The sequence below is a fragment of the Euprymna scolopes genome, chromosome 27 (assembly GCF_053919585.1).
Source record: "Euprymna scolopes isolate OS-2025 chromosome 27, ASM5391958v1, whole genome shotgun sequence".
Taxonomy (NCBI): Eukaryota; Metazoa; Mollusca; class Cephalopoda; order Sepiida; family Sepiolidae; genus Euprymna; species Euprymna scolopes.
Window position 1 is genome coordinate 90,854,089 of NC_136508.1, and position 72,089 is coordinate 90,926,177.

Here is a 72,089-nt window from a genome sequence, read left to right on the forward strand (position 1 = left end):
AGATATACTACGATATCATAGTCTACTTATTCTAATTTTATTTCCGCAACTTAATCTAGGGTATGTTTTTCACAAGGTCTAATGTCCACCATTTTCATTTTCACACTCTTGTGCTCTCTGCAGGGCATTGTCCAGCAGATCACTTAATGTTTCAAGGCTTATGGTCCTAATTTCCTCCTCTATATTATTTTTAAGGGCATTTATTGTGGCTGGTTTGTTTGCGTATACCCGTTCTTTGAAGTAACCTCAAAGGAAGAAATCTGCACATGTGAGATCTGGCGAGCGGGGTGGCCAATTTATCTCACAGCCACTAGAAATTATTCGGTTGCTGAATATGTCCTGGAGTAGATTTAATGTTTTTCGTGCCGTATGCACCGTTGCACCGTCCTGCTGGAATTGATCGAGAGACCCCAATTTTACTTGATCTCCTTCTTACTGATGTGGATGGATCCTCGGCCACACTTTCTGCTAATCTCTGACAATTCTTATCACTTCTTGCCGTACAGGGTCTACCAGATTACGAGAGGTCACATACAGACCCTTGCTCATGAAATCGAGCCACCATAGCTTTTATTGCATTGGGAGAAGGGGAATTTCTTGTGTTGATTTCGTCGAAATTCTCTGAGTTTCTGATATTGACTCATTCAACCGAAAATACGACTCTACAATTAATATTGGCTCGTCGGGAGTGTAACGACTCATGACGACCTTGGAAGGGTTAATCTAGATGATTTGAAAAAATAAAAAAATATATATAAAAAATTAAGAAAATTATTATTATTTTTTTAATCATCAGCTTCTATTGGGAGACCCTGTATAATAATATAAAACTTTTACTATTAAAATACATTACATGATAATTAGAAAATAAATTGATTCTTTTTAAGCGTTCCTGGAGAGTTCTATAATCGAACAGAAAAGTGTTGGGGTTTTTTGCAAGGGCCCCAGAAAGTACCAAGTTGTACTGTTCCATTTTAGAAATTCTAGAATGTTTCATTTTCAATGACTGTAAATAGGCGCTAATAGTGTCATAACTTCAGTTATGAAATCAGCTCTCAGAATGAACGCTATTTTAGGGCAATCTTTCAACTATTTATGATTCTGGCTTATTTTTCCTGGGATAAATCTAGCCATAAAGAATTTCTGAAACACGCCAATTGCAAACGCCCTCACAAAGAACTGGGCTCTTGGTAAATATTGATTTTCTGATCTTATGTTTTGACTAAAGTAATATTATTATTTCTCAAACATGATTGTTACTTACACTGAGTAAAAGCTAGATTAACCTAAAGCCGGATTTATCTCCCTTGTTTTTACTGTTTACCTGTTCAATAAATTCTTTTATTTTTCTCCTTAACTTCTTTTAATTTTTTTTCCAATATATATTGTCTAGACACGTTCTTGCACGTGACAATACTAACCCAACTTTCCTTGTTTTATTTTATTGCAGGCTATTATTCTCATCTTACTTAGATGTTGTTTCACGACGTTTCGGTCAACTATTTCTCTGGCCTTCGTCAGGTGATAAGATGAGGATAATAGTTCGCAATAAAATAAATTAATAAATAATACTCATCTCAATAATGAATTCCAATTAAATAATATATATTTTTTAATTGAATAATATATATATTTCAATTAAGTAATATATATATATTTCAATTAAATAATATATATATTTCAATTAAATAATATATATATTTCAATTAAATAATATATATATTTCAATTAAATAATATATATATTTCAATTAAATAATATATATATTTCAATTAAATAATATATATATATTTCAATTAAATAATATATATATTTCAATTAAATAATATATATATTTCAATTAAATAATATATATATATTTCAATTAAATAATATATATATATTTCAATTAAATAATATATATATTTCAATTAAATAATATATATATATTTCAATTAAATAATATATATATTTCAATTAAATAATATATATATTTCAATTAAATAATATATATATTTCAATTAAATAATATATATTTCAATTAAATAATATATATATTTCAATTAAGTAATATATATATATTTCAATTAAATAATATATATATTTCAATTAAATAATATATATATTTCAATTAAATAATATATATATTTCAATTAAATAATATATATATATTTCAATTAAATAATATATATATTTCAATTAAATAATATATATATTTCAATTAAATAATATATATATATTTCAATTAAATAATATATATATTTCAATTAAATAATATATATATTTCAATTAAATAATATATATATATTTCAATTAAATAATATATATATTTCAATTAAATAATATATATATTTATATTAAATAATATATATATATTTCAATTAAATAATATATATATTTCAATTAAATAATATATATATATTTCAATTAAATAATATATATATTTCAATTAAATAATATATATATATTTCAATTAAATAATATATATATTTCAATTAAATAATATATATATTTCAATTAAATAATATATATATATTTCAATTAAATAATATATATATTTCAATTAAATAATATATATATTTCAATTAAATAATATATATATTTCAATTAAATAATATATATATTTAAATTAAATAATATATATATTTCAATTAAATAATATATATATATTTTAATTAAATAATATATATATTTCAATTAAATAATATATATATATTTCAATTAAATAATATATATATTTCAATTAAATAATATATATATTTCAATTAAATAATATATATATATTTCAATTAAATAATATATATATTGCAATTAAATAATATATATATATTTCAATTAAATAATATATATATTTCAATTAAATAATATATATATTTCAATTAAATAATATATATATTTCAATTAAATAATATATATATTTCAATTAAATAATATATATATTTCAATTAAATAATATATATATTTCAATTAAATAATATATATATTTCAATTAAATAATATATATATTTCAATTAAATAATATATATATTTCAATTAAATAATATATATATATTTCAATTAAATAATATATATATTTCAATTAAATAATATATATATTTCAATTAAATAATATATATATTTCAATTAAATAATATATATATATATTTCAATTAAATAATATATATATTTCAATTAAATAATATATATATATTTCAATTAAATAATATATATATGTCAATTAAATAATATATATATATTTCAATTAAATAATATATATATTTCAATTAAATAATATATATATTTCAATTAAATAATATATATATATTTCAATTAAATAATATATATATTTCAATTAAATAATATATATATTTCAATTAAATAATATATATATTTCAATTAAATAATATATATATTTCAATTAAATAATATATATATTTCAATTAAATAATATATATATTTCAATTAAATAATATATATATTTCAATTAAATAATATATATATTTCAATTAAATAATATATATATATTTCAATTAAATAATATATATATTTCAATTAAATAATATATATATATTTCAATTAAATAATATATATATTTCAATTAAATAATATATATATTTCAATTAAATAATATATATATTTCAATTAAATAATATATATATTTCAATTAAATAATATATATATTTCAATTAAATAATATATATATTTCAATTAAATAATATATATATTTCAATTAAATAATATATATATACCAACTTTCTTTGTTTGTACAAATGACTGGAAGCCACTTTTATATTGTTATCTCTTGTATAAAATGATTTGTTAAAAAATTTCGTTTTTCTCAGTTTTTGCATTTACGAAAATCTGTTTATGTTTTAGGTAGCACCTGCTACCTGGTGACCTTTCTATTATCTCAATATTTCATTTATTTCCGCCCATAACACAACTTTTGTGTGGGAGACACTACTATCAAGATTTTTTATTTCCATTTTCCGACTCTTTACACAGTTGGTGTTTTACTAGGGATGACCTTGAAACGGTTTCAAGGTCATCAAACATAACAAGTGATAATGTAAATATTGAGATTTGCTGTTTATCATGAAAAATGCCGAAATAAAATTTGTATTATTTTATTTTCAGGTACAATAAAATATGCAAGTAAGTATTTTCATTTCTTTTTGTAATGTGTTTTCGTTATTTTAATCCGATAATCCAATTTTAAAGTTTTTTGTGTGTCTCTTTGGGTTTTTCTTATTTTAATTTGATAATCTAATTTCAAGTTCTATTATGTCTCTTTGGGTTTTCATTATTTTAATCCAATAATCCAATTTAAAGTTTTTTTTTTGTTTTGTGTGTGTGTGTGTGTGTATGTGTGTGTTGTGTGTGGGTTGGTGTGTGTGTAGGTTTTTTTAATTTTAATCCAATAACCCAATTTCAAGTTTTTGTGTTTTTGTGTTTTCCTTATTTTAGTTCAATAATTCAATTTCAAATTGTTTTTTTGTTGTGTGTGTGTGTGTGTGTGTGTGTGTGTGTGTGTTTATAGGTTTTCCTTATTTTAATCCAATAATCCAATTTCAAGTTCGATTTTGGGTTTTACTTATTTTAATGCAATGACCCAATTTCAGTCTTTCTTGTGTCCTTTTAAGCTGTCCTTATTTTAATCCAATAATCCCATAATTGACTACACTGGCTGTGATCTTTACACTCATTGTGCTATCAAAAGATTGTTGTCAGCTCTGCAATGATGGAATTCTCCCTCTAATAGCAGTAATACCAAAAATGTGGATGGTTCTACACAAAGCCTTCACCACTATAAACAAATCATCTGTGTGGATTTCCGAGTAACTTAGTTGTTGTGGCGAAATCTCATATGTCGAAATCGACGGGAGAGTTCATATATATATATATATATATATATATATATATATATATATATATATATATATATATATATATATATATATATATAAATAATGATTTTTGTAATGGCATGAGAAAGGAACTTGTATTTCGATGTACAGCAGTTCTTCAAAGAAAGTCAGTAAAATGTTACATAAAAAGGGGGACATTCGAAAGAAACAGGGAAAAATAAAATTGTCTGCAAAGAGATGCTGGACTCAAAGAGTAAATTAAAGATTGCTTCTTACAATGTAATTTTATTATTGGTATTCAGACATATTTATAGCAATATATGATCATTGTTATGAGGGTGCGAGAAAAGACCGCTTTGTAATTTCGATGTATAGCAGCTCTTCACTGAAGAAAGTCAGTAAAACAGTAACACATACAAAATGTTTATTGGAAACAGAATTTAGTCGTCTTACTGATATATATATATATATATATATATATATATATATATATATTTTAATAAACTCAAATATATATATATATATATATATATATATATATATATATATATATATTAATAAACTCAAATTTTAGGAATGTGAACATCTTGGGCCACAATCAGATTCCACTATAACTTTTCAAAAAAAAAAAAAATTAATGGAGAGTGATTCAGGCTGCGGTTGGAAGACGGATTTAATGCTCTTACTGATGACGAAAAACAAAAGACTCAAATTCCAAGGGATTCCCTATTTTGGATTTTCATTTTTTTTCCAAAAGTTTTTTACCACTTCAAGGGTCACTCGAGGATAACGATTAATCAATATTAGGTAGTAGTTTAGTAATCGTTAATGGTGTAAGTTGAATAGAATTTCATTATTTAAGAAGACGGTTTAATAAGAATTTGTTTACATTGGACTTTAAGGCTACGATATTGTAGTCGGCCAGGAAGCAGCCCAGCGGAACAGTGTTCTACAGATGGGAAGTTCTAGGAAAGAAGCTTTATTCATGGAATCTGCATTTAGATTTATGCACAGACAGACAGCGAGGGAAATTGTTGATAGTGGTTGTAGTTAGTTGAGTGTTTTTTGTGAAAGTCTGACAAGAGGATACTATAGATTGGAGATCAGATAAGCACTTGCCATGAAAATAATGATAAAGCAGAGACAAACTCGCAATGCCTCTTCTGTGGAAAGCTAATAAATAAACAGTTCTTAGGATGTTTCAAGTGGTTTTACATTTCCCAATGTGGATTAGCCGACTTTCGAAATAAGAGTTTGGCCTAACCAGGCAGAACCCACAAATGAAACTGATACAGTATTTCAGCCAAGAGCCCCAAGGAATCTGATCTACCCAGAGAGGTACATCGGCCTAACTTCTTGGCAGCTCTGAATAAAATAAACTGTCTAAAACGTTCAGCTCTAACTCCCATTTTTAGTTCTCCTCCTCCTCCCCCTCCGGAAAGCTGGTTATGACCGCTTATCTTCCCATCTCCTGATGTGGCAATATATTTGTTTTATAATGAGGGCATGATTATAAAATATTGGAAGATTCTACTTATAGACAGGGGTTTTAGGAACTGAACAATCAAATGGTGCCGCGCCCTGCTAGCAAACAATCAGAAACCGGAATCACTCCACAAATATACAGAATGTCTTAAGAATTCTCACACAGTTGTTTGTCTTCATATGAGAACGAACTCCACTCAAGACTTCTTCGGATTAGCTAATTCTTCATCTTCGTGTTAGCTTTTACAATCCAAAGCTTCTCTGGATTGATACTGCCACTTGGTTTGGAGCAAGTTTTCTCTTCTATTCTGAAACTAAAGTATCTTACAACTCAAAACTTGGAATCTTTTTAACCCTGACTTATTCTGGTCTTATGTTATTTGTGACAATTCAACCACCCAGAGGTTGATCAGGAAACAACATCCAGATGGTGCCTATTCATTTTAGAGTTGAGTAAGTCAGAATGGAGGAGTTGGATAAGTTAGCACGGAATATATCAGCTCCAATGGGAAGTCGAGAATAGAGTTTATATAAAATGGACTTGGTATTTAGCAGTCTTGCAAAGAGAGACAATTGGAAGAAATAGATCAGAAGAGTGACAGACCTATTTGTCTCTATTAAAAAGGTATGTTTTTCCTTTGTCTGGACCAAGCGGACAAATATGGTTATTCATTGTTGTCTTGTGTTAACGATGACAATTCGACCACCCAGAGGTTGATCAAAAAACAACATTCAGATGGTACCTATTCATAAAGGTTTATCTTGAGCCTGTTCATGAAAATTACTTTCCCAAGCAAGTCGGTCCGAGCATGACTTCCTCGTTCAATAAAGTACTCATATTTTTAAACAAATAAAATATATCTTCAATTCTAGTCAGAGATGCAAATAACCTTTGGGAAATATATTTTTCCACAAAGGCCGATTCCAGCATACTCTCCCCATTCAAGGTAATACTTTTATTTATAAACAAAGAAAATATCTCTTGGGTGGTCTGACTTCGACTAGAGATATATTCAGTTCTTTGTGCAACTCACTCTCTTCCGATTCATATACACCAGCAAAACATGTAGCAAGCTACAGAGTGATTTTGTAGAATAGTCACTATTTCCTTAGCAATTTCTGACGAGAGTTCTTTGACAATGTAAACATATATACTTCATTATTTTACATGTAGCAAATATAATTTTCCACAAAACGTGCACAACCTTAAGTCTGTTTGGCACCACTGTTTACTTTGGCTGGCCGTACGTTGCTTCGACTTTGTGCTGAGTTCTTTCCTCACAATGGCTTGGTCTATGACTTCACCGTCTGGGAGTCAGGGTAAATCTGAAATTAACTGCCCCTTTAATTCGACAGGCAATAAACAAATAAAGACAAGCCAGTGGTCATTTTCTTATAAATTAAAAAATAATTATTCATGAAAGTTACAAGACTCTGATCATTCATAAGTTGTGACTAAATACAAATGCTTTGGGGGTTGGCAGCTTCCATTAGTAAAGTTATGGCAAATAACCCTAAGTCCAGGGAGTTGTCTCTACACAGTGTAGATTCATGGGCTTAGAATAGGGTGAGACTTAAGTCAGGGGTTTCTCTGTGACTGGTATGAAAATCCTAGGCGGCTAGCAGAATGTGTCTTAAGTCAGGGGTTCCTCTCTGACTGGTGTGAAAGCCTCAGGCAGTTGTCAAAGTTCTCGAGGCTATTTTTGCCCTTCATTATATTGAGAATCAAGTGAGCTTAACTCCACCTCCAATTCCCAGAATTCCATTTCAGAATTCTATAAAACCAATCATAGGCAGTTTTTGTAAATTCTCAAGCTCTAGAAATTTTTTCTTCTTTTCTATCTTAATCTGCATCTCTGACTGCCACTTCTGACAGAGGGTTCATTGCTTTCACTTCATTTGGACTCTACCTTTCACCATCACTCATGTGGGAGGGCCCATCCATCATTTGCATAACCAAGGGGGTTTTTCCAAGTGCCATTCCGTATGAGTAAAAAATAAATAATTTGGTTCTCTTTTGGGGGTTGATCAAGTTCCCCCGGACAATAATTAATAGACACTTAACTTTGAATCCACCATCTTGCTTTTCCTTATCCAAAGAAACTCATAACCTCTGACCTATATTTCGGGTGACCCAATAATAATTTTTGACTACCCAGAATTTGATTAACTGCCTTTTCTTTACAGAGGTGGCCTATTCAGATAAACGTATCAAATCACAAAAAGGCGACATTTCTGACATTTTATTTTTTTTAGATATCTTTGTATTGGAACATCACGTTTTCAGCTAGTGTTCTTTTTTTAATGGCCATTTATCTCAACAGAAATTACCATGAAAGAAAACAGATTTCTTCTTTATCAATATCCACAAATAAATGTGTGTATTAAACTGATACCATTTCCTTACATTATCATCAATATCATCCCCACCATTGCCACCACCATCATCAACATCATCATCGTCATCATCAACGGTTAATATACTGCCTTCTTATATCTTCAAATTATTTACTATCTTATGCAACTTGAATTTATGATTGACTAAAACCAGTTTGTGGACTTTTTTTGTTTTCCAGGACAACTGTTGAATTTAGACAACTTGAGCATTCAGCATCATTTGTATCTGTCACCATGTCTTGAAATGTTTCCTTTAAATATGTTCCAGCTCCCCTAAGGACGGTCAGCGAATCTGACACATAACACACCCACGACTACTAGACGAGTCATGGGCTGTTAAGTAAATAAGCATTATGGGATCTGAGGACAATAGTCCGTTAAATAATCTGTTAAATAACATGTCACCTCATAACCATTGTTTCAGCAGAACAGATGTCAAATAAGTTATATGAAGCCACTACTCTGCTTGAACAATATATTTTCCCATAAGAAAATAATGCTTTATAAACACACGAAATTCAGATTTTTCCACTACAACAGTAGCTCCACTTAAATAATTAATTTGTAAACTAATAATCAAATTAGGCTCAAATTTTGATACATCATAAATGAAGGTTAGTACTTTATAAAATCATATAGATTTTTTTATCTGTGATAACATCTATACGGCAAGCCCGGGATTTATTGAGTAATGTGTTAGGTGTTGGAGTCAGAATTTTTTAAATCATTGGAGTCAGAGTTGGATGTTGTATCTTGCAACTCCATAATCCTGGTTTAAACCCACGAAACCACTACTGTGCTTGAACAGTATACTTTCCACTCAGAAAGCAATGTTTTATAAACAATGTTTTAACCCTACTAAATCAACCCAAAGCAAGAGCAAGTCTTTTAAATACAAGCAAAAAAGGTTTCTTGTGAAATTATTCTTTTTTCTTATCAAACTAAAAACTGAAATAGAAAATGTTCTTTAAATGATTTCACTGCAGAAAATGAAAAGATAATTTATATTATTCAGGTTAGACGGAGCACTAGTCTTATCTTAGTGTTATATGGAGCACTGCCGGGGCAACGCCAAGTAACCTGAACGATTATTATGATCGTTGTTGATGTTTGGAAAATAGAATGTAAGAAAATATGTATCGAGACGAAGTAGGTTCTCTCTCCTCTGATCTTGATCACGTTGTACAATGGGGAAAGGAGTGGCTGGTTACTTTTAATGCATCTAAAACCAAGCTTCTATCTTTACATCATCAACGTTCTGATCCCCATCTGGGATCAACTAAAATGAATGGCTCTTGTCTTGGGGAGGCCTCAAGTTTTGACAGGCTTCTGGGCTTGACCTTTACTCCTGATCTTAAATGGAATACGTACATCAAATCTGTTGCCAAGGCCGCTGGAAAAATGGTCGGATCCTTCTATCGATCCAGTAGATATCTCACTGCTGATGTAATTCTCTATCTATATAAGAGCCAGATACGTCCAACGATGGAATAATGTTGCCACATATGGGCAGGAGCTGCTAGAAAAGACTTGTCCTGCCTTGATAGGGTTCAAAATAGACTCCATGGCCTGGTGGGAGATGTCCTTTTCTCTTCGCTGCAACCTCTATCTCACAGAAGACATCAATAATTCCCCCCACTCTTTATCTGTGCCTAAACCTAAACATAGATTCCATTATCAAAGCTTCTTTCTTAGAACTGCACGCCTGTGGAATATAGTTGTCTTCAAGTCCAACGTGAACAAGTTTCTGATGAGCCGTTCCACTTAAGTTAACAAATTTACCGAACTTCCATTACTATCGATTACTATATTGTCCTTTTGACTACTCTACACTCTTTAACCCTTATCCTTGAGTGGGCTATCGGCCTTGATAAGTGGCGACGCCTATGTAAAAAAAACAGTAGGTATTTTACAAAGAAAATTATTTACAGTAGAAATGTAACACAGGAATATTAAAACAAACAGGAATGTTAACTAAATGACTACAAAGAAAGTTTTGTTAACTTATATGGAACGGCTCTTCAAAAACTTGTTTACGTTAGACTTGATGACAATCATATTGTAGTCAGCTGGAAAGCAGAAAAACGGAAGACAATTCCATAGGCGTGCAGTTCTAAGAAAGAAGCTTTGCTCATGGAATATACGTTTATGTTTAGGCACAGATAAAGTGTGGGGAAATTAGTGGTAGTGTTTTCTGCTAGACGGGTGTTTCTTGTGAAAGTTTGGCGAGGGGGACCATAGATTGGAGCTCAGCCGAGCACTTGCCATGAAAATAACGATAAAGCAGAGACAAAGTCGCAACATCTTTTCTGTGAGAAAGAGGTTCATAGATAAAGAGTTTTCTATTCACTGATCTACGTTTCTTTTAAATTTCAGTATATATGTGACCAGTCGTTCTTATTTTATATAATGTCGAACGCCCTGGCACTCTTATGTCCCGCTTTCTGTGCTTCTTTCTCTTTGTGCACGAGAGGAAAATCAATTATTCTCGTAATTTTTTAGATAAACAAAATATGTGACAAAGATGGATTAGTTGATGACGTAATGAGATGGTTTAGAAATGTAGTCAGAAATTTAGAGTAGGGTTAGTCAGAATGGAGGAGTTGGACAAGTTAGCACGGAATATATCAGCTTCAATGGAAAGTCCAGAATAAAATTTATATAAAATGAACTTGGTATTTAGCGTTCCTGCAAAGAGTGACAATTGTTTCAGGACTGCAAGAAACAGATCAGAAAAGTGAAAGACCTATTAGTCTCCATGAAAAAGGTATGTTTTTCCTTTGTCTGGATCAAGTGGACAAAGATGGTTATTCATTGTTGTAAAAGATTGTCCCATGTACATATGTTTGTTACAATGTGAACAAAGTTATGGAAACGCCCACACATCTATACTAACACGCATATCACACGTACGTTTATATACAACCATTCCCGCTATATAACATTAGTTATTATATTCATGACATTTCGGCCGATGTAACCTCTGATCTCTTTCAGGTGCATCTTTTCTAATTTTGGAACTTTTTGAACTTGTGGACCTTCTTGTCAAATTATGAAACATAAAAACATATTAAAAACAGAAAATCTTTGTTTGAATCGTAATTATTTTTATTGTTTAATTTCAGTCTACTGGAAATTTGCGTTGTGGTATTTCGGTATTTTACTCGTTGATACTGGCATCCTGCTCTTTCTGTGGACAATAAATTGGAAATTTGTTTCAATAGGTATGTTATGGTACTACCGATTTTCCAACCATCACCCTCCAAACGAGATGAACCCAAACCTTTGTTACCTGTCTTCTAAACGAATAAGTGTAAACATCTTAAATTTATCACCATCAATTAGGATCATTATTTAGATCAACAACATTGTATTTTTAAATATTGTATAGGGTGGACAAACAGTTACTGAACGGGTTGGATCTTTAATATATCCTTTATTTTTTATGATATCTTTCTGTAATTTTTACACAATCTGATTGACATTGGGAATTGATTTTTAAAAATGCAAATTTCACACAATCTTTCTTTATGAAAAATAATGTTTTTTGACTGTTGCCTATTACTAGTTGCCTACTACAAGTCTCTCTCTCTCTCTCTTTCTCTCTCTCTCTCTCTCTCTCTCTCTTAGACTTCTACTCTAATAGATTCTTCCCCTAGACTGCTAGTCTTTGGAATTCCCTCCCTATTTCTTGCTTTCCTGATTCCACTAACATGCAGAAGTTTAAATGTAATGTGAACAAATAACTTACTATTCAACTCCCTACAAGCTTCTGTTAGACATTATCTCAAATAATAGCTCCTTGCATCGAAGTGGGAATATGCCTCGTTTAGGGTGAAGAAGAGTAAAAAATGTTTGATGTTATATATTTGCAATTTTGTTGTCCTATTATATGCTGAAATGTGAGAAAACTCACATTTAAAATCCATTATCTCATTCTCGTATCATTTCTCTCCATGCAACGCATGTCCTCGACCCTCGCTTACTTTTTGTTGTCACTTTTCCAGTATTTTTACCATTCTTTGTGCTGTTCAGTTGCAAAAACATTGCAGTGCTTTACTTCGGCTTGTATTTGAGAGAAAATCGTAAGTAAATGATTTTTTTTGTTCTTATTTCTTTTTTAACTTTACTGATCGAGACGTTATATGAGACGTTATCTTATATGAGACGTTATCTTATAGTGCGGACATCGGTGAAGCATAATTTTTTGTAAATAGAGAAGGACAGACACTGCTATAAAATAGAAAAGTATATACTCTGCTTTAAAATAAACTTGGGTATACATTGCTATGGCAAAAGTGTCTTATTATTAGGACTATGATAACAGCATGTTCTTTTCATTGCTCTATATAAAAGCATATAAGATCTCAAAACTGATGAGGATTGGCTGAAGAAAGCTTGATATGGATATCTAAAACGGTCCTAATTATCGGGCTTGAAACCGACGGTACCAATGACTTATCTCATCTAACAACTTTCTGTACACAAAATACAAAATATAAAAGCATACAAGATATCAACGAATACACACTCGAGAATCAAAACAATGAAAAGAATATGCTGTTGTCCTAGCCCTAGTTATTACTATGAGGGTTATACCACAAGTAATGTCTCCTATTTTTTTTTATTTCGTCTGAATAGATCAGAGTAGATTACAAATCACATTGTTATGATCACTGAACTTATGCATTCATGATCTGAAAGTTTAATCTCTTTGAAGCAGATATTGATGATCTGAGACTCTAAAAAAGCAACTTGATGTGCGTCAGAAGCAGAGATGCGTCATTGAATTCCTGGTAAAAATGTATTGAAAATGGTGGTGACTATGTAGAAAAATAAATTCTAAATCACAAAAGGTTGCTCGCTTTAATGGTACTACTCTTGTCTTCCTAGCTCTTCAACTTTTTAATAAAAAAATAGGAGGCTTTACTTTTGGAGCGATCCTTATATAAATTAAGAATTGAATAGACTTCTAGGAGCAAAGTGTTGTACCTGTTGTTGTGGACGTTGTTAAATGCTGTCAACCACATCGAGAAAGACAAACATAGCGGATGAACAACAATAAAAGAAAGAACGCCTACCAAAATATGTAACTTACAAACCACGTTAATTTATTACATGCGACTGGTAAAAGACCTGTTTATAAGAAGAGAATAGGGGGAGAGAAATCTCCACATACCAGATGACCTACCAGGTGAAAAGAAGCTGAGAAAGAAAAAGAGAGGAAGGAAGTTGATATCGCCACCTACCGGTTTAAACATGCAACTCTGGAAATAAGGAGCGATAACCATATGTGTCTCCAACTTGATGGTGTTGTGCATTGTGCCCATGTGTGTGCGAGGTAGGCTTGAATAGCAGTTTCACAACACGTCTCTATACTGTTTTGTTCTTTGTCTGTTTTATTCTCGTTCAGTGAAGAAGCGATTTTTTTAAAAGCAACTTTACACAATTTTTGTCTCAATCCAGAGGGACCTTTTTTGGGAGGCTGGGTTTACTTCCACATTAAAATCCGACCTTGTGGGGAGGCAAGTAAATTCATATAGATGTTTCTATTGTGTAAAGAAGCGCTTTATTATTAAAATCGGCGAACTGCTTACAATGCTTTACATTAAACATTAAATAAGAACGGTTGTAAATAAAAAAAAAACATTGAAGTCGGTATTGTATCTCTGCTTATATATAAAAGACATCTGTGTGTTTGTTTCCTATGGACACCAAAACGCGTTCGTTTCCTACGGCGTTCGTTTCTTATGAACACCAAAATGGCTAAGCCAGTTTTCTTTTTAATTTCAAGTATTTTTATGGGTTTTTTTATCGGAATGCCTCCAATAAGTTAACGCTCTTATACAGCCCAACATCACATGTACATTTGAGGCTTTATCACCCGACAAGCAGAAGGACCCAACATATAAAATCAACAGTAGGAATTTCCACAGGTAGTAATAATAAATGCTAAAGACGTCTTCTTTGTTGTAAATTAAGATTTGTCATAATGGTTAGAGCGCCAACTAATGGACGGGGAGACCCGGGTTCAATCCTCGGTTGTATCATGCCAAAGAGTAAAAAATCGTACTTGATGACCTCTTGCATTACATGTACACAACTAGCCAACTAGTTGATGGTCTGCAGCAAAAATAGAAAACCAGTTTTCATCGAACGGGAATGGAATCATGTCATCTTTTCCATGGTAACAATTTTATCATTTCACCCTAACCCTAACCCTAACCCATTAGTAGATATTTTAGATCCTTACATCAAATAGCTCCATATCTTGTCTGGAGCTATGTACATGAAAATGGATTTGCTTATTTTGTTATGAATTAAATGTAATAAACTGTTTTCTTATTAATACAAACATTTCGACTTTCTATTCCATTTCAGGGGGATTGATTAACATGCATTCACCGAAAACTTATAGCAGAACCAGCATTAACACGTCAACTGAACGTGCTGTACAGACGTCTCTGCCACAAGCCCCCAATTCAACTACAACAACTCCAACGAAAACCGAAACACAATAACAACCATAATAAATGACAATCGCAACAAATCAAATGACAATCGCAACAATACCTACAAAAATAACAATTTCAACAAGCTAAATGAATACAACTACAACACACAACAAAAAAAAGAAAACAATTTTAACAAGATGACAACTGCAACAACACCCCACCCAAATACACATAATTACAACAAGTCAAATGACAACCACGAAAACATAATTCCAATAAGACAACCGCAACAACACCTCCAAAGAAAACAATTCCAAAATACCTAATGACAATTACAACAATATGCATCCAAAATCAATTACGATAAGCAAAATAACAATTACAACACCCAAAGAACAATTCCAACAAGCTAAATGACAGCAGCAACAACCCACCAGAAAACAATTCCAACATAAAAATGACAACCGCAAAAACACCTCCCAAAAAATTCAAACAAGCAAAATAACAACCACAACTACACCACCAAAAATAATTCCAACATATCAAATTACAGTCGCAATAACACCACCTACAAATAATTTCAACAAGAAAAATAACTACGACAACAACACCCAAAACACAATTCCAACAAGCTAAATGACAACTGCAACAACACCACAAACAATTCAAACAAGCAAAATACTAACCACAACAACACCCAAAAAAAAACAATTCAATCAAGTTAAATGACCACTTCAACAACAACACCAACAAATAATTCCAACAAGCAAAATAACCACAAAAAAAAAAATTCAACAGGCAAAATGACAGTCACAACAATACCCCTAAAAAAAAACAATTCCAACAAGCTAAATGAGAGCCCCAACAACACCACCAACAAATAATTCCAACAAGCAAAATTATAACCACAACAACACTAAAAAACAAATCCAATAACCCAGATGACAACCGTAACACCACCCAAAAACTATTATAACAAGCAAAATGACCACTACAACACCACTAAAACAATTCCAACAAGCCAAATGACAACCGCAACACCCCCCTCAAAAATAATTCCAACAAGCTAAATTATAACCGCAACAACACCACCCAAAAACAATTCTAATGAGCAAAATGGCCACGGCAATACCCTCCCCCCCAAAAAACAATTCCAACAAGCAAAATTACAACCGCAATAAACCACCAATAAGCAATTCTAACAAGCAAAATGACAATCGCAAAAAAAACTTTAATTACCTGAACATTTCTGAATTAAAATGAAACTAAAAAATTCTAATAATATAAAATTAAACATTAATTAACTAAACATTTTTTGATTTAAAATAAATTTAAGAAAATTGTAATAACACAAAATAAAACATTAATTATCTGAATATTAATTGAATTTAAATAAAATTAGTAAAATTCTAAAAACACAAAATAAAACATATATTGAATTAAAATAAAATCAACAAAAATTCGTTTTCTCCAAAAAATCACACATACTTCAATAATGACTGCACAAAACAATTCATTAATTGTAAAAGTCATACATTTTAATAGAATGACGAGTTTAATTAATTTCACAATATCTTAATTTTATTTCAATTTAATAAATATTCAAATAATTAATATTTATTGCATTGTATTACTTTAGTTTATTTGTTTTGTTTGGACTAAAAGTTATGCGAAACATTTTCGGATTTAAAGAAATTTTATTTTATTAGATTTAAATCATACATTTTTTTTTCCAGAATTTTCTTAATTTAAAAGGAATTCTTAAAAAATCGAAACAAGAAAATTGTAAAAAAAAAAAAATATACAAGACACAAGTTCCGAATAAACTCCTATAAATTACATTAATTAACTCGACCCCACGTTATAATTTAAATGTAAAATAATTTAAATGACAAATGCAACCCCCCCCCAAACAACAATTCCAACAAGCCAAATGACAACTACAACACCTCCTAAATAAACCATACCAATAAGCTCAATTGACAACTACACCCCCCAAAAGAAATGAATCCCAAAAATGTAAATGAAAACTACAACAAAACCCCTCCCAAAATATTATCCTAACATGCTAAATGACAACTACAACAACATCTTCCAAAAGAAACTAATCCAAACAAATTACAACTGCTACAAACCTGAAAACAATCCAACCAAGCTACATAATAACTGCCATCCTCTAAAAAAACCCCCAACAATTCCAACGAACCAAATGACAACTGCAAAACATCCCCTAAAAACTGCGCTTTCTCCCCACAATAAAACAATCCCAATAAGACAAATTACAACAGCAATAACACTCCATAAAAACAATTTCAACAAGCCATATGAACACTCCAACAACAACCTTAAAAAAATTCCAACAATCCAAATGATAACCGCAAAACCACCTCTTCACAGAAACAATTCCAACACCCTTCATAATAACTGCAACAACACCCGCCCCCCCCCAAAAAAAAATTACAGGCCAAATGACAACTGCATCAACACCTTCTGAAAAGAACAAACTCAACAAGCCAAATGATAACCGAAATAATACTTACCCCCAAAACCAATCCCAACAAGCCTAATGACAACCATAATAACACCTCAGAAAATCAACTACAACAAACCAAATGATAACCGCAACAACGCCCCCAAGAAACAATTCCACCAAGCCAAATAACACCGGCAAGAACCCCCTCAAAGAAATCAATCCCAACAAACTAAACGACAACTGCAACGACACCAAGACAATTTCAACAACTCAAATTACAACTGCGATAGCAACTCCAACAACCCATACAATAAATCCATCCACAACATAAACATGTATCCTATCAACAACTCGAATAGTCGAAATGACAACACCAACAGAAACCCTAACAACCCAAGCAAAACCAACAGGATGAGCTAAAAACATCCCCACGCAAACAAATAGAACCCAACAACAGCAACCTTTTTGGAGAGCTACATTAATAAGCCGATTTTGAAAATAAATATCTAAATATGTCTCTCTCCGCCAACCCCCTCCCCACTTAAAATAAATTGTTCTGTGCATTAAAAAGCAGACCCCGTGTCTTATTTTGCTCTGATGAGAAATAAAGTAAATTGCAACTTTTTTTATAAAAAATAATTTCTAAAAAGATTTGTGAGTAAAATATGTATTTTTACGGGTATTTTCATTTGTTTGTGCAGAGAAAAAATGTAAACATTTATATTATGTAAAATTTACACAATTAAAAAAATATGCGGTGCCTTCAATAAGTTTCCAGACTATTTTTACACAAGCATTATAATTGTCGTAGACTCTTGAAAATTCAGTATGTTATTGTTATAGATCTTATGAGATGACTGACCAATTTTTATGATTTCAGGTTCAAATTAACAGCCACAGCAGGAATTGAAATACACTCCACTAAAACCTGATTATCACAACTGGTGAATTTCAAAAATGCAATCTGGACTTGAGGACACTTTAGAAGAACAATATGCAATAAAATTCTGTTTTAAATTTGAAAAAAAAAAATACCACAGAAACGTATGGAAGGGTTCAGACTTTCTTTGGATCATTTTGCATGAAGCGAACATAAGTTTTGGAGTGAGTCTGTAAGGAATGACGAGAGGTGTGGCAGGAGTAAGGAAATCAGAACACCAGAGTTGATTGGCCAAATAAAGAATTTCATGGATAAGGACATAAATGTGTCTATAGACAATAAGTGCATAGTTTGATGTCAGTGTGGGAACTGTACACACAATTATTTGCGAGGAACTGAAGATTTGCGCAAAGTTTGTCTCAGTGGTGCTCAAAGAATATCAGAAAGAAAGACGTTGTCATAGGCATCAAGACAGTTCCTCACTCTTTCTATAGCTCAGACCTTGCTGTCTGTGACTTTTGGTTATTCCCTAAGCTCAAGGAAAACCTTAGAGGCTTCTATTACCAGGCAGTTGAGGAGATGAAAGAGACTGTGATGAGGGTTATTGACATGCTCACACAAGAAGACTTCTAGGGGCCTTCAATAAGTTGTTGGAATGTTACAAAAAGTGCATTGCAACCGGAGGAGATTACTTCGAAGGGGACTAGAATTTCATTTGTTTACTATCAATAAAAGTGTCCATGCAAAAAAAGTCTGGAAACTTATTGAAGACACCTTGTATGTTTGTTATTTTTTTTAAGTTGAAAAGAGATGATCATGAGATGATCAAACATGTAAAATAAAAACAATTTTCAGTATTCTTTATGAATTTCCTCAATAAATTTTCATTTTATTATAATTTGTGAATTTATGAAATATAGAGAAATAAAAAGGAACAAACCGTGTTCTCTACCAAATTATTCAGCCATTTTTTTTTGTTTAAACATTTGAAATTTCTCATAAAGTCTATTCAGACATGGAACAAGCTTTTTAATGGGCTTTTGGCCGATAATTTGGCTGCTAAGGGGGTAAAAGTTCAAAAGACTCTACCAAATTCCTCCGCCAATTCTGAGTCTAAACACTTGGAATTTTAGATGTACGTTACCTGGACATAAGTCAAACTTTATATATATATATATATATATATATATATATATATATATATATATATATATATATATATATAGGCAAATATAGTTATGAACAGTGCATAGCGCCTGAGTAAAACAGGACTGATCTGCTAGTATATATATATATATATATATATATATATATGTATATGTGTGTGTGTGTGTGTGTGTGTGGGTCGGTGCATGTTATATAGGGTCTATATAAGGACGTTATACTCACATATGGATATGACCTTAAACTATATCCAGTGGTGAGGCCCCAGTTTGCGGGCTTTGGGGAGTGTGGAGCCACCCTGTAATTGCCATTGCTCTCAGATCCACTCTGACCCGGAGTGGTAGTACCTGTTAGGGTCCCAACTATGAGTTAAATAGAAACCGAATTGAAAACAACAAATATATTCTATTAAAATAATTGTCTTCAAAATCTTTGGATTCGGCATTAAATAGCCCGAAAAGGGTTGATATGCCGTAAAACCACCAACCAATCAGTCAATCACATTCAAGAAACTAGAAGATCACAAAATGTTAAGATACGTATAAATACATATATCAACACGTCACAACGTTAAAGAGATATTCGTTTAATAGATCCTGTCATGTGCACCTCGTTTATACATATACTCTCGACTATACGATACAAAGTCTCTACCAAAAGTGGTTGAAATCTTTGCACTAGTCGCATGTGAAGTGTGTTGAGGATGCTTGAGCGATCCAGGCAGGCTGCGACACATTGATGTTAAGCAACAGGTGGAAATCACACAATGTATACATCAATCATGGTCGTCTTACCAGTTTTTGTGTTGAATTTTAACGACCCTACTTCTGTTGTACAATGTTCAATGAAGCGTGCCCAGATATTTTCTTTTTCTTAGCTGAAGCGTATTTGTTTCCAGTGACTTACCATACTTGTTCCAAATCAAATTAAAGCAAAACTATAAACACTATCTTCGTATTTAAAATGCTTCTCTGTGTCATGGTCGACTGCCTGTGCGAATCATATTACTTTCTCTTCTATTTTAACTGCAAATTTTAGACTTTTAGTAAATAAAAAAGTGTTGTTGACATCTTAACTTTCTATTTTTGTAAACTTTGTTGGCGCATGACCTGCAAACATTTCCAGGTCGTACTCCTTATCACTTTTCAAATTGCACACTAAAATCTGGACTCGACCCTCACCATCCTGACTGCCGGTCGTATGTTACTCCATTCCAGCGTGTAGCCTCATTGATATGCAAATCACATCAAACTACATTCTCCTCCTCATAAACTTAAAACCCTACTAGCCCACTAAGATCCTTGCTAGTCTCCCTACTAGCCCGCTCTGCTCGGCTAGACACAACTAGTCCATGATACTCGGCTAAGCACACAGTTAGCCCTCTCTAAACGGCTAAACACACAGCTAGCACTTACTGAACGTCTAAGCACACATTTAGCCCTCTCTAAACGGCTAAGCACACAGCTAGCTCTCACTGAACGTTTAAGCACACAGCTAGCTCTCACTAAACGTCTAAGCACATAGTTAGCCCCCACTAAACAGCTAAGCACACAGCTAGCCCTGATTAAACGGCTAAGCACACAGCTAGCCCTCACTTAAAAGTGACGACTCTTTCTTTATACAACACAACCGAATCGCATTTCCAGTTCTTCATTTAAAAGCGAGGACATTTTAAGGAAAAAAAGAAAAGAAAAAACAACCGAATCGCATTTTAAAAAAATCTTCATTTTGAAGCAACAACTTTTTCTAGGAATCCAACCGAATCTACTTTTAACTTCTTTTAAAAGCGGCAACTTTTTTTCCGACAAATGCAACCGAATTTCATTGTACATTTTTCATTTAAAACCACGACTTGTTACATACAAGTCGACCGAATCGCATTTCAACACGTTCATTTCACGACAACAATTAAAAAAGAAAATTCAACGAATCTCACTGCGAAAACCAAGTTCAGGAAGAGATTCCGTCGGAAGAGGCCAGCACTCTTCAAATTAGGTCAGTGGCATTTCCACCAAGACAATGCACCAGTTCACAACTCCATCTTTGCCACAGACTATTTGATCAAGATGAGCATCAAGACAGTTCCTCGCCCTCCCTATAATCCAGACTTGCTCCCTGTGACTTTTAGTTATTCCCTAAGCTTAAAGAAAACCTCAGAGACTGTCGTTATGAGGCAATTGAGGAGATGAAAGAGACTGTGGTGAGGGTCATTGATACAAGAGGACTTTCATGGCGCCTTCCAGAAGTTGTTGGGATGGTATAACAAGTGCATTGCAGCCAGAGGAGATTACTTTGAAGGGACTAAAATTTATGTGTGTGTACTATCAATAAAAATGAAACTGCATAGCTGATTCCACCATTATATCTTAAGATGTGTCAGTTTGAGTCTATCCGTCGCACTTTTGCATTGTTTTGCCTTCTATAAACCTAAATATATATTCTTATTTTATTCTTTTCTTTTTTGTTTGTGCTGCAGAGCGCTTTTATTTCATCAGTTCCATAAAAGACTACTTCAGCCTCTTTATGAATCACAGAATGTATCTAGAGAGATTCCTGAAAGCAACAAGGAAAGACGTCCTCTGTCTCTCCCCTGTCCATGTCTACTGCATGCCAAAGCACTGACTATCTTTGCCAGTGTCGTGCTTAGCATCATTGCCGTCCCCCTCCCCTGCAGAATGTGCCTTGCAGCCCCTCCATCCGCAATATACAACTTGGCCCCCTTACCATACTGAAGCCACATTAATTTAAACAAAAATAACATACTCTTGGAACGCAGATATCCCCTGATCACACACACACACACACACACACACACACACACACACACACACACACACACACACACAAAAATTGCTCAATACGTAGGTAGAGCTAGTTAGTAATTTATAAAATATATATTCGAAGAATTTTCGTAATTTTTGGATATATTACTATTTCCGACATGACAAGTTAAGTACTGTTGTTGTTTTTTGTTTAAAAAGACATTAAAACAAAATGATCTCTCGACTCTATCTTCATAAGCACGGAACTTTTTAAACGTGTCAAGAGAAAGCAGCAGTAATTTGCGTGTGTCAACAAAGCCATAATTCGCTTAGAGTTTCTGTGGTCTCCAGCTACGGTAGATAACGGCAGATAGAGCAAAGATACGCCCAGTTCAAAAGGTAAATACATGTGTCCAATAAAATAAATATAAGTTTTCTTTTTTGTATATATATAGAGATGAAAGGGATACTAATTATAGATTTATAATTATAAAAGTAAAGGTTGTCGAATAAATGAGAAGTAATATATTTATTGCGTTGTTATGGACTTACTTTTCTTCGTTATTTATCCCCTTCTGCCTCTCTTTCTAATTTCGTCATATTTTCCCTTTCTTTTTTTACGTTTACTTTGTGTTATTTATACCAGCATTTCAGCCCGGTGTTGCCCGGGGGTTTGGAGGTGTATCTTGAGCAAAAAAAAAAAAAAGCGGTCAATGTTTTTTAACTTTGACCCCTATTATGACGCCTTAACATTTATTGTTTTGGGATCAAATCAAGTTATTAAGTTAGATCCATGTCGAACGAACCTATATCAAAAATTTCAAGTGTTTAGACCCAAAATTGGCGGTGGAGTTTGGTAGAGTTCTCAAATGTCATATCGTTGAACTTTGACTCCCTTAACAGCAAAATTTCTGGCTAAAAACCGACCAGAAAGATTTTCCCAAATCTCAGTACCGTGTATATCATATTTCGAGTCTGTAGACTAAAGATTGACAGAGTTATTGCGTAGGGAAATGTACACAGAAACACACACAGACACGCTCACTTATATAAATATATATATATATATATATATATATATAGAGAGAGAGAGAGAGAGAGATAGAGATTGATAGATATATGTATAGATAGGTAGATTTTTTTATTATATGCTATTAATCTTTTTTTTTAACAAACAATCTCCTCTCTTCATTTTAATTCATTTTAATTTCTTTCCTTCTATTCTTATTTTTTATTTCAATTCTAATCTTCTCTTCTTCTATTTCTTCTTCTTCTATCTTCTTTTCTTCTTCTCTTCTATCTTCTATCTTCTTCTTCTTCTTCTATCTATTCTTCTATCTTTTCTTCTTCTATCTTCTTCTTCTTCTATCTTTCTTCTATATAAATAAAATGAACTCATTTTTTCACGTCGGATTTTGACCTTAATAGGATTAAAAATCAAGATATTTCATGCAAATATAATATGCACAAACGGCAGAACAATATCTGAGGTGTGTTATAGGCTTATTATTTCTCAAATTCCTCGATAATCTTAGATTTCTATACTTTTTCTGCTGAGAAGTCACGGCCAAAATCGGTTAAGATCAATGGAAGTGGTAAAATATTTTCTCTCTAATAAATTCCTCCTCCCCCTGCCACCACTTAACACCGTTTGGGGGTCGTTCACAAGGAACAGTTGAGAAGAGAACACCGGTTTGGCTTCGTAGTTCTTTCATGTGAAGTTATTTAAAATCACTAAACTAAGCTGCAGTGCTCTGTGGCGTAGTGGTTAGCGTGCTGGACAATTCACATTATATTTTCACGTTCGCGCCGACCTACCGTAGTCGTTTTTTTTTTCCTAAACAACTGGAATGGACTTTTCTTGGTGGCCGAACTGTTAACGTTGCAGATGGTTTTTTTTTCACACTTTATTTTCCTACTTTTACTCATGACTCCGGGTTTGATCCTTCCTACTTACCTACCATAACATTTTTTAAAACTCCCCCCCGTCCCGGAAACAAACACTCGGGCAACTCGGGTACCCCCGCTAGTGTTAAATATAATCCATATTTCTCCCCCTCATCCCTTTTCTCTCACTCTCCCCTCTCCCCTCTCTTTCCAACACTTCACTCTTGGTTTTTTTTATATCCATACGTAATTTACAAAAATCTTTTCCTTCTCAATTATTTTGGCTTAGATCGTCTGACGAGATCGATAGCATGATTTATTTTCCTATCTATTGAAACAACTTGTAATGATCTCAGTAAAAATCACCGAGGTTGAAATAATATATATATATATATATATATATATATATATATATATATATATATATATATATATTTTTTTAGTAAGTTATAAAATATATATGGCAATTAAGCTACACAGAATATTCCGCGTTTCATCCACGCATAAGCCTGACGAATCCGAGCGTGGATGAAACGCAGAATATTCTGTGTACCTTAATTGCCATATATATGTTTATAACTTACTACCTAGCTCTACCTATGTATTAAGCACTGTTGAAGTATATACTTAAAGTTTACGCATAAAATAATAATTTCGTATATTCATTTATGTGATTAAATGAAGTATATATATATATATATATATATATATATATATATACTAGCATTTCAGTCCAGCCATGCCCGGGTGTTGAGAAAAAAAATGGTAGTAGGAAGGCAGGCTCGAACCCGTACCGCAATGGAGGAAAAGAACGGGGTAAAACCTAACGTTTATGCTGTTACAACAACCGCCAAACCGGAAGCGACATTTTTAAAAATTAAGGCTAGACAACCTAAAGGAGAGGATAACTTTCAAAAATATCTGCGAAAAAAGTGACCCCCCCCTGTAGAAAAGTGCCTAGTTGAAGGTGAAGATATTAATGTTTTCAGCCAATTTTACGATATTTGTCGTATGAAAAGTCGAACTTTAAAACGATACTGATCTTGGTAAAATCCGTCGCCTCTATTGAAAGTTTAAGGCAGACATGCAAATAGACATACATTCATACATTTATATAGTGGTAACAAAAAATTTTCGACCCAAACTGATGAAAAAGCTTGCCCTATCTCTGAATACCCTTTATGTAAAATTTCAAATATTTAGACCAGAAATTGTCTGAGTAATTTCGAAGAGACCGCAGAGGTCAATTTTTTAAAAACTTTGACCCCTATTATGACCCCTTAAAATTTATTGTTTTTGGCTCCAATCATGTTATTAAGTTAGATCCATGTCCAGGGAACATATATCTAAAATTTCAAGTGCGTAGATCCAAAATTGTCGGAGGAGTTTGGTAGAGTTCTCAAAAGTCAAATCGTTGAACTTTGACCCCTTAATCGCAATAATTTCAGGCCAAAAACCGATCACGATCGATTTTCCCAAATCTCAGTACCCTGTATATCAAATTTCGAGTCTGTAAACTAAACATTGACAGAGTAATTGCGTAGGGAAATGTACACAGACACACACACACGTTCACTTATATATATATATATATATATATATATATATATATATATATATATATATATATATTGCTGAACTATGTTGAAATTAAAAAACTTACATTTTTTTCTTTTTTATAACTTTTGTTTATTTCATCCTGGATTTTTTTCATTAAAACCGTTTCGTTAGTGGGATGGTAATTTATGATTTATGGTTCCAACTCGTCAGGTGATGTTTCCATTTGATGTTAACAACAAAAGGTTGTTTTTTACATGATGAGTGTTTAGGGGAAAAAAATTCCATCGCCGGGCTGCTACATGTCAGCATTCTTGTGTCTTATGCTTATGGGGTTATATATATATATATATATATATATATATATATATATATATATATATATATATATATATATATATGGGGTTATATATATATATGTATATATATATGGGGTTATATATATATATATATATATATATATATATATATATATAAAAGTAAAATTATCTGTCTGTCTGTGTATGTGTGCGTCTGTATGTGTATACATTTCCCTACCAAACTACTCTTTCAATTTTTAGTCTACAGACTTGAGATTTGACATAAAGGGTATTGAGATTTGGGAAAATATTTTTAATCGGTTTTTCGTCAGAAATTTGGCAGTCAAGGGATCAAAGTTCAATGATTTGACCTTTGAAGACTCTGCCAAACTCTTGCGCCAATTTTGGGTCTAAACAGTTGAAGGTTTAGATGTAGTTTACTTGGACATGGATCAAACTTTTTAATCTTATTGTAGCCCAAAACAATAAATGTTAACGGGTTAAAATTGGGGTCAAAGTTAAAAATAAGTTTGACCTCTGCGGTCTCTACCAAATTACTCAGCCAATTTTTAGTCTAAACATTTGACATTTTACATAAAGTGTATTCAGACATAGGGCAAGCGTTTTAATTGGTTTGGGCCGAAAATTTGGCTGCTAAGGGGTCAAAGTTCAAAAGAGTTGACCTTTTGTGGTCTCTAGCTAACTATTCAGCCAATTTTGGATCTTAACATTTGAAATTTTACATAAGGGGTATTTAGACATGCAGCAAGCTTTTAATAAGTTTTGAGGCGAAAATTTTACTGCCAAGTGTTGAAAGAGTTGACCTTTGCAGACTCTACCAAACTCCTCCGCCAATTTTAGGTCTAAACACTTGAAATTTTAGATGTAGATTACCTGGGCATGAGTCAAACGTTTTAGTATATATATATATATATATATATATATATATATATATATATATATATATATATATATGCACATAAAGTTCTGAACAGTACATAGGGCCCGAGCAAAGCCGGATTGAACTACTAGTATATATATATATATATATATATATATATATATATATATATATATATATATATATATACAGAGATAGATAGATAGATAGATATATTAATATTCTTTATTAATATAGGAAGATTGTATACCAAAGTGATAGTTAGAAAGATTGCCTTTTAGGACTGGACCGAATCAGATCGACCTAAAAATTGAGACACTGAGCAAGGTAGACTATAATTCTCGGGTTTACCCTCTGTCATAATATCCAATTGTGTATAAACGATCAATTGACAAAACACCTGAATACAGGTAAAGCAGGAAGTTTTAAAATTTAAAAAAAAATAAAGAAAAATTATGACAGGAAAAAAAAACCCACAAAAAGAAAACTAAGTTTCTTTCATTTTTTTTATTCATCATAATCCGATTGGCAACCACATTACCCACTTAAGATGAAGCTTAAATGATTGAACAATCAAAACAAAGTAAGTTTCTAATTTTTTTCTGCGTTGATTTTAATTTTTGCGTTAAATTTTATACTTCAATATTAAAAAAGGTACTTGTTAAGATAAAATCGACAGATCGATTAAAAAACATTTCGTTTAAGCAAAAAAAAAACAATATTACGTACGTAACTGTCATGTCGAGAATAGTAATACATTCAAGAATTACGAAAATTTATCGAGTAGAAAGTTATTTAGAGTTAAAAGTAATTTTACTGAAAATTGGGTAAAATTGCATTTTAAAGTAGACAATGAAGAGTCCATACACAGGGAACATAACTCGGAACATAAGGCTTAGATTACACCTATATTTGTAATCTATAACGATAGGCGTTTTTTTGTTTGTTTACTTAAAACACAATAGCAGTTGTTCTACTCGACGAATTTTCGTTATTGTTGGATATATTAATATTATCGACATGCCAATTAAGTACGTAATATTGTTGTTGCTTAAAACGACATGTTTTAAAAAATCGATCTGTCGATTAACAAGGACAAAAAAGAACTATGTTTACATATTTATTTTTACATGGAACCCATATCGTGCTGAATTCATTCACATAAATAGAAGCCAAACGTAAATGTAAAAGTTCTTTTATTGTTCCTATTTACAATGCCTCCCCACGGGACAGAGTTAGACACCAGGGTCGTTTTTTAACGTGGAGAAAAGGAACAAAAATAAAATTGTCTCAGTCGTGAAGGATTTCTCCTCCACTGACAAAGAACAAGAAATTGAAGTGTAGCATCTGAAGAACAGATACTACACTTTGATCTTGTTTATATATTTTATTGAGAAAGAAAAAATTGAACATAAAAAACGTACAAAAAATTCAATTCAACAAAATTAGGCACAAGGCCCCACAAGAAATTGGGAGGGGGAGGGTAGAGGGTCTTTTTGACTATGTAACAGATGAGACTTTGAAGTCTTACTCTTGACTGGCAACATTTACCAAAATACCTCAATCACTCTGTGGATCCTAATCTAACTAATAACCCCAGCGTTCAATGTAAAATTTAACTATGTACAATTTGTATATTCATTTCTGTATGTTGTGTGTGCATTTTTTTTTTTTTTTTTTTTTTTTTTTGTGTATGTGTGAGAAAATAAAGTTCGATTTCATTAGAAAGAGTTCTTGAATTAATTGGCATAAAATGTTCGTGGAGGGGGAAAAAACTAATGAAAATGTTCATTTCAAAAATAAGGAAAAAACTACTAATGTGTTGTTAGTAAGACCCCCCTGTACTATTCTATGTGGCTAGATCCCCCACTGTTTTCCGGGGAACCGAAAACAAGCAGAGCATCCCTAATGGGGTTTGGGGAAGTCGCCTTAATGGAGGTGGGAGAAAATAAAGCAACGGATGGAGGGGGTAGGAAGGTGACCTCTGAGTAGGGGGATGACCGGGGGCATCAGAAAATAAAGATGAGGAGCAGGGGGGTTGGGCAGATTCAGAGGTTCTCTAATACCAAAAAATAAAATCAGGAACAGGATCTCATTTGTACCACCAGTCAAGAGTTACTTTACTGAACTTATAATGCTAACCTAGGTGGGATGGGTTCCGTAGGACCCAGCACCGCCCATGCCATGCCTAAGGAGGGAACACGTATTGAAACTTGGCTCCTCGACGGATGCACAAACTAGTGCTGTGCACCCACCTCTTGTCAAATTCCACTCTAGGCAACCTCTTCCAATCGCATCTGATCTTTACTTTAAGCAAATGTTTAAAGTAAACGATCAGATCCCGATCAGGAACAGATGTCCCTTCGCGGACCAACTTGAGGCGCGTGATCCAAATGGTCATGCGCGCTACTGCTAGGATCGCCAGGAAAACCAAACTTTCCTTCCTGGGGAACGGCGGCTCCATGTTGTACACAAAAGTTCCTACGTCGAGATCAAGCGGACACTCGGCATCGATGCGAGCTGTTACCCCCTCGACGTACTTTAATAGGGGCTGTATCCGGCTTCAACTAAAAAACGCGTGCTCGATTGTTTCGGGCTCGTGTTCGTCACAGCACGGACAGAAGCGCCTGGTATGTTCTTTATACCGGAAAAGTTCGTACAAGTTCGTACACTTTGATCTTGTCCCGAAGGCCAAGAATGTTAAAAGTTCTTTTATTGTTATTGTAGATAAATTCGAAAAATGAAATATTGAATTGTCATGTCGCAGTAATGAAAATATGCAAAAATTACGAAAAACGATGAGATAGAAAATTAATTATTAATAAAAACAGTTTTCGAAAAAAAAATTCAAGTGCCTATATAAACTAATAGTATTAAGTCAAGGGAAGTAATTCAGTCGGTCTTTAATGGTGGATGTCACACAATCATCTATTCGTACAAAGTACATGTAATAATGCAGGATGATTAGGTAGATTGCTTATTGTTGAAATTGATGGCAAATGTTTACGTACTTTCCACTTTAACAATCACCTTAAATATGATGACTTATACAAGTTTTGGGGGATGCTGAAAAAGAATATCGTATTTAAATTTGCCTCAAACAAGTACTTTTCCAGACATTAAGCAATGAGCTATGTGACATTTGCCCTTAAGATCGCACATTACTGCTTCAAAAAGTGGGGAATCAGTTTTCTATAGTAACTAGCTGTTCAGCCCGGCTTTGCTTGGGCCCTGTGTACTGTGCATACCTTTATGTGCATATGTACTTTTATATTAAAATGTTTGACTCATTTCCAGATAACCTACATCAAAAATTTCAAGTGTTTAGACCCAAAATTGGCGGAGGAGTTTGGTAGAGTCTGCAAAGGTCAACGTGTTCACCTTGGATCTATTGGCAGCCAAATTTTCGTCTGAAAACTGATTAAAAACCTTGCTGCATGTCTGAATACCTTTTATGTAATTTCAAATGTTTAAACCCAAAATTGGCTGAATAGTTTGTTAGAGACGGCAAAGGTCAAATCTTTTAAACTTTGACTACTTGGCAGCAATATTTTCGGCCAAAACCGATTAAAAAGCTTGCCCTACGTCTGAATAAACTTTATGAAAAATTTCAAATGTTTACACCAAAAATTGACTGAGTAATTTGGTAGAGATCGCAGAGGTCAAATTGTTTTTAACTTTGACCCCAATTTTGACCCGTTAACATTTATTGTTTTGGGCTCAAATACAAATTAAAAAGTTTGATCAACGTCCAAGTAACCTACATCTAAAATTTCAAGTGTTTAGACCCAAAATTGGTGGAGGAGTTTGTTAGAGTTTTCAAAGGTCAAATCGTTGAACTTTAACCCCTTCACAGCCAACTTTCTGACGAAAAACCGATCAAAAAGATTTTCCCAAATCTCAATACCCCGTATGTCAAATCTCGTGTCTGTAGACTGAAAATTGACAGAGTAGTTTGGTAAGGAAATGTACACACACACAGATACACACGTACATGCACATAGACATTTTCATTTTTATAGATATACTGGCATGGGTGCCCGGCGTTGCCCGGGTGTTTGGAGGTGTATGCTGAGCAAAAAAAAAAAGGTCAATTTTTTTAATTTGAACCTTATTATGACCCCTTAAAATTTATTGTTTTCGGTTCAAGTGGAGTTATTAAGTAAGATCCATGTTCACCGAACCTATATCTAAAATTTCAAGTGTTTAGACCCAAAATTGTTGGAGGAGTTTGATAGAGTTCTCAAATGTCAAATCGTTGAACTTTGACCCCTTAACGGTCAAATTTCTGGCCGAAAACCGATCAGAAAGATTTTTCCAAATCTCAGTACCCTGTATATCAAATTTCGAGTCTGTAGACTAAAATTGACAGAGTAATTGCGTAGGGAAATATACACACACAGACACACAGACACGTTCACTTTTATAGATACACTAGCATTTAAGCTGGTGTTGCCCGGGTGTTTGGATGTGTATGTTGAGCAAAAAAAAAAAAAGTGGTAGTAGGAAGGCAGGCTCGAACCCGTACCGCAAAGGAGGAAGAGAACGGGGAAACAAACCTGACGTCTTTGCGGTTATGACCACCTTGAAGTGACTTACGTTCACATTAAGGTTACACAATCGAAAGGGGAGGATATCTTTCAAAATATCCGCTAAAAAAACGACCCCCCCTGTTGAAAAGTGCGTAATTGAAGGTTAAAATGTGAATGTTTTTAGCCAAATTTTCAATAATTGTCGTATTAAAGGTCGAACTTCAAAACGATAATGATCTTGGTAAAATCCGTCGCGTCTGTCGAAAGTTTTTGGCAGATCTGCAAACAGACATACATACATACATTTATATATTGGTAACTAAGAATTTTCAACCCAAACTGATGAAAAAGCTCCCCCTATCTCTGAATACCCTCTCTGTGAAATTTCAAATGTTTAGACCAGAAATTGTCTGAGTAATTAGGTAGAGACCGTAGTGGTCAATTTTTTTTAAAACTTTGACCCCTATTATGACCCCTTAACATTTGTTGTTTTAGACTCAAATCAAGTTATTAAGTTAGATCCATGCCCAGGGAACCTATATCTAAAATTTCAAGTGTGTAGATCCAAAATTGTTGGAGGAGTTTGGTAGAGTTCTCAAAGGTCAACTCGTTGAACTTTGACCCCTTAACAGCGAAATTTGGGGCTGAAAACCGATCACATTGATTTTCCCAAATCTCCATACCCTGTATATCAAATTTCGTGTCTGTTGATTGAAAATTAACAGAGTTATTGCGAAGGAAAATGTACACAGACGCACAGATACACAGACACTTTCACTTTTATAGATATATATATACATAGATAGATAGGTAGATAGACAGATAGATAGATAGATAGATAGATAGATAGATAGAAAAACAAAAATATATACGTATAGATAAATATATATATGGAAACAATTTGGTGTTTACTCCACACTTTTTACGCAAATATTATGCAAGTATAAATCATGTAGAATATCTGCATGAATATAATTACACGTAATAGTTAACTAAAGATAATCATTCCACAAGAAAACCGAAAAAAACTAATAAGGAATTAATTAAAATGAATGTTTAAAAGAATATGCAAATTAGCTAGATCTTTTGCTAGTGAATGCAATTCTACGACCCATATATAAGAAAATTGTATTTTCTTTTTAAATAAATAGAAAAGCGTGTTTTGAATATGAATATCAATACAAACAAAAGAGAAACGAATTCATAGGAGTATAGATAGATAGACTAGCAGTTCCGCCCGGCTTTGCTGGGGTCCTATGTACTGTTTACAAGATTATGTGCATATGTATATATTAAAAAGTGTGAATATGTAAAGTAATGCCTGTCTGTATAATGCTCATCCTTAACTACCATAGAGAAAAGACCGACAGACATTTTCACTTTTATAGATATAGATAGATAGATTGGATGCAATGATTTAAAAAGTATAAAAAAAAAAGACTCATGCGCCACCACCGAGAATCGAAACCAAAACATTCAGCTCAAAATTTATTTTGCCTCTGCCTTCAATGACTGGGCTATGAAAACATGTTGACTGCAAAGCTAAAAATTAAAACATGAACCAATAGCTACGACGTGATGCATTCGTAATGCCGGCGTTCGACTTTCACCTGCAAATTTCATTTTTTTTAATTTTCACACTTTTGCACCGATTTTTCCTGGCTAAAACCCAAATATAAAGTTTTGCATGGATTCAAATACTTTATATATGAAGTTTCATGTCTGTAGACCAAAAACTCTAGGAGGGGTTTGGTAGGTAAAATTTGTTAAACAAAAATATATCCGTATACATAAATATATATGGAAACAATTTTGTGGTTACCATAAACTTCTTACGCAAATATTAGGCAAGTATAAATCATATAGAATATCTGCATGAATATAATTATACGTAATAGTTAACTAAAGATGATTATCGCATTAAAGAACCGAAAAAACTAATAGGGGATTAATTAAAATGAATGTTTAAAATAATATGCAAATTGGCTAGATTTTTTTGCTAGTGAATGCAATTCCACAACCCATATATGAGAAAATTGTATTTTTTTTAAATAAATAAAAAAGGGTTTTAATATGAATATCAATACACACAAAGGAAAAACGAATTTATAGGAATATAGATAGATAGATAGATAAAGATTTAACGTAAAATGAACACCCACTTTACGGTCACCTTGGCTATAAAGTGGATGTTCATTTTACATTAAATTAATATAGAAAAGTGATCTCCCACTTTTTAAAACTGTAATTTATTCATATCTTGGAAACTACTTATTTCCTGGAATTTTTTATTATTATTGTCGTGTTCATCACCCCCCCCCAAAAAAAAACCCCTCTAATTTTCAGTAATTTTAAAGGATTTTTCGTGTGTGCAAAGATACTCCACCTTTACCAATACTTCAATCATTTGTTTTCCTAGTTTTGCATATGAATTACAAAATATCTGATATTTTCCCAAAACCTTTGACCTTGATGGAGGGGAGACAAAAACTTGCTACTATCATTTCAAATGACCTGAAATAACATCAAGGGGAGACTTGATTCCAAATATTTCTCATGTGTTATATCTTGGTTTTAATACATAAAGTAAATCTCACATTGTATAAGGCGTATTTGATACTGGAGATATTCATAATCGTACCCCGTTTCCCATACATATATAAGTTGAGTTATTTGCCGTACTGATATTGAATTATTTATTTGCAAAAAAAAAAAAAATTAAGGAATACAGCTTCAACATTTTAAATAAACTGTAAAACTTAACTTTGAAATAATGTGTGCATTAATCTGTCTTACGTAAATGTGAAATTGCTTTTTCATCAATCTCTAATGTTTAAGTTATCGGTCCTGGATATGACTTGAAACTATATCCAATAGTTTGTGGGGCTTTGGGGAGTGTGGAGCCACCTCTTAATTACCATTGCTCCCAGGTCCACTCTAAACTGAGGTGGTAGTATATGTTAGGGTCCCAACTATTGGTTAAATAGAAACCGACTTGAATTTTTTTTTTTTTAATTCTATTAAAAAAAAATTTCTTGAAGATTATTAGATTTCGCATTAAATAATCTGAAAAGGGCTAATATGCCGTAAAACAAAAACAATGTTTAAGTTAGCATTTTTGCCAGTCTATTATATTTTACATTTGAATAACACATAATCATAACTAACTAGATCAATTAAAATGGAATTTTGTTTATACATTACTCAATCCCAGAACTATAATATATTTTATAGAGCGCATTTTCTATCATTAAATTTTTTGTAAAAAATAAAACGGCTGAAGTAGTTGAGATGCTGCGAACAGATACTACACTTTGAATGGCACTTGTACAGTTTAATCAAGACATTAAAAAAATCAAAATATCGAAAAAAGGTTATATTGTACATATCAGCTATGGAACGAAGTCCTTCGAAAAAAAAAATTCACTTAATTTCATCAAGTAGTTTTTTTTTTTTTATCGTGAAAAAACAATTTGTTATGATACCGAGCAAAAGGTTAGATTTTTAGGAAGAAAAGCAAGTATTCAAGATGGGGAGGGATTGTCGGCGGTTTAAATTATCTCCCCGTGGCATATTCAAAAATTTCCAAGATGATTAACCTCAATGCGCTCTCATAAAAACGTGTTTTTCCGCTGTAAAAAAAAAACAAAAAAACTACTCGATCAAATTAAGTGAAATATTTTTCTGGAGATCTTCAGTCCAAAATGGATGCGTAAAATATAACCTTTTTCGATATTTTCATTTTTTAATGTCTTGATTAAACTGTACAAATACTCTTGAATTATTTGAAGAAAACAAAAAACTTTACATTTTAAATATTTGAAAAAAATTAGGCACAAGGCCACACAAAAGTGTGAGAAAATGGGTACCATTATCCATCTTTTCTCACCATAATTAAAAAAATATATATTTTACTTTTAACTAGAATCACCAATTACCATAATACCACATTTACTTCAAAGGTCATCCTACTTAAATTTCCACAAATAGTTTTGATATTAAAAGCCCACTTTTCTATTTTAAAATAAATACAGCTTTCTTATATATATATATATATATATATATATATATATATATATATATATATATATATAGAGAGAGAGAGAGAGAGAGAGAGAGAGAGAGAGTGAGAGATAGATAGATAGATATGCGTTAATATACTAGCAACTTAAAAAGGAATACTAATTTGCATATTCCTTTAAAAACAAACTTTTATTCACTGTTTTTTTTTTTTCTGTTTTCTTATTAGACTAGCGGGGGGTACCCGGCGTTGCCCGGGTGTTTGTAGGTGTGTGTATGGGGGGATAAGTAATAACTCTGAAACGATGTTAAAAAAATCGGACCCCCCCCCCCCGCCAAAAAAAAAACAGCGAAAAAAAAGCCGCTGTGTGCATAGGGGGGAGTAAACTAAAGAATAAGCGAAGTAAAAAAAATAAAGAAATGTTGCCCGCATGTCGAAAAAAACGCTGTGTGTATAGGGGAGGGGGAAGTAAACTAAAGAATAAACGAAGTAAAAAAAAATAAAGAAACGTTGCCCGGGTGTTTAAAGATGTAAACGAAAAAAAATAATAGTTTTGGTCGTGAGGCTGGATTGAACCCGAGAGCCTTGACGCGGAGGTGAAACAAACTCCAACCACTTAACCGTGTAGGCCAAGAGTAAGAGGAATTGATTATAGTGTTAAAATAAGGCTTATAAAGCGAGTGAAAGAGGTTTGATTGACAGATAGCCACTAAATGAGGTCATCGCGGGAGCGTTACGAGATGACGTAGCAGTATTTTATTTTTTTTGTTTTACTTCACATTAGTGTTTATTAAATTACGTATTTCGTTTCCTGTCTAGACAAAGAATGGTGTGTCCCCATCGACTACACCTGCAAATGTCATCTACATACACCAGACTCAAGTAAAAAGGAATGACTTGACACAGTTACTTGATGGACAGGCCATACTGTAGTAGATCACGTCTAGGTAGAACCACTTGGTGAAAATGCCAGGCTATCGATATGCCACTAGATTAAAACTGGGACAAGTGACTAATGTGGTCCAGCAATCTGTTATTGTTGATGGAATTCCATGTCTAGTATGCGATTTACACCATGCTTTGGGAGCAGACTCTTCAATGACTGAAAATTGAAATGAATGGCTCTCGTCTTGGAGAGGCTCCATGTTTTGACAAGCTTCTGGACTTGACCTTCACTCCTGATCTGAAATGGAACACGTACATCAAATCTGTTGCCAAGCTCGCTAGGAAAATGGTGGATCCTTTTATCGCTCCAGTAGATATCTCACTGCTGGTGCAATTCTCTACCCATATAAGAGCCAGGTACATCCAAGGATGAAGTACTGTTGCTACATCTGGGCAGGAGCTGCTAGGAAGATCTTATCCTGCCTTGACAAAGTTCAAAATAAACTTCATAGTCTAGTCGGGGGATGGCCTTTTCTCTTCCCTGCAACCTCTTTCTCACGGAAAACGACGTTGCAAGCCTGTCTCTGCTTTACTGTTACATGGTAAGTTCTCGTCTGAGCTCCAATCTATAGTCCCCCTCACCAAACTTTCATGAAGAACACACATCTAGCTGAAAACACTATCAATAATTTTCCCCACTCTTTATCTGTGCCTAAACCTGCCTACAAGAAATATGTGTTTTGATTCACATCATCAGCAAATGAAAAAAAAATTAAATTCCACAATTTAATGGTGACTGTAATGTGCAGGAATTTTCATTGCGAATGAAACAGTCGCATTTACGAGTGATTTTTCAAAGTGGCTACTAAAAATAATAAAACACTTATCTTTTAGTGATTGTATTTCTTTCACTAACAATCTTCTAAGGCTTATTATTGAGTGAAAAATGTCTTTTAAGCCATTATTTTTTTAATGGGCAAAGTCAAATTATTTAACCAATAAGTTTAATAAAACAATATGTTCTTTTTCTTTCTTCTTTTTTTTTAAACAAATTCAGTGCATATTTAGAATTGCACTTATTTTATTATTATTATTAACTTAAATTCCTCATTTCAGTTTACATTATGGAAACGGACGTGCTTTTGTTGAGATAAGTGATTTCAATTTTAATCATACTTTTTATTTTTAGATTCAAATATTAATAACTCCATTTTATTTCAGTATTTAATTTATGTATTTCTGTTTTATCAAATGTTAGCTTTTTTTTTCTCGTCCATAAATGTTTATTTATCTACCAAGTCGATTGCAAAAATAGATTACGAATTTGTACTCATTCTTAATTCCTGAGAGGGGAATCTATCACCATATTTTCCCTTAAACACGTCCGTTGGACTTTTATTAAGTAGAATACTTAATAGTTTTTTTTTTTTTTTTTTTTAATGGAGAGTAGAAAACGCATTGTGGATGCGTTATCGGCAGCTCCTGTTACTCTCGCTTCTTCTTATTTATCCCTCAGTCCTCATTTTTTAATGAGTGATTTTTCTGACAAAGGGAGAAGAAAAAGCTGTTTTCTAGGTTGGCAGTATTTTGCGCGAACAGTTGGCAGAGATGGCGGAAATTTTCTGTTTCTATGTCTATCCTTGTAGCCATGTCACTAGTAAGGGTGCTGGAGGTAAACGTTTTGTCTGGGCTGACGTTATCCGCCTGATAGTCAGGGACCCGAACCTTGGATTAACCACCAAGGAGGCTGTCCTATCAGCAGGTGCAAAGTACTGGAGCTGCTGTATTGCCATTTGGTGAATGGATTCTGGACCATGCAGTAGCTTCTGGTGGGGCCTCTCGATGCCATACTAGTGGGTAATTGTTACGGCTTTACCTTATCATTAGCTACAAATAATAAAAAAATTCGTTTCTTTTTCTCTCTTAGTTTCCCCTCTCTGTCCTGCTCTAAGTAAATCTGACGACCACTAGACCATTTCCAAAAATTCATCATGACAAGTTTCAAGAAAAAATACACGATTAAACCTGGTTCTCCAACTTCGAACGTAGACCCCTACTACCATGTCTCCTTCTCCAACATCAGGGGTCTACGTTCTAACCTTCCAGAGGTTGAAACCCAATTACAGGAGACTAAACCAGACCTTTTATTTTTAAGTGAAACTGGCATTGGACAGGCTATTTCCCTAGAAGAGTTCGCAATTAAAGGATACTCTAACTTAACTTCTAAATCTGACCCCCAAGATCGCCATGGGCATGGAATTTGTGCCTATATTAGGGATAACTTTCCATGTGGTAGGGACATCTCCAGGGAAGATCCTAACTTACCCTATATGTGCTTCTGGGTTGCTTTAGCTCACACTACGGCATTTATATTTACTCTCTATCGCCCCCATAACAGCGGAGTTACTATCTTTCAAAGCATATCTGAGAAAATTGACCAAGTCCTATCTGCTTATCCTTCAGCTAACATTCACGTATGTGGTGACTTCAATGTTCACAACGTCGAATGGTTGACCCACTCTAACAAGACCGATGATGAGGGGAGGTTCTGTCATGATTTCTCCATTGCCTATGACCTCACTCAGATTGTTCAGGAACCCACTCGTGTGCCCGACAATGACGGCCAGTATGCGAGCCTACTAGACCTTTTTCTCACAACTTGCCCTGAACTATGTTCAGTTTCTGTTCTGTCGCTTCTTGGATATTCCGACCATTCTGTTGTATCAATTAAGATAAAAATGAAATGTAATAAGTCCCCAGACGTACCTCTCCATCGTACAGTATATCGATACACTAAGGCTGACTGGGATAGCTTTCGTACATTTATATCTGATCTACCTCTGCATTCCATGTTTAAAAAGGATGTGTCCTCTATAGTATTAGACCTGACGGAATGGTTAATTGTAGGTATTGACCGTTTCATACCCTCGAAAAAGTTTCAGCAAAAACCTAACAGCCAGCCATGGTTCTCTCCAGAATGTGCTGCTGCCATTGCGCACAGAAATCACTTTTTCCACTGTTTCCAACGTAATAGATGTATGAAAACTAAAGCCGCTTTCAGGACTGCCAGCAACCATTGTAAGAAAGTAATAAAGAATGCAAGAGAGTTGTATGCTCAACCTGTTCAGTCCAAAGTAGCTGAGCAGCGGCTTGGTTCCCAACAGTTTTGGAGCAAACAGAATCCTGAACAGAAGCGTGTGCTCCATCCCAACCATTATCAATGGACCTGAGGTAATCTCGTCAGCATCAGACAAAGCCAAACTCTTTGTCAAGAACTTTGCAGCTAATTCTACCCTTTGCGATCAAGGCTGCCAACCCCCAATATTTCCTCCTGTATCAGAAAACACGCTATGTGAAATACGTATATCTGTACGTGATGTTGCCAAGCTAATCAAAAACCTTGATTCCAGTAAAGCAACTGGCCCTGACGGTATTCCAATTATAGTACTCAAAAAACTTCAACCTGAACTAGCGCCCATACTTACAAAACTGTTTAAACGTTGTCTTAAGGAGAATAGTTTCCCATCTCCCTGGAAAATTTCATCAGTATGCCCTGTATTTAAGAATTCAGGTGATCGCTCATCCCCCTCTCAGTACAAGCCAATAAGTCTCCTGTGCGTCATGAGTAAGTTGCTGGAAACTGTGTTAAATACAGAAGTAATCAACCATCTCAACAAAAATAACCTTCTTAGTGACACTCAATATGGTTTCCGTTCTGCTAGATCTACAGCAGATGTGCTTACAGTTATATCTCATAAGATTAGCAAATCTCTCGACGGAGGCAAACTTTCTAGGGCAATTGCTCTTGACATATCTAAGGCCTTTGATAGGGTATGGCATAAAGGTTTACTTCATAAGATCTCTAGCTATGGTATTGCTGGAAATGTCGTCTCAATTATTAAATCATTTCTTTCTGATAGGTTCATAAGAGTAGTAGTTGAGGGGCAAAAATCAGAAGCTCACAGTATTAATGCCGGTGTCCCTCAGGGATCCATCCTGGCCCCAACTCTTTTCCTGATCTATATTAATGATCTTCCAAATCACATCCTTATATCATTTGTAGACATCTATGCTGACGACACTACCATTTATGGTAGCACATCTAAGACAGTAAACGACCAAGTTCTCTCCAATTCTCTCTCCTCTGATCTTGAGCACGTAGTACAATGGGGTAAGGAGTGGCTGGTTACTTTTAATGCATCTAAAACCAAGCTTCTCTCTTTACATCATCAACATTCTGATCCACATCTGGCATCAATTGAAATGAATGGCTCTCGTCTTCAGGAGGCCTCAAGTTTTGACAAGCTTCTGGGCTTGACCATTACTCCTCATCTTAAATGGAACACGTACATCAAATCTGTTGCCAAGGCCGCTGGAAAAATGGTGGGATCTTTCTATCGATCCGGTAGATATCTCACTGCTGATGCTATTCTCTATCTATATAAGAACCAGGTACGTCCAAGGATGGAATACTGTTGCCACATCTGGGCAGGAGCTGCTAGAAAGGACTTGTCCTGCCTTGATAGAGTTCAAAATAGACTTCGTAGCCTCGTAGGAGATGTCCTTTTCTCTTCGCTGCAACCTCTATCTCACAGAAGAGATGTTGCGAGTTTGTCTCTGATGTATCGTTATTTTCATGGAAAGTGTTCGACTGAGCTTCAATCTATGGTCCCCCTCGCCAAACTTTCACAAGAAACACTCGTCTAGCTGTAAACACTATCAATAATTCCCCCCACTCTTCATCTGTGCCTAAACCTAAACGTAGATTCCATGAGCAAAGCTTCTTTCTTAGAACTGCACGCCTGTGGAATTGTCTTCCGGTTTCCTGCTTTCCGGCTGACTACAATATGGTTGTCTTCAAGTCTAACGTAAATAAGTTCTTGATGAGCCGTTCCATATAAGTTATCAAATTTACCAAATTTTCTTTACTAATGATTACTATATTGTCCAATTTCTACTGTACACTCTTTAACCCTTATCCTTGAGTGGCATCTTGGCCTTGATAATGTGGTGATGCCTATGTAAAAAAAAAAAACCTAAACGTAGATTGTATGAACAAAGCTTCTTCCTTAGAACTACACACCTGTGGAATTGGCTTCCATTTGCCTGCTTTCCAGCTAACTACAATCTGGTTGTCTTCAAGTCCAACATAAACAAGTTCTTGATGAGCCGTTTCCCCTTAAGTAATCCAATTTATAAAATATCCACTACTACCGATTACTACGATATTGTCCCATTGACTACTGTACTCTCTTTAACCCTTATCCTCGAGTGGCCTCTGGGACTTAATAAGTGGTGACTCCTATGTAAAAAAAAGATGAGGAAATGGATGAGTAACCTAGTACTGAGCTGTAAATGGCTGGTGCCAGTGATTCTTATGGAAATGGAGCTACGCATCTTGTTGGATGATTTGGAAGCAGAAATTTTATTGAAGAAAACAAAAACAGAAACTATGGTGCACGTTCCACTTCAAAGAAGCACGTGAACCAGATATCCACTGCTATTCTGCATCATATTTAGTCAAGAGATAGGAGGCTGAGTTAGCAGCCATCATGAGGTTTATGAGGAAAAGAGTTAGGGTTGTGTCATATGTTGTTGATTGGGTATTGAACCCAGAGTGTTTTATTTACATTTAAGATGAAAATATCTTGTTTTTTTGTGTGCGTGATGCCAAGAGTACACTTATGCAAATGAGCATTGTTTTGTTTGGACGAATACTCGTGGATATAAAAAGAGAAAGAATTTTCCATCCCAGACAATACGAAAATTTCATGCAATGATTTTGAATCACATCAAATGCTCAGAAACAGACAGGCAGGCAGGCAGGCAGACAGACAGGCAGACAAAGAGAGAGAGAGAGAGAGAGAGAGAGAGAGAGGGAAAAAGACGCCTCAGACACAGAAAAAACTTTGAGTTCTCAATGAAAAATATGAATTTATGATGAATTTATTTTTTAATGTTAAATTTTTTAATGTTGAATTCTTTTAACTTAAATTAATTTAAATTTTAATTAATTAATTATTTAATTATTTCAGCAAGAAATATTTTCTCTGAAGATAATTAAGCTGCAATCACCATGGAAACGACGATCAGGTTTGTTTAATCTTTTTAATGAATTGCTTTTTTTGTTGTTGTTGACACTTGCAAATATACAAACCCTCTTGACACAAATTTGTAATAATTCATGCATAGCACCAAACATTCTACTGAGATTCTTGACTTTTGAAAATACTTATACGTGTTCGTCATAGTGATAATATCGTTGATCAACGTATGTGGGAAATGTAATGAAAATAAAATCACCTTTAAATGTTAGATATTGAACGATCCACTAGCATATAATTTAGTTGAAAATAACAAGAAATAGAAACTGAGTTATACTTGATAATTCTAAGTTTAAAATTGTTTAGGCTGTGAAAATGTACAAGAAACGGATATGACAACACATGAGTCAAAGAGAGAGGATGATAGAAAAGATAGTCTGTTTGGAAGCATGAAATGTGGGTGTCAAACGTGTCAGGACATATATATATATATATATATATATATATATATATATATATATAAGGCAAAAGCGGTGTGTGCATTTTTATATGTGCAGCAAAGGCTTTTTTGCCGGGGTTCTCTGGGGGGGTCACTATTTCTTAGAACTGTTTATATACCTCCTAGATTGTAATATCTATAATTTGCAAATGGGACGTCATGTCTAGATTTATTTGATTGACTTTTATAAAATTTGCACTATTTCATTCTGTCGCGTGTCGTTTGACTTTTTCGTATAAATAAAATGAAACTATTCTATTGCTCCTATTGCTATGGACACTCCCATTTTTATTGGGAGCTGGTTTATTGGTTAAATATTGAACGATTCACTGGCATATAATTTAGTTAGTTGAAAATAACAAGAGGTATACTTGATGATCCTGAATTTAAAATTGTTTAGGCTGTGAAAAAGGACAAGAAACGGACATGACAACACATGACTCAAAGAGAGAAGGTGATAGAAAAGATAGTCTGTTTAGAAGCATGCAATGTGGATGTCAGCCGTGTAAGAGCATGGACTAATAAGATATAATTAATTAGTAATTTTGGTCTCTGTCTCCCTTTGACCCCCCCTATCTAATGCAAATATATATATTGACCAATGAATTGTCTTCAGATATGTATCGGTGAAATTTAACAGGATCTAAAAAAATCTCATTCCGCAACATACATATGGAATACAAAAGACAATTAAATCATCTTTTAGTGAATGTTGGATATTGAACAAGAAGATCGACTAGTATATAAGGTTGTTGGAAAAATGGTGAGATCCTTCTACCGATCCAGTAGATATCTCACTGCTGATGTAATTCTCTACCTTTATAAGAGCCAGGTACATCCAAGGATGGAGTACTGTAGCCATATCTGGGAAGGAACTGCTAGAAAGGACATCCTACCTTGATAGAGTTCAAAATAGACTTACTACACCACCGCAACACACCCAATCAAAATGTGCGTGTGTGTGCGTGTGTGTTTGTATGTCGGAACAAGTATCGTTTTTAACCTTGATCTTTCAGACAACAAATATCGAAAAATTAGCCAAAGACATTAATTCCTTCACCCTCAACTGAGCAGTTTTTTACAAGAAGGGGTCACTTTTTCATGGCCATTTTGCAACGCTATCATACGCGCTTGAAATGACTAGCCTTAATTTGAAGGAAGCGAAGTCGTCAGAATTTGTCAACCTGACGAATTCTCATGAGAATGAAACACGGAATATTCTGTGTAGCTTAGTTGCCATATATATTTTCATTTATTATATATATATATATATATATATATATATATATATATATATATACTATTCGATTGTGGCTAACAGAATAAGAATAAGATGTTTTTTTTTCTTTATAAAAACAACAATCTTATTTTTTTCGTTAATTTCTTTCACAAACAAACACGATTTTTATGAGGCCTTTTCATTTCCTTACTTATCTGTCTGCCAGAATCTGCTTGGACTCGTATTCCTTCTGTTAAATAACAATTGTTTACGTCATTTGATGTCAGTTCTTGTCGTTTCTATTTGTGGCCTAACTTCCAACCACATTTACATATAACAACATTTCAACCAATGACGTCATCAACAAAGAAATGTTTCTGCTTTCCCACTTATGTTTTATTTTCGTCTTTGTATTTTGACCTTAATTTTGTTTTATAATTTTCTGCGGCTTTCTACTCCTTGACGTCAGACCCACAACCAAATGTGTTAATCACTTCTGTATCCATTTGAAATTTCCGATTTTAATTAAAATAGTTTTGTTCTCTTTTCCAGGATAATAATAATAATAATAGCAAGCATGATCCACTTGACGGAGTCTTTCAGTATGTTATTTTTAATTATTTTTATTCTTTTAGCTTTATCTATTTAATTTCTCATACTTATTAATCAATTTCTGGAGCTTCATACAAAAATACTGACATTTTTAAGTGATAAAACAAAAATATGAAGAAATAATTTGGATGAAAACGATTCTGTAGGTAAACAACAATAAATATTTATTATATAAATAGCAGTTAAAAAGAAATTACTGTGAAATGAGGTGGCATTTAATTGTCTGTCGCAGAGCGAACGTCCATTTAATGTTTTCCTATTTAGCATCTCATTAATGTCTAGTCCTAAGTCAGGGGCAGATAACTCGTGTTTCAAAAATGCTTTTAGAGCAAAGGAGATAAGAGTAAAGTTACTTTCCTTTAAAAATAGAAAAAATATTTAGTGTATTATTATTTTGAAATTCGGACAAAAGTAGAGATTTGTGGAGGTTGCTTTTAAGTCTCAATTTTTTTTTTTTTTTTTTACAAAATACAGTTTTCTCCAAGAAATGTCAATCATGGAATGATTGATTAAATTCACAGTCCTTGCTGCAATTCAAATATGTTTGGTTGCAGTTAAATGGGCTGATATTTTGGGAGGAAAAAAAAAGAAACAAAAAAACACAAAAGTTCACGAATCGCTGTATTTCCTTTTCCTCACAATTTTCTCTCGCCTTCCAGCACACGTCTGTCCCTCTCACCTCTGCCAACAGGTGTTTATTAAAAAAAAACTGACTGCAATTCATTTGCATATGTGTGCAGTATGATCTCGTGCAATTCTACGAGACTACACGTTATAAAGCCAGGGTCGACATATTTAATCTCTCTCTGTCTGTCTCTCTCTCTCTCTCAGATCCCACCTGAAGGTAAGTCGTATGGCCACACAATGCACACATACATATGGGCGCTTGCTTCTTTGATTATTACATTCAACTCTACATTAGTACAAATAAACTGACGTCTATGTTTAACTTGACCACCAAGTTTCATTCATGAATGCCCAACAGTCTTTGCTTTATTGCTATTTAATGATATGCTTCAATATGTACCTCTTTGTCGAGAGCTATGTGAGTGGTTGTTAAAACGTTTTGCGCAGACAATGTGTTGTTAGACAATATTATTGAAATTTGATTTCAATCATATTGCTGCTACTCTTCACTTCAAATGACTTGGAATGGCGTCAAGGACACTTTCGTTATCGTCTGATTAGATGTGATCCTAAACCGAAGGCCAAATTTGTATTTTTCTGATTATTTCAAAGAAAAAATTGGTGCTTATTTTAGAATTAAACCTATCTTCAAAACAAAAATACAGAAAAATCTAAAAACTTTATCATGTCCATACCCGTCACGCAACGAATATGTCATATTCCAAAAGTCACGTAAATTGATCAAGTAGTCTTTTTTAACTAAGAGTTCATGTTTTGGTCTGTAATGTTTTTTATAAATAAGGGGAAAGAGAACTCAATTCGAACTACTGAGATTACAATCAACCTTGTAATGGATACAGTTTTCTAATAAAATCGTTAAAATTCGTAAAAAAATATTTTCTATATAAAAAAAACTATGTAATCAATTTATATAATTTTTGGAATATGACATCTTCTTTCTGTATCTCATAAAAAATATCTGTCAAATAACCTCTAAACTATTCCAGGGAAGAGGTTCACGGCTGGATTTAGGGTTTAAGATTAGAGGTGAACATTTGCAGACTCTCTGAATTAGTTTATTGGCCAGCTTGGAACTGCGACTATTATTCATGTAAATGAAAACAATATGTTCCACCTTATGCAATCTTAACCCTAACCCTAACCCTAACCCTAACCCTAATACTAAATTTATCACAACTTTGCCTGTTTAATATCGCTTTGCAAATGTTTGCTATTTCAAATACTCCAAACGAAAATGTTAAATAATAAAGATTTCTTTATTGTTTAATTGGAATTTATTATTGAGATGAGTATTATTTATCAATTTATTTATTTGTTGCGAACTATCATCCTCATCTTTCTTAGTTGTTGTTTCACGACGTTTCGACCAACTATTCCTTTGATCTTCATCAGGTGGTAACCGCAACGGGATTGGAACTCCAAATCTCCTCATTGCATTACATCAATTATTGCCATCCATAGTTGCTATCGCCTCACAACAACAACTACGGATGGCAATAATAAAATTAATAAATAAAGATTGAAAATTAGTTTGCAAATATTTTAATATCGACAAAGATGATGCATATACAGTGGGGGTCAAAAGTGTTTGCAAATTGTATAAATTGATAAATTTATGCTTCAATATTTTCCAATATAATAACTATGTTACTCACTGTTTGATATGCAAATATGTGAAGTAAATTCATAGAAACGAAAACCAAATAATCATATTCTGGGGGTGGGTATGGATTTTTAAATGATTTTAGGAAGGAATATGGGCCCAAAGAGTTTGCAAGCACTCATTTATCCGCAATAAATACCATTTTAAACATGATATAATTCGAAAAATTGTGACATGATGATTATAGTACCATATATTGATAACATATTACAAGAAAACAACAGTTATTACTCAAATAACAATTAACAGGACAATACGAATTTATGAAACTATTTAACCCTTTATTCACTTTTCTCCATTTTTAATCAAATCAATCAGCCTCCTATCAACAGAGGATGTTAATCTATGCACTTGCTGAGGTGTGATTTCACTTGCTGAGGTGTGATTTCACTTGCTGAGGTGTGATTTCAGAAAATACCTTCTTGATGCTCTCCCAAATGTCTTTTTATGGAATTGATGCCCGTTTTCGTAAACCTTCCTCTTCAGAATCGACTAGAGGTTCTCTATCGGATTCAAATCCGGGCTCTGAGAGGGCCAGACCGTCAGACGTTCACCAGAGATCCCCTTGTCTGAAAGCCAGGCTTTTGTGAACCGAGAGGCATAGCTTGGGCATTGTCTTGTTGGATATTTAGATTCTGGTTGAGAGCATCATTTTGTGAATTCAATCAGGGTAATAAATTTGCTTCCAAAAACTTGCAGTAGTTCACAGAATTCATTTTGACACAATCAGGGACAAGAAAAGGACCAACAATCTCACTTCCAATAATACCAGCTCAAATCATCACTTCTCCTCCTCCCTGTTGACGTCTAAATCGCAAGCCTGGGCTATTGCCTTTAAGAAGCCGCCTTTATATTTAACTTTATCATTTTTTTTCTCTCCTTTCTCTTCCCAGATTTTTTATTTATAGTTATGTCTCGGAAGTAGAGTGAAAAGCACATCTTATTTTTCTTTTATTAATATTATTTTTTTCCTTGTACACATTTTTGTGAATTATTCCATGGATTTCTGCCTTTGGATTATTATGGACCATCTTCTTCCAATTACGGAATTTCTTTGGATTTTACTTGTACAAATGGAAATTCTCTTAACTTTCTTGAAGTTTTACATTTGGATTTTACCGTCACTGGATTTTTTATCTTCCACCAGACTATCCATTCATGTGTAATCACCTTTTTCTTTACCATATTCCTTCTGCTTAACTTATTTTGTTTTCAAGTAAGATCTTTGACTTACTTGTTGTTTCATCAAATACTTCTGCATGCAAAATCCGATCCCGCATTTTGCTAATTTTACCCTCTGATGAGAAGGAGAGTATTTCTTCGAAACTCCACGCATTAAGGACTATCTATTTATCTAGTGTTTCCTTTTCAGATTAAATATGTTTTTAACTCATTTCAAAGTGTTTTTTAACATATTTTATTAACTGTTTGCTCATATGTATATATATATATATATATATATATGTGTGTGTGTGTGTGTGTGTGTGTGTGTGTGAATAATGAATTTTTAGGTCATTAATGAAAATTTGAGGGCTATGTAAAATATTGTTATGTAAAAATATTGTAATAATCTTTCTTGTCAGAATAAGTATTTTTCAAAGAAAAGGATTGAGAAAGATTTTTAGATTGTAAAAAACATGCTGGGAAGTAGAAAACCAAAGACAAACTGGCTAGGTAGAATCAAACATTAGTTTGTCAGATGTGATGCTATTTAGGTCTCAATTAAAAATCCAACTTATACATATATATATAATGTATATATATATACATTATATATAAGTACATGATATTTTAAAATCATTTGCTTCAAAATCTCGCATTTATATTATATATATATATATATATATATATATATATATATATATATATATATATATATATATATATATATATATATATATATATAAGAATATCATATTTTAAAATCATATGCTTCAAAATATTGCATTTAATCCATTGAATCCATTATTTTTTATTTTATTTTATTATTTATTTATTTTTTTCAGGAATCATTTTTTCTGCAAATGCAACCGATTTTCTGGAAGGAAGCCCCGCAGCACTAAACTGTATCTTCCCTGCTGATCCTATATTCAATCGTTTACAATGGGAAAATGTGAAAAATGGTAATACACTTCGATGTAGGAATCTAACAACTTGTCAAGAGGATTCTAGATTCGAGCTTTCAAGAAATGGTTATAACATGACTCTCATCATAAAAGAGGTGCAACAAGATCAAAACAAATGGTCGTGTTCGGATAATACCGGAAATTATATTGAATTTGTTACTTTCAACGTCATTGGTAAGTAAATATTAATAATTTTGACCCATGTAATTCGATTGTAAAGAAGATATGAAGTATTTAACAAATTATATATTTTTTTAATATTAATAATTTCATTTTCTATTTCTGAATAAAGAGAATGTCAGTAAGAATTATTCAGTAAAAAATTGATTGAGTTATAAATACGTAGAATTGGAAAGAAAAAATGATAAAACGTACAAGTGTGTCACGATATTGGGATATATCAATATCGTAATAATAAAAAAAAAACAAATAAATTTAATGGTTAAAATTCCAAAACGCGAGACAAGTAAGCCGTTACCATAGCAACGACAGCGATATCGAGGAATAAAACAAAAATGAAGAAAGAAAAAAACGCTGATATATTTAAAATTCAGAAAAAAACGTTCGACAAAAGTTACAGTTAAGAATTTCAAACGCTAATCAGTTGCAGACGGGAGTCCAAAGAAAAAACACGTCTGAGCAGTAGCTTAGCTCCGCCGATAAAATCAACATCGCGAGAAAGATGAAAAGAAAAGCATAAAATAAAGGCTGGTTCATCTTTCACTCTTTCCATTTCTCAATTATAAAGGAAATATTGGATCTCTTAAAAAAAAGAAAAGTCTATCGCATGAAAGGGAAAAATAGCAAATCAACCATTAAGAGTTATAAAAGAAAAATAAATGATTAAAAGGGAAGAACTCTGTAATTTATTTTGAGGGGGGTTGTGAATCCGTTTTGATTCGTTATTGGGAGCTCAAGAAAAAAGAAGAAAAATAAGACTTATGAATTTAAATATATATTATCATCTTCTGAATTTTGTATATATTACCTATTCGTTCTTTGGTTCTGTTCATTAAAATAAAACAAAAAGAAAAACATATCCATGTTGAATTGATTATCTTTTCATATTATAAATATATGTCGAAACTTTTCTGACCTTCACTCTATTGCAGCGATGATCAGCTGATGGCTAAAAGAAAATTTGAAAAGGGCCAAATACAACATTTTGAAGGTTTAAAAAAAAAGAAGCCAAATTCGTGAAATTTAGTTTTAAAAGGGTTAATCAGGCAACTGTGGGCAAAAATATGAGAGTGACCTCACATATCACTATCATAATAATATATGAATATGAGAGTGACCTCAAATGTCACTATAATGATAATAATAATAATAATAATAATAATAATAATATATGATCATTGTTATAATGGTGTAAGAAGAAAACAACCGAATACATGTCAACTGATGTCACGGTAACATATATTGAGCGAATTTCTAACAGTATTTTGTCTAGTTTATTATTTATAATACCTTTTCCCAAACGTACCCTCTCCGAGAGACAGTCGGCTGCCATTTTGAATTTTCCAATACATCGGTAAAAATTGCATGTTTTTCGAGCTGAATAAACATGTTACACTGAATAAAAACACGTGAATTATATCCAGTTAGGTAGAAAAGTAACTTATCTTGCCTTTGATAACATTTATTTGTTCTATATTTGTTTTTTGACAACTTTTTCGAATCTATGTGTACAGTAATACAAACCCAAATTGTTTTCTTTTTTCTAACTTGGTTTTAAAAAGTTTTTATTGCTAACATTTATTTTCATGAACTCTAACCACACCTCACAACCCTAATCCGGCCGGTCGGGGAAAAACGTTTTTATTTTTTTAAATTTTGGTGATTACGACAACACACATACGAACGCATGTATACTCATACACACACACACACACACACACACACACACGCACGCACACATACGCGGCTTGTCACCAAGCTAAAGAAGAGAGAGAGAGAGAGTGGGGGAAGGAGAGAAAGGATCGTACGTGCCGGGGTCAAACAGAAGTTAAATGAAATCGATTATAAATCGCTCGACAAAGTTGTGTCAGAACTTTTTATTCTATGAAACTTAAGATTAATAAAACGAAATGATCATGACCCGTGGAAATTTCATGGCGAATATTTCGCATTCAAGAGAACAAAACGAAAAAGTAGTGCACAAATAAATATATAAGAAAATGAATGTTACCAAAGGCAAGATAAGTTACTCTTCTACCTACCTAGATCACATTTTTGTTGTTTTAACTTATTTTAAAACGTTTATTTAACACAAACAAAAGTAGCGCACGGTTTTAAGTTAGAACAATAAAGAAGTGTCTGACATTTTACAGACATCTTGTGAGACTCGATAATCGCTCCAAACTCGAAAATTAAGCAAAATACTGGTAGGAACACATCCAATAAATGTCAGCAAACGTTCGTACCTGTTTTCTTTTTCACATTAGCGAAACTCTTATCAGAGCAAAAGCGAAAATGAGAAGCAAACACAAATGAAGAAGTCGGTTTTTATCGTTGAGCACAAAAACAACAAAAAAAAGAGTATCTAATCTAATAGGCCCCGTGCGTGCTATAGGTCAATCTCCAACGTCTGTCCCATCGCCTCGGTGTTGCATCCCTGTTTACAAGTACTTTAATGGGATGTGCTCTCATGAACCCATAGCACTTATACCAGTGCCCGGAAAACTTGTCCCGGGAAAACTCATCTCCGGAAAAACCGTACCCGGAAAACTCGAACCGTCAGTTTGTTCAGGTATGCTGAAAACGAATATCGCAAGGAAAATTAGCAGAGAAAAATAGTCTTGGAGCTAGTTTTATTAATGCGTGTATTTTGAAATGTAAATCACTGGCGACCATGTTTGAACAGGCGGCATATGAAAGGGGCAAAACCTCAGTTTGTTAAGGTATGCTGAAAACGAATATCGCAAGGAAAATTAGCACAGGCAGACGAATAGTTTTCGAGATATTAATGCGTGTATTTGGAAATGTAAATCACTGGCGACCATGTTTGAGCAGGCGGTGTATGAAAGGGGCAAACCCTCAGTTTGTTCATGTATGCTGAAAACGAATATCGCAAGGAAAATTAGCACAGACAAATAGTTTTGGAGCTAGTTTTATTAATGCGTGTATTTTGAAATGTAAATCACTGGCGACCCTGTTTGAACAGTTTAACCAGGCGGTGTATGAAAGGGGCCAACCCTCAGTTTGTTCAGGTATGCTGAAAACGAATATCGCAAGGAAAATTAGCAGAGACAAATAGTTTTGGAGCTAGTTTTATTAATGCGTGTATTGTGAAATGTAAATGACTGGCGACCCTGTTTGAACAGGCAGCATATGAAAGGTGCCTACCCTCAGTTTGTTCATGTATGCTGAAAACGAATATCGCAAGGAAAATTAGCACAGACAAATAGTTTTGGAGCTAGTTTTATTAATGCGTGTATTTTGAAATGTAAATCACTAGTGAGCATGTTTGAACAGTTTTAACAGGCGGCTTATGAAAGGGGCCAACCCTCAGTTTGTTCAGGTATGCTGAAAACGAATATCGCAAGGAAAATTAGCAGAGATAAATAGTGTTGGAGCTAGTTTTATTAACGCGTGTATTGTGAAATGTAAATCACTGGCGACCATGTTTGAACAGGCGGCATATGAAGGGGGGCCAACCCTCAGTTTGTTAAGGTATGCTGAAAACGAATATCGCAAGGAAATTAGCACAGACAAATAGTGTTGGAGCTAGTTTTATTAATGCGTGTATTTTGAAATGTAAATCACTGGCGACCCTGTTTGAACAGTTTAACCAGGCGGTGTATGAAAGGGGCCAACCCTCAGTTTGTTCAGGTATGCTGAAAACGAATATCGCAAGGAAAATCAGCAGAGATAAATAGTTTTGGAGCTAGTTTTATTAATGCGTGTATTGTGAAATGTAAATCACTGGCGACCATGTTTGAACAGGCGGCATATGAAAGGTGCCAAGCCTCAGTTTGTTCAGGTATGCTGAAAACGAATATCGCAAGGAAAATTAGCACAGACAAATAGTTTTGGAGCTAGTTTTATTAATGCGTGTATTTTGAAATGTAAATCACTAGTGACCATGTGTTAACAGTTTTAACAGGCGGCTTATGAAAGGGGCCAACCCTCAGTTTTTTCAGGTATGCTGAAAACGAATATCGCAAGGAAAATCAGCACAGACTGACTATAGACTCACTATCAAAGTATTGAAATATTTTTTATTTTATAAAGGAATCACTACTTATCAAGCCCCAGAGGCCACTCGAGGATAAGGGTTAAAGTGTGTACAGTAGTCAATGGACAATATCATAGTAATCGTTAGAAGTGTAAATTTGGTAAATTGGATTATTTAAGAGGAACGGCTCATCAAGAACTTGTTTACATTGGACTTGAAGACGACGAAATAAAAATATAAAGTTGAAAGAACTAGCAAAAAATATCATTTTAACGATGCATTTCAAATCGTAAACTGCCTGTTTACATTTTTTTATACATTTTTCGAAGATAATAAAAAGTGTAAAAGAAAGCAAACCTTTAGAATCCTAAAAAGATCTCCCGGGAGCATTTTTGCAACATGAAAAATATACAAACCAAAATAAAGAGAGGAGGCAACCCTGCTCAAAAATATGGTTTATTACATCGCCTAAAAAAAGAATAAGAATCGGGGGCTCCGTGGGGAAGTAAATTGTTTTCTTTTTTCTAACTTGGTTTTAAAAAGTTTTTATTGCTAACATTTATTTTCATGAACTCTAACCACACCTCACAACCCTAATCCCGACCGGTCGGGGAAAAAAGTTTTTATTTTTTTAAATTTTGGTGATTACGCCAACACACATACGCACGCATGTACACACATACACACACACACACACACGCACGCACACATAAGCATATCGCTTGTCACCAAGCTAAAGAAGAGAGAGAGAGTGAGGGAAGGAGAGAAAGGATCGTACGTGCCGGGGTCAAACAGAAGTTAAATGAAATCGATTACAAATGGCTCGACAAAGTTGTGTCTGAACTTTTTATTCTATGAAACTTAAGATTAATAAAACGAAATAATCGTGACCCGTGGAAATTCCACGGCGAATATTTCGCATTCAAGAGGACAAAACGAAAAAGTAGTGAACAAATAAATATATAAGAAAATGAATGTTACCAAAGGCAAGATAAGTTACTCTTCTACCTACCTAGATCACATTTTTGTTGTTTTAACTTATTTTAAAACGTTTATTTAACACAAACAAAAGTAGCGAACGGTTTTAAGTTAGAACAATAAAGAAGTGTCTGACATTTTACAGACATCTTGTGAGACTCGATAATCGCTCCAAACTCGAAAATTAAGCAAAATACTGGTAGGAACACATCCAGTAAATGTCAGCAAACGTTCGAACATGTTTTCTTTTTCACATTAGCGAAACACTTATCAGAGAAAAAGCGAAAATGAGAAGCAAACACAAATGAAGAAGTCGGTTTTTATAGTTGAGCACAAAAACAACAAAAAAAAGAGTATCTAATCTAATAGGCCCCGTGCGTGCTATAGGTCAATCTCCAACGTCTGTCCCATCGCCTCGGTGTTGCATCCCTGTTTACAAGTACTTTAATGGGATGTGCTCTCATGAACCCATAGCACTTATACCAGTGCCCGGAAAACTTGTCCCGGGAAAACTCATCTCCGGAAAAACCGTACCCGGTAAAACTCGAACCGTCAGTTTGTTCAGGTATGCTGAAAACGAATATCGCAAGGAAAATTAGCAGAGAAAAATAGTCTTGGAGCTAGTTTTATTAATGCGTGTATTTTGAAATGTAAATCACTGGCGACCATGTTTGAACAGGCGGCATATGAAAGGGGCAAAACCTCAGTTTGTTAAGGTATGCTGAAAACGAATATCGCAAGGAAAATTAGCACAGGCAGACGAATAGTTTTCGAGATATTAATGCGTGTATTTGGAAATGTAAATCACTGGCGACCATGTTTGAGCAGGCGGTGTATGAAAGGGGCCAACCCTCAGTTTGTTCATGTATGCTGAAAACGAATATCGCAAGGAAAATTAGCACAGACAAATAGTTTTGGAGCTAGTTTTATTAATGCGTGTATTTTGAAATGTAAATCACTAGTGACCATGTTTGAACAGTTTTAACAGGCGGCTTATGAAAGGGGCCAACCCTCAGTTTGTTCAGGTATGCTGAAAACGAATATCGCAAGGAAAATTAGCAGAGATAAATAGTGTTGGAGCTAGTTTTATTAACGCGTGTATTTGGAAATGTAAATCACTGGCGACCATGTTTGAACAGGTGGCATATGAGGGGGGGCCAACCCTCAGTTTGTTAAGGTATGCTGAAAACGAATATCGCAAGGAAATTAGCAGAGACAAATAGTGTTGGAGCTAGTTTTATTAATGCGTGTATTTTGAAATGTAAATCACTGGCGACCCTGTTTGAACAGTTTAACCAGGCGGTGTATGAAAGGGGCCAACCCTCAGTTTGTTCAGGTATGCTGAAAACGAATATCGCAAGGAAAATTAGCAGAGATAAATAGTTTTGGAGCCAGTTTTATTAATGCGTGTATTGTGAAATGTAAATCACTGGCGACCATGTTTGAACAGGCGGCATATTAAAGGTGCCAACCCTCAGTTTGTTCAGGTATGCTGAAAACGAATATCGCAAGGAAAATTAGCACAGACAAATAGTTTTGGAGCTAGTTTTATTAATGCGTGTATTTTGAAATGTAAATCACTAGTGACCATGTGTGAACAGTTTTAACAGGCGGCTTATGAAAGGGGCCAACCCTCAGTTTGTTCAGGTATGCAGAAAACGAATATCGCAAGGAAAAATAGCACAGACAGACGAATAGTTTTCGAGATAGTAATGCGTGTATTTTGAAATGTAAATCACTGGCGACCATGTTTGAACAAGCGGCATATGAAAGGGGCAAACCCTCAGTTTGTTCAGGTATGCTGAAAACGAATATCGCAAGGAAAATTAGCAGAGAATGACCGACTACTAGTTTTGGAGCTAGTTTTATTAATGCGTGTATTTTGAAATGTCAATCACTGGCGACCATGTGTGAACAGTTTTAACAGGCGGCTTATGAAAGGGGCCAACCCTCAGTTTTTTCAGGTATGCTGAAAACGAATATCGCAAGGAAAATCAGCACAGACTGACTATAGACTCACTATCAAAGTATTGAAATATTTTTTATTTTATAAAGGAATCACTACTTATCAAGCCCCAGAGGCCACTCGAGGATAAGGGTTAAAGTGTGTACAGTAGTCAATGGACAATATCATAGTAATCGTTAGAAGTGTAAATTTGGTAAATTGGATTATTTAAGAGGAACGGCTCATCAAGAACTTGTTTACATTGGACTTGAAGACGACGAAATAAAAATATAAAGTTGAAAGAACTAGCAAAAAATATCATTTTAACGATGCATTTCAAATCGTAAACTGCCTGTTTACATTTTTTTATACATTTTTCGAAGATAATAAAAAGTGTAAAAGAAAGCAAACCTTTAGAATCCTAAAAAGATCTCCCGGGAGCATTTTTGCAACATGAAAAATATACAAACCAAAATAAAGAGAGGAGGCAACCCTGCTCAAAAATATGGTTTATTACATCGCCTAAAAAAAGAATAAGAATCGGGGGCTCCGTGGGGAAGTAAATTGTTTTCTTTTTTCTAACTTGGTTTTAAAAAGTTTTTATTGCTAACATTTATTTTCATGAACTCTAACCACACCTCACAACCCTAATCCCGACCGGTCGGGGAAAAAAGTTTTTATTTTTTTAAATTTTGGTGATTACGCCAACACACATACGCACGCATGTACACACATACACACACACACACACACGCACGCACACATAAGCATATCGCTTGTCACCAAGCTAAAGAAGAGAGAGAGAGTGAGGGAAGGAGAGAAAGGATCGTACGTGCCGGGGTCAAACAGAAGTTAAATGAAATCGATTACAAATGGCTCGACAAAGTTGTGTCTGAACTTTTTATTCTATGAAACTTAAGATTAATAAAACGAAATAATCGTGACCCGTGGAAATTCCACGGCGAATATTTCGCATTCAAGAGGACAAAACGAAAAAGTAGTGAACAAATAAATATATAAGAAAATGAATGTTACCAAAGGCAAGATAAGTTACTCTTCTACCTACCTAGATCACATTTTTGTTGTTTTAACTTATTTTAAAACGTTTATTTAACACAAACAAAAGTAGCGCACGGTTTTAAGTTAGAACAATAAAGAAGTGTCTGACATTTTACAGACATCTTGTGAGACTCGATAATCGCTCCAAACTCGAAAATTAAGCAAAATACTGGTAGGAACACATCCAGTAAATGTCAGCAAACGTTCGAACATGTTTTCTTTTTCACATTAGCGAAACACTTATCAGAGAAAAAGCGAAAATGAGAAGCAAACACAAATGAAGAAGTCGGTTTTTATAGTTGAGCACAAAAACAACAAAAAAAAGAGTATCTAATCTAATAGGCCCCGTGCGTGCTATAGGTCAATCTCCAACGTCTGTCCCATCGCCTCGGTGTTGCATCCCTGTTTACAAGTACTTTAATGGGATGTGCTCTCATGAACCCATAGCACTTATACCAGTGCCCTGAAAACTTGTCCCGGGAAAACTCGTCTCCGGAAAAACCGTACCCGGAAAACTCGAACCGTCAGTTTGTTCAGGTGTGCTGAAAACGAATATCGCAAGGAAAATTAGCAGAGAAAAATAGTCTTGGAGCTAGTTTTATTAATGCGTGTATTTTGAAATGTAAATCACTGGCGACCATGTTTGAACAGGCGGCATATGAAAGGGGCAAAACCTCAGTTTGTTCAGGTATGCTGAAAACGAATATCGCAAGGAAAATTAGCACAGACAGACGAATAGTTTTCGAGGTATTAATACGTGTATTTGGAAATGTAAATCACTGGCGACCATGTTTGAGTAGGCGGTGTATGAAAGGGGCCAACCCTCAGTTTGTTCATGTATGCTGAAAACGAATATCGCAAGGAAAATTAGCACAGACAAATAGTTTTGGAGCTAGTTTTATTAATGCGTGTATTTTGAAATGTAAATCACTGGCGACCCTGTTTGAACAGTTTAACCAGGCGGTGTCTGAAAGGGGCCAACCCTCAGTTTGTTCAGGTATGCTGAAAACGAATATCGCAAGGAAAATTAGCACAGACAAATAGTTTTGGAGCTAGTTTTATTAATGCGTGTATTGTGAAATGTAAATCACTGGCGACCCTGTTTGAACAGGCGGCATATGAAAGGTGCCAACCCTCAGTTTGTTCATGTATGCTGAAAACGAATATCGCAAGGAAAATTAGCACAGACAAATAGTTTTGGAGCTAGTTTTATTAATGCGTGTATTTTGAAATGTAAATCACTAGTGACCATGTTTGAACAGTTTTAACAGGCGGCTTATGAAAGGGGCCAACCCTCAGTTTGTTCAGGTATGCTGAAAACGAATATCGCAAGGAAAATTAGCACAGACAAATAGTGTTGGAGCTAGTTTTATTAACGGTTGTATTTGGAAATGCAAATCACTGGCGACCATATTTGAACAGGCGGCATATGAGGGGGCCAACCCTCAGTTTGTTCAGGTATGCTGAAAACGAATATCGCAAGGAAATTAGCAGAGACAAATAGTGTTGGAGCTAGTTTTATTAAGGCGTGTATTTTGAAATGTAAATCACTGGCGACCTTGTTTGAACAGTTTAACCAGGCGGTGTTTGAAAGGGGCCAACCCTCAGTTTGTTCAGGTATGCTGAAAACGAATATCGCAAGGAAAATTAGCAGAGATAAATAGTTTTGGAGCTAGTTTTATTAATGCGTGTATTGTGAAATGTAAATCACTGGCGACCATGTTTGAACAGGCGGCATATGAAAGGTGCCAACCCTCAGTTTGTTCAGGTATGCTGAAAACGAATATAGCAACGAAAATTAGCACAAACAGACCAATAGTTTTCGAGATAGTAATGCGTGTATTTTGAAATGTAAATCACTGGCGACCATGTTTGAACAGGCGGCATATGAAAGGGGCCAACCATCAAGTTGTTCAGGTATGCTGAAAACGAATATCGCAAGGAAAATTAGCAGAGAATGACCGACTACTAGTTTTGGAGCTTGTTTTATTAATGCGTGTATTTTGAAATGTAAATCACTGGCGACCATGTGTGAACAGTTTTAACAGGCGGCATATGAAAGGGGCCAACCCTCAGTTTGTTCAGGTATGCTGAAAACGAATATCGCAAGGAAAATCAGCACAGACTGACTATAGACTCACCATCAAAGTATTGAAATATTTTTTATTTTATAAAGGAATCACTACTTATCAAGCCCCAGAGGCCACTCGAGGATAAGGGTTAAAGTGTGTACATACAGTAGTCAATGGACAATATCATAGTAATCGTTAGAAGTGTAAATTTGGTAAATTGGATTACTTAAGATGAACGGCTCATCAAGAACTTGTTTACATTGGACTTGAAGACGACGAAATAAAAACTATACAGTTGAAAGAACTCGCGAAAAATATCATTTTAACGATGCATTTCAAATCGTAAACTGCTTGTTTACATTTGTGTACATTTTTCGAAGATAATAAAAAGTGTAAAAAAAGGCAAACCTTTAGAATCCTAAAAAGATCTCCCGGAAGCATTTTTGCTACATGAAAAATATACAAACCAAAGTAAAGACAGGAGGCACCCTACTCTAAAATATGGTTTATTACATCGCCTAAAAAAAAAAAAAAGAATCCTTATTTAGACGCTCCAATAATATGATAATTTGGTGGGGGAAGCAAATTGTTTTCTTTTTTCTAACTTGGTTTTAAAAAGTTTTTATTGCTAACATTTATTTTCATAAAATCTAACCACACCTCACAACCCTAATCCCGACCTGTCGGGAAAAAGTTTTTATTTTTTTTTAATTTTGTTGAAATCGACGAAATGTTCGTTTGGCATTATGTGACCAAGCTAAATCAAAACTAAATAAATTTGACCTGATGTCGAGTTTATCTAAAAGCGATACTCGAGTTTCACTCGGAATTATTCCTCGTTCAATTCAAGTTTCACAACATCTTGATTACATTGTTAGATGACAGTACAAAGAATAGATTTCTAAGTAATAATGTTTTTATTTCGGCACGGTAGCATAACTGCATAGGATGCATATATTTTTTTAAGGAGAGACTGGGTGTTTATACTACGCTGGGGTAGGTCGTAAAAGTAACCGTTTATTTTTTTTTTTAATTGCAATTTTTAAAGAAATCATTACCTTAAAAGTTAAGACAGCCATTCGATTTTAGGAAAACTCGTCCCGGGAAAACTCGTCTCGGGAAAACTCGTCTCCGGAAAACTCGTCTCCGGAAAACTCGTCCCCTTTCGCTAGGTAGGAAAACTGGTCCCGTATTGAATAAATATCGATTGAAAACACATTTTATGATCGTTCTTGAAGGAGATATTGCTTTTTAAAATAGACTATAGCCCCCCCCTAATATTTTAAAAAAATATTTTTATTTGTTTAATGTTTTTTTTGTTTTTTTTTCTACCTAACTGGCTAAGTTCTTAGTGGTTTCACTTATTTTAAAGCGTTTATTATGTTCATACAAAGTTAATTTAAAAACTTTTTGGTTCTTATTTTAACGATGTTTTTTGGAGTCATAAAAACAATAATAAAAAAACAAAACAAAAAAATTAAAAACTGGGAGCGTTACTTTTTTGTTTTGGTTTTTTAATTATGATAGTTTTTTGTTTTATGTTTTCGTTTTCTCCCATACCAAATGCAATGCACTCATGCGTTATATAAAATTATAATTCTATCAATTATCCACATTTATTGTCGTCCTGTCAAATTTTGCAAAAATTAACTAATAAATCAAAAGCGAAATATTTTTTTGGCGCGAGAGATGCCATGTGCTAACAATCTCTCGTTAACTCATTTTTAATTTTTTTAATTTTTACTTCAAAATTCTAAAATCAATCATTCAGAGAAAAAGTAATCACTAAATAAATTTATTAATCAATTTTATTAAAAAATCCGCTATCGTTTATCAAGATTCTTTTTAATTTCATTTTTTGTTGGTTGTTTTTCCGAGGGAGATATACCCCCCTCTCTAAATTATATTTCAAAAAATATTAAAATTTTGGTTTGTATTACTGTACACATAGATTCGAAAAATAATAAACTAGACAAAATACTGTTAGAAATTCGCTCAATATATATTACCGTGACATAGGTTGACATATATTCGGTGTTTTTTTTAATAGTATTTTGTCTAGTTTATTATTTATAACACCTATTCCCGAACTTACTGTGTTTAAAAGAGAGTCGGCCGCTATTTTGAATTATCCAATACATCGGTAAACACTGTATGTTTTTCGAGCTGAATAAACATGTTACATTGAATAAAAACACGAAAAATATATCCAGTTTGGTAGGAAAGTAACTTATCTTGCCTTTGATAACATTTATTTGTTTTATTAATGCGTGTATTTTGAAATGTAAATCACGGCGACCATGTTTGAACAGGCAGCATATGAAAGGGGCCAACCCTCAGTTTGTTCAGGTATGCTGAAAACGAATATCGCAAGGAAACTTAGCACAGACAGACGAATTGTTTTCGAGATAGTAATGCGTGTATTTTGAAATGTAAATCACTGGCGACTATGTTTGAACAAGCGGCATATGAAAGGGGCAAACCCTCAGTTTGTTCAGGTATGCTGAAAACGAATATCGCAAGGAAAATTAGCAGAGAATGACCGACTACTAGTTTTGGAGCTAGTTTTATTAATGCGTGTATTTTGAAATGTAAATCACTGGCGACCATGTTTAAACAGGCGGCATATGAAAGGGGCCAACCCTCAGTTTGTTCAGGTATGCTGAAAACGAATATCGCAAGGAAAATCAGCACAGACTGACTATAGACTCACCATCAAAGTATTGAAATATTTTTTTATTTTATAAAGGAATCACTACTTATCAAGCCCCAGAGGCCACTCGAGGATAAGGGTTAAAGTGTGTACAGTAGTCAATGGACAATATCATAGTAATCGTTAGAAGTGTAAATTTGGTAAATTGGATTATTTAAGAGGAACGGCTCATCAAGAACTTGTTTACATTGGACTTGAAGACGACGAAATAAAAATATAAAGTTGAAAGAACTAGCAAAAAATATCATTTTAACGATGCATTTCAAATCGTAAACTGCCTGTTTACATTTTTTTATACATTTTTCGAAGATAATAAAAAGTGTAAAAAAAAGCAAACCTTTAGAATCCTAAAAAGATCTCCCGGGAGCATTTTTGCAACATGAAACATATACAAACCAAAATAAAGAGAGGAGACAACCCTGCTCAAAAATATGGTTTACTACATCGCCTAAAAAAAGAAGAAGAATCGGGGGCTCCGTGGGGAAGTAAATTGTTGGGTTTGCATTACTGTACACATAGATTCGAAAAAGTTGTCAAAAAACAAATATAGAACAAATAAATGTTATCAAAGGCAAGATAAGTTAATTTTCTACCTAACTGGATATAATTCACGTGTTTTTATTCAGTGTAACATGTTTATTCAGCTCGAAAAACATGCAATGTTTACCGATGTATTGGAAAATTCAAAATGGCAGCCGACTGTCTCTCGGAGAGGGTACGTTTGGGAAAAGGTATTATAAATAATAAACTAGACAAAATACTGTTAGAAAACAACCGAATACATGTCAACTGATGTCACGGTAACATATATTGAGCGAATTTCTAACAGTATTTTGTCTAGTTTATTATTTATAATACCTTTTCCCAAACGTACCCTCTCCGAGAGACAGTCGGCTGCCATTTTGAATTTTCCAATACATCGGTAAACATTGCATGTTTTTCGAGCTGAATAAACATGTTACACTGAATAAAAACACGTGAATTATATCCAGTTAGGTAGAAAAGTAACTTATCTTGCCTTTGATAACATTTATTTGTTCTATATTTGTTTTTTGACAACTTTTTCGAATCTATGTGTACAGTAATACAAACCCAAATTGTTTTCTTTTTTCTAACTTGGTTTTTAAAAAGTTTTTATTGCTAACATTTATTTTCATGAACTCTAACCACACCTCACAACCCTAATCCGGCCGGTCGGGGAAAAACGTTTTTATTTTTTTAAATTTTGGTGAATACGACAACACACATACGAACGCATGTACACACATACACACACACACACGCACGCACGCACACATAAGCATATCGCTTGTCACCAAGCTAAAGAAGAGAGAGAGAGTGGGGGAAGGAGAGAAAGGATCGTACGTGCCGGGGTCAAACAGAAGTTAAATGAAATCGATTATAAATCGCTCGACAAAGTTGTGTCAGAACTTTTTATTCTATGAAACTTAAGATTAATAAAACGAAATAATCGTGACCCGTGGAAATTTCATAGCGAATATTTCGCATTCAAGAGAACAAAACGAAAAGGTAGTGAACAAATAAATATATAAGAAAATGAATGTTACCAAAGGCAAGAAAAGTTACTCTTCTATCTACCTAGATCACATTTTTGTTGCTTTCACTTATTTTAAAACGTTTATTTAACACAAACAAAAGTAGCGCACGGTTTTAAGTTAGAACAATAAAGAAGTGTCTGACATTTTACAGACATCTTGTGAGACTCGATAATCGCTCCAAACTCGAAAATTAAGCAAAATACTGGTAGGAACACATCCAGTAAATGTCAGCAAACGTTCGAACATGTTTTCTTTTTCACATTAGCGAAACACTTATCAGAGAAAAAGCGAAAATGAGAAGCAAACACAAATGAAGAAGTCGGTTTTTATAGTTGAGCACAAAAACAACAAAAAAAAGAGTATCTAATCTAATAGGCCCCGTGCGTGCTATAGGTCAATCTCCAACGTCTGTCCCATCGCCTCGGTGTTGCATCCCTGTTTACAAGTACTTTAATGGGATGTGCTCTCATGAACCCATAGCACTTATACCAGTGCCCTGAAAACTTGTCCCGGGAAAACTCGTCTCCGGAAAAACCGTACCCGGAAAACTCGAACCGTCAGTTTGTTCAGGTGTGCTGAAAACGAATATCGCAAGGAAAATTAGCACAGACAAATAGTCTTGGAGCTAGTTTTATTAATGCGTGTATTTTGAAATGTAAATCACTGGCGACCATGTTTGAACAGGCGGCATATGAAAGGGGCAAAACCTCAGTTTGTTCAGGTATGCTGAAAACGAATATCGCAAGGAAAATTAGCACAGACAGACGAATAGTTTTCGAGGTATTAATACGTGTATTTGGAAATGTAAATCACTGGCGACCATGTTTGAGTAGGCGGTGTATGAAAGGGGCCAACCCTCAGTTTGTTCAGGTATGCTGAAAACGAATATCGCAAGGAAATTAGCAGAGACAAATAGTGTTGGAGCTTGTTTTATTAAGGCGTGTATTTTGAAATGTAAATCACTGGCGACCTTGTTTGAACAGTTTAACCAGGCGGTGTTTGAAAGGGGCCAACCCTCAGTTTGTTCAGGTATGCTGAAAACGAATATCGCAAGGAAAATTAGCAGAGATAAATAGTTTTGGAGCTAGTTTTATTAATGCGTGTATTTTGAAATGTAAATCACTAGTGACCATGTTTGAACAGTTTTAACAGGCGGCTTATGAAAGGGGCCAACCCTCAGTTTGTTCAGGTATGCTGAAAACGAATATCGCAAGGAAAATTAGCAGAGACAAATAGTGTTGGAGCTAGTTTTATTAACGGTTGTATTTGGAAATGCAAATCACTGGCGACCATATTTGAACAGGCGGCATATGAGGGGGCCAACCCTCAGTTTGTTCAGGTATGCTGAAAACGAATATCGCAAGGAAATTAGCAGAGACAAATAGTGTTGGAGCTAGTTTTATTAAGGCGTGTATTTTGAAATGTAAATCACTGGCGACCTTGTTTGAACAGTTTAACCAGGCGGTGTTTGAAAGGGGCCAACCCTCAGTTTGTTCAGGTATGCTGAAAACGAATATCGCAAGGAAAATTAGCAGAGACAAATAGTTTTGGAGCTAGTTTTATTAATGCGTGTATTGTGAAATGTAAATCACTGGCGACCATGTTTGAACAGGCGGCATATGAAAGGTGCCAACCCTCAGTTTGTTCAGGTATGCTGAAAGCGAATATAGCAAGGAAAATTTGCACAAACAGACCAATAGTTTTCGAGATAGTAATGCGTGTATTTTGAAATGTAAATCACTGGCGACCATGTTTGAACAGGCGGCATATGAAAGGGGCCAACCATCAAGTTGTTCAGGTATGCTGAAAACGAATATCGCAAGGAAAATTAGCAGAGAATGACCGACTACTAGTTTTGGAGCTTGTTTTATTAATGCGTGTATTTTGAAATGTAAATCACTGGCGACCATGTGTGAACAGTTTTAACAGGCGGCATATGAAAGGGGCCAACCCTCAGTTTGTTCAGGTATGCTGAAAACGAATATCGCAAGGAAAATCAGCACAGACTGACTATAGACTCACCATCAAAGTATTGAAATATTTTTTATTTTATAAAGGAATCACTACTTATCAAGCCCCAGAGGCCACTCGAGGATAAGGGTTAAAGTGTGTACATACAGTAGTCAATGGACAATATCATAGTAATCGTTAGAAGTGTAAATTTGGTAAATTGGATTACTTAAGATGAACGGCTCATCAAGAACTTGTTTACATTGGACTTGAAGACGACGAAATAAAAACTATACAGTTGAAAGAACTCGCGAAAAATATCATTTTAACGATGCATTTCAAATCGTAAACTGCTTGTTTACATTTGTGTACATTTTTCGAAGATAATAAAAAGTGTAAAAAAAGGCAAACCTTTAGAATCCTAAAAAGATCTCCCGGAAGCATTTTTGCTACATGAAAAATATACAAACCAAAGTAAAGACAGGAGGCACCCTACTCTAAAATATGGTTTATTACATCGCCTAAAAAAAAAAAAAAGAATCCTTATTTAGACGCTCCAATAATATGATAATTTGGTGGGGGAAGCAAATTGTTTTCTTTTTTCTAACTTGGTTTTAAAAAGTTTTTATTGCTAACATTTATTTTCATAAAATCTAACCACACCTCACAACCCTAATCCCGACCTGTCGGGAAAAAGTTTTTATTTTTTTTTAATTTTGTTGAAATCGACGAAATGTTCGTTTGGCATTATGTGACCAAGCTAAATCAAAACTAAATAAATTTGACCTGATGTCGAGTTTATCTAAAAGCGATACTCGAGTTTCACTCGGAATTATTCCTCGTTCAATTCAAGTTTCACAACATCTTGATTACATTGTTAGATGACAGTACAAAGAATAGATTTCTAAGTAATAATGTTTTTATTTCGGCACGGTAGCATAACTGCATAGGATGCATATATTTTTTTAAGGAGAGACTGGGTGTTTATACTACGCTGGGGTAGGTCGTAAAAGTAACCGTTTATTTTTTTTTTTAATTGCAATTTTTAAAGAAATCATTACCTTAAAAGTTAAGACAGCCATTCGATTTTAGGAAAACTCGTCCCGGGAAAACTCGTCTCGGGAAAACTCGTCTCGGGAAAACTCGTCTCGGGAAAACTCGTCTCCGGAAAACTCGTCTCCGGAAAACTCGTCCCCTTTCGCTAGGTAGGAAAACTGGTCCCGTATTGAATAAATATCGATTGAAAACACATTTTATGATCGTTCTTGAAGGAGATATTGCTTTTTAAAATAGACTATAGCCCCCCCCTAATATTTTAAAAAAATATTTTTATTTGTTTAATGTTTTTTTTGTTTTTTTTTCTACCTAACTGGCTAAGTTCTTAGTGGTTTCACTTATTTTAAAGCGTTTATTATGTTCATACAAAGTTAATTTAAAAACTTTTTGGTTCTTATTTTAACGATGTTTTTTGGAGTCATAAAAACAATAATAAAAAAACAAAACAAAAAAATTAAAAACTGGGAGCGTTACTTTTTTGTTTTGGTTTTTTAATTATGATAGTTTTTTGTTTTATGTTTTCGTTTTCTCCCATACCAAATGCAATGCACTCATGCGTTATATAAAATTATAATTCTATCAATTATCCACATTTATTGTCGTCCTGTCAAATTTTGCAAAAATTAACTAATAAATCAAAAGCGAAATATTTTTTTGGCGCGAGAGATGCCATGTGCTAACAATCTCTCGTTAACTCATTTTTAATTTTTTTAATTTTTACTTCAAAATTCTAAAATCAATCATTCAGAGAAAAAGTAATCACTAAATAAATTTATTAATCAATTTTATTAAAAAATCCGCTATCGTTTATCAAGATTCTTTTTAATTTCATTTTTTGTTGGTTGTTTTTCCGAGGGAGATATACCCCCCTCTCTAAATTATATTTAAAAAAATATTAAAATTTTGGTTTGTATTACTGTACACATAGATTCGAAAAATAATAAACTAGACAAAATACTGTTAGAAATTCGCTCAATATATATTACCGTGACATAGGTTGACATATATTCGGTGTTTTTTTTAATAGTATTTTGTCTAGTTTATTATTTATAACACCTATTCCCGAACTTACTGTGTTTAAGAGAGAGTCGGCCGCTATTTTGAATTATCCAATACATCGGTAAACACTGTATGTTTTTCGAGCTGAATAAACATGTTACATTGAATAAAAACACGAAAAATATATCCAGTTTGGTAGGAAAGTAACTTATCTTGCCTTTGATAACATTTATTTGTTTTATTAATGCGTGTATTTTGAAATGTAAATCACGGCGACCATGTTTGAACAGGCAGCATATGAAAGGGGCCAACCCTCAGTTTGTTCAGGTATGCTGAAAACGAATATCGCAAGGAAACTTAGCACAGACAGACGAATTGTTTTCGAGATAGTAATGCGTGTATTTTGAAATGTAAATCACTGGCGACTATGTTTGAACAAGCGGCATATGAAAGGGGCAAACCCTCAGTTTGTTCAGGTATGCTGAAAACGAATATCGCAAGGAAAATTAGCAGAGAATGACCGACTACTAGTTTTGGAGCTAGTTTTATTAATGCGTGTATTTTGAAATGTAAATCACTGGCGACCATGTTTAAACAGGCGGCATATGAAAGGGGCCAACCCTCAGTTTGTTCAGGTATGCTGAAAACGAATATCGCAAGGAAAATCAGCACAGACTGACTATAGACTCACCATCAAAGTATTGAAATATTTTTTTATTTTATAAAGGAATCACTACTTATCAAGCCCCAGAGGCCACTCGAGGATAAGGGTTAAAGTGTGTACAGTAGTCAATGGACAATATCATAGTAATCGTTAGAAGTGTAAATTTGGTAAATTGGATTATTTAAGAGGAACGGCTCATCAAGAACTTGTTTACATTGGACTTGAAGACGACGAAATAAAAATATAAAGTTGAAAGAACTAGCAAAAAATATCATTTTAACGATGCATTTCAAATCGTAAACTGCCTGTTTACATTTTTTTATACATTTTTCGAAGATAATAAAAAGTGTAAAAAAAAGCAAACCTTTAGAATCCTAAAAAGATCTCCCGGGAGCATTTTTGCAACATGAAACATATACAAACCAAAATAAAGAGAGGAGACAACCCTGCTCAAAAATATGGTTTACTACATCGCCTAAAAAAAGAAGAAGAATCGGGGGCTCCGTGGGGAAGTAAATTGTTGGGTTTGCATTACTGTACACATAGATTCGAAAAAGTTGTCAAAAAACAAATATAGAACAAATAAATGTTATCAAAGGCAAGATAAGTTAATTTTCTACCTAACTGGATATAATTCACGTGTTTTTATTCAGTGTAACATGTTTATTCAGCTCGAAAAACATGCAATGTTTACCGATGTATTGGAAAATTCAAAATGGCAGCCGACTGTCTCTCGGAGAGGGTACGTTTGGGAAAAGGTATTATAAATAATAAACTAGACAAAATACTGTTAGAAAACAACCGAATACATGTCAACTGATGTCACGGTAACATATATTGAGCGAATTTCTAACAGTATTTTGTCTAGTTTATTATTTATAATACCTTTTCCCAAACGTACCCTCTCCGAGAGACAGTCGGCTGCCATTTTGAATTTTCCAATACATCGGTAAACATTGCATGTTTTTCGAGCTGAATAAACATGTTACACTGAATAAAAACACGTGAATTATATCCAGTTAGGTAGAAAAGTAACTTATCTTGCCTTTGATAACATTTATTTGTTCTATATTTGTTTTTTGACAACTTTTTCGAATCTATGTGTACAGTAATACAAACCCAAATTGTTTTCTTTTTTCTAACTTGGTTTTAAAAAGTTTTTATTGCTAACATTTATTTTCATGAACTCTAACCACACCTCACAACCCTAATCCGGCCGGTCGGGGAAAAACGTTTTTATTTTTTTAAATTTTGGTGAATACGACAACACACATACGAACGCATGTACACACATACACACACACACACGCACGCACACATAAGCATATCGCTTGTCACCAAGCTAAAGAAGAGAGAGAGAGTGGGGGAAGGAGAGAAAGGATCGTACGTGCCGGGGTCAAACAGAAGTTAAATGAAATCGATTATAAATCGCTCGACAAAGTTGTGTCAGAACTTTTTATTCTATGAAACTTAAGATTAATAAAACGAAATAATCGTGACCCGTGGAAATTTCATAGCGAATATTTCGCATTCAAGAGAACAAAACGAAAAGGTAGTGAACAAATAAATATATAAGAAAATGAATGTTACCAAAGGCAAGACAAGTTACTCTTCTATCTACCTAGATCACATTTTTGTTGCTTTAACTTATTTTAAAACGTTTATTTAACACAAACAAAAGTAGCGCACGGTTTTAAGTTAGAACAATAAAGAAGTGTCTGACATTTTACAGACATCTTGTGAGACTCGATAATCGCTCCAAACTCGAAAATTAAGCAAAATACTGGTAGGAACACATCCAATAAATGTCAGCAAACGTTCGTACCTGTTTTCTTTTTCACATTAGCGAAACTCTTATCAGAGCAAAAGCGAAAATGAGAAGCAAACACAAATGAAGAAGTCGGTTTTTATCGTTGGGCACAAAAACAACAAAAAAGAGAGTATCTAATCTAATAGGCCCCCCGTGCGTGCTATAGGTCAATCTCCAACGTCTGTCCCATCGCCTCGGTGTTGCATCCCTGTTTACAAGTACTTTAATGGGATGTGCTCTCATGAACCCATAGAACTTATACCAGTGCCCGGAAAACTTGTCCCGGGAAAACTCGTCTCCGGAAAAACCGTACCCGGAAAACTCGAACCGTCAGTTTGTTCAGGTATGCTGAAAACGAATATCGCAAGGAAAATTAGCAGAGAAAAATAGTCTTGGAGCTAGTTTTATTAATGCGTGTATTTTGAAATGTAAATCACTGGCGACCATGTTTGAACAGGCGGCATATGAAAGGGGCAAAACCTGTTTGTTCAGGTATGCTGAAAACGAATATCGCAAGGAAAATTAGCACAGACAAATAGTTTTGGAGCTAGTTTTATTAATGCGTGTATTTTGAAATGTAAATCACCAGTGACCATGTGTGAACAGTTTTAACAGGCGGCTTATGAAAGGGGCCAACCCTCAGTTTGTTCAGGTATGCTGAAAACGAATATCGCAAGGAAAATTAGCACAGACAAATAGTGTTGGAGCTAGTTTTATTAACGCGTGTATTTGGAAATGTAAATCACTGGCGACCATGTTTGAACAGGCGGCATATGAGGGGGGCCAACCCTCAGTTTGTTCAGGTATGCTGAAAACGAATATCGCAAAGAAAATTATCAGAGACAAATAGTTTTGGAGCTAGTTTTATTAATGCGTGTATTTTGAAATGTAAATCACTGGCGAGCATGTTTGAACAAGCGGCATATGAAAGGGGCCAACCCTCAGTTTGTTCAGGTATGCTGAAAACGAATATCGCAAGGAAAAATAGCACAGACAGACGAATAGTTTTCGAGATAGTAATGCGTGTATTTTGAAATGTAAATCACTGGCGACCATGTTTGAACAAGCGGCATATGAAAGGGGCAAACCCTCAGTTTGTTCAGGTATGCTGAAAACGAATATCGCAAGGAAAATTAGCAGAGAATGACCGACTACTAGTTTTGGAGCTAGTTTTATTAATGCGTGTATTTTGAAATGTAAATCACTGGCGACCATGTTTAAACAGGCGGCATATGAAAGGGGCCAACCCTCAGTTTGTTCAGGTATGCTGAAAACGAATATCGCAAGGAAAATCAGCACAGACTGACTATAGACTCACCATCAAAGTATTGAAATATTTTTTATTTTATAAAGGAATCACTACTTATCAAGCCCCAGAGGCCACTCGAGGATAAGGGTTAAAGTGTGTACAGTAGTCAATGGACAATATCATAGTAATCGTTAGAAGTGTAAATTTGGTAAATTGGATTATTTAAGAGGAACGGCTCATCAAGAACTTGTTTACATTGGACTTGAAGACGACGAAATAAAAATATAAAGTTGAAAGAACTAGCAAAAAATATCATTTTAACGATGCATTTCAAATCGTAAACTGCCTGTTTACATTTTTTTATACATTTTTCGAAGATAATAAAAAGTGTAAAAAAAAGCAAACCTTTAGAATCCTAAAAAGATCTCCCGGGAGCATTTTTGCAACATGAAAAATATACAAACCAAAATAAAGAGAGGAGGCAACCCTGCTCAAAAATATGGTTTATTACATCGCCTAA

The 72,089-nt window shown here is 34.0% G+C and overlaps 2 protein-coding genes across 2 annotated transcripts in view; both read left to right on the forward strand.

The window, feature by feature from the left end:
• LOC145248739 (uncharacterized) overlaps positions 1–19,475 on the forward strand; it is a 123,574-nt gene extending 104,099 nt beyond the window's left edge. The window contains exons 3-6 of the mRNA XM_080110386.1: positions 4,096–4,113; positions 11,834–11,932; positions 12,716–12,793; positions 15,090–19,475. Coding sequence (XP_079966512.1) covers positions 4,096–4,113; positions 11,834–11,932; positions 12,716–12,793; positions 15,090–15,229 — 335 coding nt within the window. The 3' untranslated portion in view covers positions 15,230–19,475. The remainder of the gene's footprint in view (positions 1–4,095; positions 4,114–11,833; positions 11,933–12,715; positions 12,794–15,089) is intronic.
• An 8,060-nt stretch (positions 19,476–27,535) lies between these two features.
• On the forward strand, positions 27,536–49,715 carry LOC145248664 (uncharacterized). Its single transcript, XM_080110332.1, has 4 exons — positions 27,536–27,669; positions 42,560–42,617; positions 44,839–44,888; positions 49,216–49,715. The coding sequence occupies exons 2-4, from the start codon at positions 42,601–42,603 to the stop codon at positions 49,515–49,517; spliced, it is 369 nt and encodes a 122-aa protein (XP_079966458.1). The 5' UTR covers positions 27,536–27,669; positions 42,560–42,600; the 3' UTR covers positions 49,518–49,715.
• Positions 49,716–72,089: the final 22,374 nt, after the last annotated feature.

What these genes read in the sequence shown, in the direction of transcription:
- LOC145248664 (XM_080110332.1), top strand. An exon ending in CCACTTGACGGAGTCTTTCA is followed by an intron (nt 44,889 to 49,215) that starts GTATGTTATTTT and finishes TATTTTTTTCAG; the next exon opens with GAATCATTTTTTCTGCAAAT.